Genomic DNA, 72,089 nt, shown 5'->3' with positions numbered 1-72,089 from the left:
TTGATATTAACTCTTATATAAGAAAAACCGAATCAAATCTAAATCAGTACCCTAACTTCCAAATTCTCAATTTTGAAATAAAAATAGCCTTAAATTGAAATTAAATAATAATACTCATACCTTCTAAGAGATGGCTTCATTCCGTGTTCGAATTGAAACTCTAAATCCTTGATCTTTGTTCGAATATGCGATTTTGATGACTATCAACTATCGATGTTTACCCATTTGCCTCTTTCTGTGTTCTTCACGATTAAGATGCTGTTGTTTATTTTTTTAGTTTTTAAATAAATTACATATATGGCGCGAATGACTAAAGATAATTGGTGTTTATATATAAATATCATAGTCAACGTAAAAGAAAAGTCAATAAAAAGAATATTCGTGACACTGTTGTCTATTTCAGGGTATAATTTCGTCATTTTAGTTAAACAGAATGTATAATTTCGTCATTTTAGTAAAACAGAGGGTATGAACTCGACATTTTTGAAAACCGAGGGTTAAACTCGACATTTCACTAAAACACAGGGTATAAATGTGTTATTTTCCCTTCATTTATTGATATTAGAACGTCCAAAATATTTCCAGAATTTTTTTTCAGTTTATTTACACGAATATACTGTAAATATGCTTTGTATTTACAATGCATTTACGATGAAACAATTGGTATTAACTGTAAATAAACGTCGTATATTACAATACTGGATGGAATTGAGCGACCGTCTGTTGGCCTCGCTCTCGGCGGCGATGGATCTGAGTCGACTGAACCGTTCACCATTTTTATTTTTTATTTTTTGAACGCTGAATGAGAGAGGAGAGAGACACTTTGTTTTATGTGTATTTATTGAGTTTTAAATCCTCCCTCAATTTGTGCGAGTAGTTATGACCGAATATTTGTTTTCCATTTAAATTAATAGGCTGAAAATAATGGGCGGGAATTTGTCTAGGATTATTCAAGGTCATTCACGTCTTTTAACATGCTGTAAATAGATTGTTGTGGCCATTAACAGAAATTTAACAAAAGGTTGGTTAAAACCAAAATCTCTATAGCGGCGTGGCTATATACCTATATAGGACTGTGACCCGAAACCGACGACCTGAGTAAACCGGCCCTCCAACCCACTCCGCTGATCCGACGAAGTCGACCCACGAAGACCCGATCAGTTTTGGATTGCACCGAACCGAGCCGAAGGCCTTCGTCGGACGGATTCGGCTCTCGTCGCCAAAATCGCGGGTCACACCGACCCAACCCGAGGTAAGCCCTAATTCAGTACCTATCTTCACTATATATTTGATCGATAGTTCGAAACCATATAATTTTTTTTGCCCTCCCTCTCATCTGACCTAGGGGTATTTGATCGACCGTCGCTACCTCTGTTCGTATCGTACCAGGGTTCACAGTCGCTACAATTTGAGCCTGTGTGGTTAGTGAGTTGCTGAATTGATTATGAATATTGTTTTGAATCTGTTTATGAATATTGTTTTGAATCTGAGATTTCTTACGAATCTGTTATGAATATTGCTGAATTGATTATGAATATTGTTTTGAATTTTGATATCAAATCGAAGTCTTGTTTTTTTTTAGTTTTTTCAAACACCAAAAGCAGGAGAGAAGAAGAAGAAGAAGAAGAAGAAGAAGAAGAAGAAGAAGAAGAAGAAGAAGAAGAAGAAGAAGAAGAAGAAGAAGAAGAAAACTTGCATTTTGCCAAGATTCCTCTACAAAAGAGCTCGTCTCTTCGCACAATGTAAGTAAATTAATTTTTCATCCTAATTTAGTAGCAGTAAGTGTAAAAGATTAATAAAGTAATCATGTTGAACAATCTCTTGTGGTTTCAGAGATCTGTCATACAACAATCTAGTTGGCGATATTCCTTCCTGGGCTTTTGCAACCAATCTTCAGCTGTATGTCTTACTTACCTTCAAAGAGATGAAAAAAAATTGTTTGGCGTTTTATTTAGTCAATGCTTGTATGGTATCTGAAGCTTGGATTCGCTACAATGGTTGATTTCTTTGTACATTAGAATAGAGTAAAGCAGTTTCTTTATTCTTTTCTTCCGTGCAGTAACTTAGTCAGCAACAACTTTTCATTTTATGCTATTCTTCAGAGTAATTTCCTTTATGAATGAAAGTCTTCTTAGTATAATATTGATCCCTTCGGATATTTACATTTTCATATATGATTTCTTTTATTTGTGTTTGCTCTGTATGGGGTTTGATATATTGTTTTCAATTCAATTGTGCGCAATAAGTTAAGTTGTTTCAACTAACATAAACATTTTCAATGCTCGCTAACTTCTACAATTATTAAGGGCAAAAACTACAATCTGTCTGTTAATAGGCTTGTGTAGTTTTAGCCACTTGTTTTCAATTCAATTGTGCGCAATAAGTTTCTTTTCTTCTCCTTCACAAGAAAATAAAACTACAATCTGTCTGTTAATTTTTATATGTATTTTTGTCCTGGAATATTAAAAAAAGAAATGTCAAGCTTACTGCCTTTAGCGATACTTTAAATTATGATTACCTAAGCTTTAAATTCTTTTATACAGCAGAGGAACAACAATGCTGGTGGGAACACGGCGGTGATCGAGTTTTACGCAGTCGATATTCCTGATCATTTGGATTTTCCAGTCTGAACTCTGAATTCAGTAAAACATTCACACATCGAGTATGTCAAGCTTAATATTTGAGTTCACTTTTTGTATGATTTGTGGCATTTATATAATTTTGTAAAATTATATAGGTATTCCTCGGTACTGTAAAAATAACAGAGTATGTCATCTGTATATATATATATATATATATATATATATATATAAATAATGTGTATGTAAGGCTATGCCAAAGCTCGTGTATAGATTATTATTGACTTTTTTGTAATTATTATTGATTTACACTTAGTCTTGAACCCAGTAATCATTGTTTTTTGTTATTTTTAATTTCTTAATACAGACCTTTGACTACAATGGATACTTTTTTGGAGCCAATTCCAATAAGCGATCACGAGGAAGATGATGAGAATACAAACAACACTCAAAGTAGTCAAACAACTTTGGGGAAGAGAAAGCCTAAAAGAAGATCTGAGGTATGGAACCATTTTGTCAAAACTCCAAATGGTTTGAAGGCTATTTGTAATTATTGTCAAGAAGACTTTGCATGTCATGGAAAGAAGCATGGTACGAGCATTTTGAATTCTCATATGGGAAGGTGCAAAAAATTCCCGGGATGGCAGGAGAAAGATGATCCAAAGCAAACAATTTTGATACACAAAAACGAGAGTGGTGACATGGTTAGTAATTTGACGATCGCTAACTTTACTAAGGAAAAAGGTAGGAGGGCTTGCGTTGAGTACATAGTTGGTGCCGAGTTACCTTTCAAGCACATTGAGAATTGTTTTTTCAAACAATTTTGCTCCACCATTCAGCCTAGACTTGCTCTTGTTTCTCGAGTTACAGTGGCTAGAGATGTGTATCAAACATATTTGGAAGAAAAAAAAATATGAAGACAATCTTGCAAAAGTATAGAGTGTCTCTAACTACAGATACATGGAGGTCTATTCAGAATCTAAACTATATGTGTTTCACCGCTCACTTTATAGATGACAACTGGAAGTTGCATAAGAGGATCATCAATTTTTTCCTTGTTCCGAATCACAAAGGAGATACTATTGGAAGAGAGCTCGAGACATGTATCCGCGAATGGGGAATTACAAAAGTAGTTTCAGTCACAGTCGATAATGCTTCCTCAAATGATACAGCGTTGACTTACCTGCAAAGAAGACTACAAGACATCCCCGGTTGTGTTCTTCTGGATGGTAAGTCTTTGCATATTCGTTGCTGCGCTCATATAGTGAATTTGATCGTAACTGAAGGTTTGAAGGAAATCGATGATTCTATTGAGATGTTTAGAAATGCAGTGAAGTTTGTTCGGTCTTCTACAACTAGAGCAAAGAAGTTTGATGAATGCGTCGTTGAAGAAAAAATCGACTCTAAGGCTGGTTTGTGCTTAAATGTTCCCACCCGATGGAACTCGACATATCTTATGCTAGAGAAAGCACTAAAATACCAAAAGGCATTTGATATGATGGTGGTTGATGGAAATTACGAGAACTATTTTAGAGAGAATGAAGATGGGAAACAATGGAAAGGGCCTCCAACTGATATCGATTGGGAGAAAGCAAAAGAGTATGTTACTTTCCTGAAGACATTCTACGAGGTAACACTGAAGTTCAGCGGGACACACTACACTACGGCGAATTTGTTCTTCCGTGAAATCTATGAAGTTCGACAGTTGTTAACAACACTAAAGTCAGCACAAACAAGTATTTTAAGAAACATGGCTTTCAACATGAAGGCTAAGTTTGATAAGTATTGGGGTGATGCGGAAAAAATCAATGACATGCTGATTATTGCCGCTGTTCTTGACCCTCGATACAAGATGGGACTTGTGAAGGTTTGTATCGAAATAGCAACCGGTGAAACGATGGAGGCTGATATGGTGTGCTTTCGAATTAAAGAGAAGTTGCAAGACTTGTTGAAGTTTTATAATGAGAACCATACGTCTACCAAAGAAAAACAATTGTCTCAATCGCAGCCAATTCCTCAAAACAAGAGTTGTACTTCGGCCATCTTGAGTAGACTTATGGAAACTTGTGATTACAGTCATGGTGCTAGGAACGAAGTTGATGTATACTTGATGGAATCACGCGAGCCGCTTGTTGAGTCTGCTAAGTTTGACATACTTTCATGGTGGAAGTTGAATAGCTCAAAGTATCCAACTTTATCATCCATTGCTCGAGACATCTTAGTAGCTCAAGTTTCAACCGTTGCTTCTGAATCAGCATTCTCCACAAGTGGTCGAGTTCTTGATAAATTCCGAAGTTCTTTGCACCCAAGAATGGTAGAAGCTTTGATTTGTTTGAGGGATTGGTTGATTGGCGATGATGTGTCACTAATTGTGGAAGAACTGAAAGAAGAAGTAGAAAATCTACAATCTTCCGAATCGATCGTGAAAACAGGTAATTTATAACCTCATTCCAATATTAGGAGCCCCAAAAAACTGTTCATAAAAATTATCAACAACATTTTATTCCAATATTCTTTTGTACTTTTGTAATTGCAAAGATATTAGCAGGGACTCTTAATTTCGAATCAGGAGGGTCATGCTCTTTTTCTGGCTCTGGCTCTGGGTCTTATTTTTAAACAAAATATATTGTCATTATCAAGGTAAAAATAAAACATATATGATATATGATTCATGATCTTACAATGAGAATTCGAATTAATTTATTATTAATTATTTATTTTGTAGGTCTTTGTCGTCGTGAACTTTAGCAAAGAGCAACGCACTTGAGTTCCTTTTTATTTTATTTTCTTCATAAGACTTGAGTTTTTCATGATCAAGAGAAAAAAAAAATTATTTATTTTTGGCGATTTTCTAATTCCTATGATTTTTTTTCTTTTTGATTTTTTTATAGACTTGCTTTAAATATTTCTATTGATTTTTGCGTAATGTTTTACACTTATTTACATTACTAAATTACGGTGAACCCGAACAAACCGACTCGAACCGTCCCAAACAAACCAATCCAAACCAACCCGATCTTTTTTGGTTCGGGTTGGTTTGGTTCACATACCATAAACGGTTTGGTTTGGATTTGCAAATTGACAAACCGAATGCATCGGGTTGGGTCCGTCAAAAATATAAAACCGAATAACCCAACCCGATGTACAGTCCTATACCTATATAACCCTAATATATATTATTTATAACTCCCGTATATATAATATATATATATATATATATATAAATATATGGTACATAGTCGTTTTCAAAAGTTAAAAACGACACCTAAGAGCAAAATGACAAAGCACATCCCAAAGTTCGAGCCTACAAACAAAGTACTCGGATCAAACTTTGAGTCAAGCAATCTAATCAAATTTTATCTAATGCAGTCAAACTTGCATATATACTCTTTCGAAGAAAAAAAAAATAGTACGGTGTATATATATATATATATATATATATATATATATATATATATATATATATATATATAACTTCTTCCAATTAATCAGTATATACATATATTTCTTTTTCAGCTCATTGACATATTCGATATTGCCTTTTATGGGTTCCTATAGAAAACAATAATGATACGTAAAAGAAGAGGAATAGATGACTGAGGGTTTAGGAGTTTTGACAACAACCAACATTCAAGCATTCAAGTTCCTAAAGCACGTCGATGTGCACACTTTGGCTTCGGTGTCGTGCATAAATCGGCTGATAAGTGCGATTCATTCACACTTATCTACGTCTTTCAGAAGGTGATAAATGTTCTCATTCACACTTATTTACGCCTTTCAGAAGGCGATTCATTTTAGTAAATTTTCAGGCTGTAGAATCTTAGAGAACATTTGAAGATAAATGGAGTAGCTTTTGAGTGATTCGAAGACTTTCGGACAAACTGGATCAAAGTAAGAATCTTAACGTCTTCTTCTGCACAATTTAGAGATTTAAAATAAAATATTTTGGATGAATTCTTTAGAGAATTGAATAGATCTTTCTCTTAGATTTACAACGCATGTTCGTTCGCCAAAATCGAAGTCTTGAGCAAAGAATTATGACAAATTCAAAACTGTTGTGTGTTCATCTCCGAGCCACGCGCGACGGACGCACACAATGCCACCATGCGCACCAACCCAAGCGCGACGCACAGGGCACCGTCTCAGCCTCGTTTTTTTATCTTCCTCTTTTTCATGTATTTTTGACCCTTGGATCTACTCCAAAGACCTAGAATAATGATCCAAAAACACCTTTATATTTTGGGTATGTGTTCATTTGTAAAAATATCAGATTTTAGATTAGTTTTTAGGTTTAGTTTTGGAGAGGGAGAGAGAGCAAAGAAGAGGGTTGGGAGAAGAATGAGCCATTGAAGCTTGGAGAAAAGAAGAAGAGGAAGAAGAAGGAGGAAGTGACAGTCCATCTTCATCATCATCTTCATCAACCTCACTATATAGCTTTATCCTGCTATCCCTGCCTCTATCTCTTGCTTGAACTCCCATTTTTCTATATTTTTCATTTGAGCTTGAATCTTGTCTAGTTTATTCGAGAATACTTTTGTTGATCTTTATTTAAATTTTAGTTTCTTTTGTTATTTTGGATTTGATTTTATTTGTTGAATGAAGATGTCTCTCTTTAAATTTTAGTTTCTTTTGTTCAACTCGTCTTGAGCGGATTTATATTTGTATTCATCACCGCCTTACCTCCAAGAGTACGTTAGTGTATCTTCATGGACCACCACTGTGGTGCTAGCCCAGTTTACCAATGTCGTACATGTAGGGGCCCCCGTTCTTCCCCCTTGTTGGGCTGTCACTTCACCATAACTCCACATTAGTATGATATTGTCCCCTTTGGGCCCAAGCCCGCATGGTTTTTTTTGTTTTTTTTTTTGCTCTTTCCCGAAATACTGATGGAGTTGGTGGAACACTTATATCCAAGACAATTTTATTCTTCCGGCGCGGGACATAGGTTGTTACCCCAACAATCCTTCCCTCAAACCCAACCCACATACACGTAGCCTCCCCTCCAGCGAAATCATCTTGTACCACCGTCAACCACCAACGAGAAACGCCGCCTGACCATGTCAGGAAGACTTTCGACACAAGGCACTCTCATCGCGAGGTCATCACATTGAGGGCTTCTCATTTCACATCGCAAACACAACCCAATAACCCAGTGCTCATTAACCTTTGACTCTAATATCATTTGTAGGGGCCCTTGTTCTTCCCCCTTGTTGGGGTGCCATCTCAACATAAGTCCACATTAGTATGATATTGTCCGCTTTGTTCCCAAACCCGCACATTTTTTTTACTCCTTCCCAAAAAGGTCTGATACTAATGAAGTTGGTGGAACACTTATATCCAATGCAATTATTGTCTATTCTTTTGATGTGGGACTTAGGTTGTTACCCCAACAGTACTGCCAGAGGCCGCACATCCTATGCCATTGTGCATCTTATGTGTTCTGTTGTCGTCGTACATAATATCTGTTTTGTCGCCACTCCTCTGCGATCTCCCCATGCCGAGCCATGTGGTCCAACAACTTTCCCACCATGTTTTCAGTCATCTTCCCCATCGCGCAATTTCAATATCAAAACATTTATAAAACCGAATTTTTAATGTCGCGATGAGAACCGCTTTGCTTTAATGTTTGGTAATCAAGAACGCCAAGCTTCACCTAAGCTTAATCTCTTCACTTTTTTTTAGATAAAATAAGTTAGTAATTAGTTGAGAGTTGCTCTTCTCATCAACTTAAAGTCTTAAATACACAGATGTAGAATTATATACAGATAGAAGTAAATAAGTTAGTTATTCTACATTACTATTTTATTTTCAAAGTAGATAGATTTAGAAGTGTTTAATTACAAACAAGTAACTAATAATGTGAATTTTGTCACTATTAGTTACATATTTGTAGCTAGACACTCTTAAATTTATCTAATTTGAAAGAAAAAAAAAGTATATGGAATCCTCCACTTATTTACTCCTACTTATAAAAACCCCCCGAACCCCTACACAGATGTTTACAACTTAATACATTGGGCCCAAAAACGATAAACTAATAAAATTCTCATTATTTATTATTTACTCTAGATTAGTAATAATAAAAATATATAAATAAAGATACTAATTAGATCATTTAAAATCCTAATGATATAATTTAAAAACTCCTAATTCCGGAATTAAAAATCCTGACTAACTTACACAACTTTTGTCACGCCCCGACGAGTCGTTTATTTAAATGAAAACACGTGGAAATTTTTTTTTTTTAAAACATAAACGACACGACGTCATGACAAACCTTTCGTATCTACACACAACACCATCGTATTGACTTAAAGTCTACATGCATAAACGACATAGTGAAAGAAACAATCTACTTGACCTCTAGGTCTTAGACAGACTTCACAAAACATAACCATTTTCACAAAACATTATTCAAAACGATTTCTTATTAGGCCCATCAGGTCAAAATAGCCCATATACGAAGTCTCGTCTACGTGGAAGCGCTCGCCAGTCAACCCGCTACCGTATAAACATCTTTTAATCACATCCATCACCTGTATCACAAAAACGAATGAGCTAACGCCCAGTAAGCAGAAAAAATGCATATGATATGATTTTCACTTTAAAAACTCAAGCAAGTTTTTTTTCTCATCTTTTCTTCTTCTTAAATCTCTTCTTAATTGCGCGCAAGGTGTGTGTTGTAAACAGTTCACTCAGGTCTCTCTCACATACATGTATGACTAACGCCGCAGCTGTAAGGTGCCCAGCACTATACAAACAGCCCGGAGTCGCAACCATAAGGTGCCCAACACTATTCAAATGGTCCGACGCGACCATAAGGTACCCAGTACTACATATGATTCGCTCCTCGAAGTCATAAGGTTCCCAGAACTATTCAAATGACCCGAGCCTTCGTGAGACCGATCCTATCCCGCGAAGTTGTTGCTAACTCCCCGATCCTAGGAGTTAGCCGACCTTTCATGGACGATCCACAACACACATCCTTCTTTCGAAAAACCTCGTTTCTCGTAAAACTCTTTTCCATTTTTAGATGAGATGCACATGAATGCAAATGCAATAAATGCAACAATCACATATCCTATCATGTAAATGCAAGCACATAAGCAACACACACAACACATTGTTTTTGTGATACAGTTGAAATGTTTCTACTTACCTGGATACGATTCTTTCGAATCCCGAATCCTTCTCTTCCAACAGAAAGAGTCCTTTCTTTACTTCTCGTAGCTTCGTCCACGTAATATCCTTACACTCGCAGCTATCCTTGTAGCAATCTGGACTTATCTATAGAAGAGAAAGATCGAACATGGAGCGTACTCAGTATCTCATCCCTCGACATACTAACGTACATACTTCTACTGGAAAGAAAGCTCATAAGGAACGTATTCAAACGTCCTCCTAGTCACGCTACTCAGAGCGTCTCAAACACGAGCAATCAAGAACACATGAGAACATAACAGAGATACAGAAAAGAATCGATGCCTAAAGATAATAAGATCTTGACATAACTTCTCTGACTTAAGCTAAGAAACGTCTCATACTATTCGACCACCTATTCCTTTGACTGGGCAAGACTCACTGCTTAGAATAGGTTCCCGAGGTCGAAACTAAAAGAAAAGAACGCAATAAGAAGTTATTACTAACAATCTATAGCATACCGAAGTTATATGAAAATAACTTAAAACGATACTTTTCAAATATGTTCTAGAAAATATTTTTGACTTGTCTCTTTTTATTGACAAGTTATAACCATTTGAGAAATGAAGTGCATAACGTAAAAACCTTTCATTTAAAATAAACCAAGTCGTTTATTTTAAATATCTAACCATATATAAATAATCTTGGATTCGATTTAATAAAATGTTTATGAAATAACCGAACCCTTGGTTCGTATTCGAACAATTCTTTCATTTCTTGCGTAAATAAAACATTTCTCGTTGATATTCTTTTTCCAAATTAAAAGAGTCGAGCTTATAGTCGAACTCGATTTTTAATACATAATTAAGATAAGGATACTATATAATTAATTGAATAATCAACGAGTTTAGTAACGATAACATATGAATTTATTTTCCTTAACGACTTATATCAAACGAGCTTGACTATAAAACATAATAATAATAACGTACTAATTTTAATGTCATAACGAAATTACTCGGAAAATAAACTACTTAGCAATCTTCGAGAACACAAAACACTACAACCAAACATGTCTCAAAATTGACTCACAAAACTAATTAACATTCTAACTCGAAGAACTCGCACAAATAATTCCAGGTTCATACTAGCACGAGTCGAGACTCGGGACAAACCCCGACTCGCCCTAACCACTCGGAGACGTCTCAAATCACCGAGTCGACAACCTCGCTGTCCGGCTCCGTCTCGTCGTCGCTCGCGCAGCACCTCCGCTAAACTTTGGACAGCCTCCTCGCCGTCCCGAGCCGCTGCCCCGAGCCCTGTTCAGCCTACCTAAATCGAGCCTAACTCTCGACGAGAAACTCGCAACAAAAACGACTTAATAACTCTATAACAAATCTGAAAAAAACATATATCACACTATAACCATAAAAATTACTACTTGATTCTCAGATTACTTTTCCAACAGAAATCTTATTCAGCCATTTCAGCATTCTCAACAACTCACAATCACACGGCCAAAGAATACACACACGGCCAAACTAAAATTCCACACGACCAAATCCAAAACCCAAACCAAACTCATCACAAGATCTCCAGCCAACCACACGGCCAACTTACACACCCGAAACATCAAATCCGACCAACCACTAACCAACCAGAATTTAATCCAAAATCAAGATTCTTAGGATCATCAAACACCAATTCGAGCACAAAATCAAATCAAGGAGTATCAAACACGTTCATAATTGAAAAGCCCCAAATAAATTCCTAGAAACCCTAATCTCGGATTCAACTTTGGGGGAAACAAATTCTCACCTTGTTTATGGAGGAATTGAACCCTCAGGTGTCCTCTCTAGCTCGCGGCGGCTCAACCCTCAAGGCGGTCGCGCGCGCGGCGAGGCTTGGTGGTCGGCTGGATGGCGCGCGCACGGGGCTGGGGTCTCGGGCTGGTGCCGGTGGTCGCGCGTCCTCTCCCTCTCTCTCTTCCTCAGTCTCGCTGTCTCACTCTCTTCTCCTCTCTCTTTCTCTCATCTCTCTCTCTCTCTCTCCCGTGCTCTCTTCTTCTTCTTCTTCTTCTTCTTCTTCTTCTTTTTTTTCTTTTCTCCTGGTTGCGTTTTACCCATGTCGGCCAAGTGATTTAAATCATATTCCACTCCCTTGATGACGTGGCAAGATAATACTTATCCTCTTATTTACCATCTAACCTCTTTTCATTGTTTTCTTTCAAATGGGTCCCTTAAACATTACAATTAAGTCCTTGTCATATCATTTAATCCTTGTAGCACATAACTCCCTTTTAATTTTATTCTTTTCTTGAGAGATGGAAAATATAAAAGAAAATTAGTCCAATAATTTTCTATCGAATTCCTTTAACGTAGAATTTATTTTCACGTTCACCATCCTTCTTAAATTCGTGAAAATATTCTAAAACCTTATCGACCTTAATATTCTTAACTTTCCATTCTCGATTGTTTTCTCGTTCCTTCGAGAAATTTCTTAATATTATTCCCGTAACTCTCAAGGACTAAAGATTTTCAACGCTCAAGTATTTTCAAAATCCTTTTGTCGACTTTTTATTTATTATTTACATAAATAAAAGTCGGTATCTTACATCCTTCCCTCCTTATAAAAATTTCGTTCTTCAAATAGACTGGGATACTTGAGCTTCATCTCATCTTCTCGTTCCCTTGTAGCTTCCTCCTTCGAATGATTTCTCCAAAGCACTCTCATGAGTCAAATCGTCTTATTCCTTGGTGCCTTCTCCTTCTTGTCGAGGATTTTAACTGGGAGTTCCTCGTAACTCAAATCCACTTGTAGATCAACTGGTTCCTCTTCCAGCACGTGAAAAGTGTCTGACAGATACTTCTTTAGCATGGAAACGTGAAACACATTATGAACAGTTGACAGATTTGGAGGGAGTGCTAACATGTATGCAACCTTTCCAACCCTTTCTAGAATCTCAAAAGGACCTATGAATCTTGGGCTCAACTTTCCCTTTTTCACAAATCTCATGATACCTTTCGTGGGTGAGACTATGAGAAATACCTTATCTCCCACACTGAACTCGAGTTTTCGTCGCCGTTTATCTGCATAGCTCTTTGACGACTTTGAGTTGTTAACATTCTACTTCGAATCCTTTCAACAGCCTCCCTAGTCTTCTGTACAAGCTCAGGTCCAAGAAACTTTTGTTCTCCAACTTCATCCCAATGGACTGGAGATCTGCACTTCCTTCCGTACAGAGCCTCATACGGTGCCATGCTGATCGCTGAATGGTAACTGTTATTGTACGCAAACTCTATCAGAGGTAGGTACGTATTCCACGACTTCTAGAAGTCCATCACGAACGCTCTCAGCATATCTTCTAGGGTCTAGATAGTTCTTTCTGATTGCCCGTCCGTCTGTGGGTGAAAAGTTGTACTAAAAGACAACTTTGTTTCCAAAGCTCTATGAAGACTCTTCCAAAACATCTAGGTAATTCGGGAATCTCGGTCCGATATAATGGATCATGGCACACCATGAAACCTTACTATCTCCTTGATGTACAACTCAGCGTACTTATCCATCGTGTACGTTGTCTGAACAGAAAGAAAATGTGCTGATTTCGTGAGTCGATCAACAATAACCCATATAACATTGTGTCCTTCCCTGGTTTTCGGAAGTCCAACTACGAAATCCATAGTGATTTCCTCCCACTTCCACTGAGGAATCTTTAATGGTTGCAAGGTTCCAGCAGGTCGTTGATGTTCTGCCTTTATTCCCTGACAAGTTATGCATTGCTCGACAAATTTCACCACATCATTCTTCAAATCGTCGTCCTCTGGAACACAAAGCTTTGTGTGAAACCTTATTGAGTTCCCTATAGTCAATGCATAGCCGCATCATTCCATCTTTCATCTTAACGAACAAGACTGGAGCTCCCCACGGAGGAAGACTAGGACGAATAAAGTCTTTGTAAATCAGCTCTTATAACTGAACCTTGAGTTCCGTTAACTCTACTGGAGCCACCCGGTACGGAGTTTTGGATATAGAAGCAATTCTGGGAATCAAGTCGATAACGAACTCAATTTCTCGGTCCGGAGGTGATCCAGGCAACTCCTCAGGAAAAACACCCAAGAAATCTCTAACAACAGGAACATCCGCTGGATCAACCTGTGGTTTAGCTTCGGAGTCTACCACACTAGCTAGGAACCCAACACATTCCCCATCCAACAGCCTACGCGCCTTCACTGCTAAGATGAACGGCATCCTCAATTTATTAGTGTCCCGGATAAACGAGAACTCCTCCTGATTGGGTCCACTAAACGTCACTATCTTCGTTCTACAATCTATTGAGGCATAGTGTTCAGACAACCAATCCATTCCTAGGATCATATCATAGTCATGCATGTTCAGCACGACCAAATTCCCATATAACTCTGCTAATGTGACTGAGACGCTATCATAAGCATGTATTAATGCTTATAAAATCTTTGATCCATGATTCCTTCCTTATCTCCTTGACACCCTTCATACTTATTCGTGTGCGTGGTACGACCGTAAGTCCCATCTAGCTCACTTGTCAAGAGGTCGGTCCCCAAGTCATAACATTTAACCCCCTCATACTGAGAGTTAAATGGATTGGCTACCCGTACTGGTAACCAATCAGACTTCTTCAATCTGACTCTCCGTACTGAGAATCAGACGGACTGGCTACCCGTACTAGCACCAGTCGGACTGAGTCTCTCCTCGTAACTAGGAACTAGCCGAAGACCGGACTCTCCTAAACAAGTGTTTGACCCTCCGTACTAAGTGTCAAACAATCTAGTTACCCGTACTGGTAACCAGCTAAACTAAATCCACGTACTTGAATCTAGCCGCCATTCATGGGAACTTAAAGTAGTAACCAATCTTGAAAATCATACCACGTGAAAGAAAATCGCCTGCATGGCCGAACATGCCTTCCAAACTTTGAAGTCGATTTTCTGTCACTAGCAGGTCGACATATCTCTTTCAAATATTGGAGGATTCAACTTCTGCAACCTTTCTCTAAGCCATCAGGTGTCAAAGAGGTTCTCGAGCACCAACCTCGCGTCTCAAGTCCCACTCCAGATAACTTTCCACAATTTCAGTGAGTCGCTTAACACGATCTCAATTAGCTGGGAAGGTCTCTACTCCTTTACCAGGACTATGTTCCCCCATCTTTCATCATAGTTCTTCAGTCGAGACCTACTTTGCCTAATAATCTTAACTCAAAGTCTTAAACAAAAAGGCAAAAAGATTCTTCCAAAGTTTCACGCAAGCAAAACACTTACTCAAGCTATCAGCCTAATATAAGAGTAAGAAATTATAAACAAGATTCGTAGACTTACTGGTTGACGCTGCGGCTCCATTCGACGGTACTCGTATATGGACAGTCAGCAATGAGAGCTTTGAGGATGCTAGTCAAGGTAGATCTCATGACGACCTGTGGCATAGGAAATGTCTTTTTGGGAAATGGGTATCAGGTTTTTGAAAACCGAGCTTATATGCTCGTGAAAGTTTTATATAGCTTATGGATAGCAAGCTAGGGTAGTCCGCATTTTTGTAACCCTTTTAAAAGCGAAAAATTTTACCAGTTTTTAGCGGACTAGCTCTAGAAACCTTTGTTATTCCTTATATGTAAATTAAATTTATTTCCGCTGTTGTTCAATAAACGTTTTGTAAATGACGTTTGGAAATGTTTTATATTCATTTCGTTTGAAAATATAAATGGTTATGAAAATGTTACGAGAAAGGTCGCGATCCGAGGGCGACGGGTCGTGACAGAGTTTTTAACATAAGTAAAAAATCAAAGTTTGCAACTCCTAACATCAACCGTTGATATACAAGCCCAAATGATTTTTTTCCCTTTTTTTTATAAATAGAAATATAGGAAAATCCGCTGCTGGTGAGAATAATACAAAACAATAATAAATAAATAAATTGAAGTTTTGCATGTTAACAAAAAATTTATCTCTTCAAAGCGACATTTGTCATGTTTTTTTTTCTCAGCAGGCTGCAGGACACCTGTTAATTGAAATTGAAATAATATTGTTGTATTAATGTAACTTAAAAGCTGTCTGCTTATGATTAAATTAAAAAAAAAAAAAAAAAAAAAAAAGCTGGCTACTTCTCCTCCGCCACTTATCATTTCTCAGATTGAGAAGAATAAAATGGACTTCTGATCTCCGGTACCATTTCTCCCTCTAAAACTGATTGCGAATTATTATTTTTTTTAATGTTATTTGTTTTATATCTGTGACGGTTTGTGACACTGATGTAATTACGGGAACGTTGAAGTCTTTGTTTGTTCATCAGAAAAAGCATTATAGGATATGATCTCTGCGTTCCATTTTTTTTTTTTTTTTTTTTGCTCGCTCTGCGTTCCATTTATGTTTAGATCTGATATGGATGGAATTATCTCCGGATTTTCAAACTTTTTTTTTTTGTTGGAATAAAAGCCATGACTTCATTAGCAAACATCTGCCAAAATTGCAACCAGAGGAAAAACAAGATGCTTGTGCTAGCTCATGAGCTAATGTTGTTGGCTAATTAGAAAAATAGTCAATTTAAACGTTTGATTTTACTAAATAACCAACGTTTCGTAAATCTTAAGTAAATAGTCACTACTTTTTATTTACAAGCACAGTTTTACAAGAATACTCATACATATCATTCCCGCATGAATTTGATAAATTGTCCATCTTAACATAACACAATTCAAATTCAAATGAATGACTCAAATAAATATTCAAATAAAAATGTAGAATAAATGTGTTAATATATGTTAATATGTGTCAAGAATTGTAAATATTCTGTAAATATATATATCTATAAATACGTATAAATGTGAGCTACAATTTTAAAGAAGATAAAATCAGAAAAATAACTGTTGCGTATATTTTGGGCATTGATATGCTATCAAGAATCCACGAAATAATGTGGAAAAAACTGCTTTCTATATTTTTAGAAATATAGGAGAGAATTAAAAATTCAAATTTTTTTAAAAAAATTCGGAAATAAAAAAGAGGAACAAACCTGGAAAGCATAAAATTTTCTGATAGGACCACGTTATCTTTGTGGCTATTTACCTAAAATTTACGAAACGTTAACTATTTAGCAATGTCAAACGTTTAAATTGGCTATTTTCCTTATAAACCCTCACAAAATCACCTCAATACCAGATAAAGACTTTAATAAAGTTTTACAATTATTAATTAAAAGCCCAAAGTTGGAGACTGTTAATCGCGTTTTTGGATTAGCACTAAGAACCGTCCGTGGTTCGATCTAGGACCGGACCCTATGACCGCCGTCTTTGAGTCTTCAACCCTTTGATTCTTTCACGTTCTCTGTGTTTTTCACATGTTCGTGTTCTTCGCGTTCATCATGTTATTCGGATCTTCGAGTGTCCGGGTCTTCGGATCTTCGAGTATTCGGGTCTTTGGATCTTCCACGTTCTTCGTGTTCTTCGCCGGGTTTTCGAATCCTTGCACCTTCACCTAATTACAAGAAAATGTGAATCTAGAGGGACGCGGAGGGTTTTCCCTCGGAGCGCGCTCCGACGCTCAACATTAGTCGTGTTGTATTATGTTCTTGGTGAATGATTTGTACTCGTCTCTATGTTTTCTAGAGAGAGAAAGAGGTGGTGTGATTTTTGTAGAGTTTTCACAAGTTGAGAGAAACTTACTTTGTGTTGTGAATGAGTGAGGTATTTATAGGAGCCAAGAGATTTGGTGAGAAGTACTTGGTTTGGGTGGTGGAGATGGCCGGGTAGTCTTGACCGAGCGAAGACGACCGGGTGATCTTGGCCGAGTGAAGACGACCGAGTGGTCTTGGCCGAGTGAAGATGACTGGGTGATTCCGGCCGAGTGAAGATGACCGAGTGGTCTTGGCCGAGTGAAGATGACCGGGTGATCTTGACCGAGTGAAGATGACCAGGTGGTCTCGGCCGAGTGAAGATGACCGGATAACCGAGTGGTCTTGGCCGAGTGAAGATGACCGGGTGGTCTTGGCCGGGTGAAGATGACCGGGTGATCTTGGCCGAGTGAAGACGACCGGGTGATCTTGACCGAGTGAAGACAACCGGGTGATTTTGACCGAGTAAAGATGACCGGGTGGTCTTGGCCGAGTGAAGATGACCGGGTGGTCTTGGCCGGGTGAAGATGACCGGGTGGTCTTCTTTTTTGGCCGGTCGGGTGGTCATTTTATTTGGCCGATCGGGTGGTCATTTTTGTGGTTTTGTCTTGAAGATTGTCAAGAAGTCTAGCTTGAAAACATTCTTTGAGAGTCTTTTGAAAGACATTTCATGAATGTTGACTAGGAGCTTGGTGCATGAGTTTTCTTGTGGGCTTGTGTCTTGTGTATGGACTTGATGTATCATCTTTTGCTCTTGGGGTGTTATTTATACCATGTGAAAATAACGGCATAAGATTAACCCCCCGGTTTCTTGAGCGAATTGTCGAGCGAGAAATTTAATTTGAATTCCACGAGAGCTTCGTCGTTGATGTCTTTGGACTGTTTGGTTTTCCATTTGTGATTTAGATACGTATCTTGTAGCGGTACGCCTCGTGGGACGCGACTTTGCAAGGTCCTATGAGACGTGGTCTCGTAAGGCTAACCTCGTGGTGTTGATCCGATAAGATTGCGTCCCGTGGGACGTGGCCTCGTAAAGCTAACCCCGTGGGGTTGATCCCGTAGGATTGCTTCCCGTGAGACGTGGCCTCGTAAGGCTATCCCCATGAGGTTGATCCCGTAGGATTGCGTCCTGTGGGACGTGGCCTCGTAAGTCTAACCCCGTGGGGTTGATCCCGTAGGATTGCGTCCCGTGGGACGTGGCCTCGTAAGGCTAACCACGTGGGGTCTATCCCGTAGGATTGCGTCCCGTGGGACGTGGCCTCGTAAGGCTAACCCCGTGGGGTCTATCCCGTAGGATTGCGTCCCGTGGGACGTGGCCTCGTAAGGCTAACCCCGTGGGGTTGATCCCGTAGGATTGCGTCCCGTGGGACGTGGCCTCGTAAGGCTAACCCCGTGGGGTTGATCTCGTAGGATTGCATCCTATGGGACGTGGCCTCGTAAGGCTAACCCCGTGGGGTTGATCCCGTAGGATTGAGTCCCGTGGGACGTGGCCTCGTAAGGCTAAATCTCGTAGGATTGGGTCCCGTGGGACATGGCATCGTAAGGCTTGATCCCGTAGGATTGAGTTCCGTGGGACGTTGCTAGATCCCGTAGGATTGGGTTCCGTGGGACATGACCTCGTAAGGCTTGATCCCGTAGGATTGAGTCCCGTGGGACGTTGCTAGATCGCGTAGGATTGGGTCCCGTGGGACATGACCTCGTAAGGCTTGATCCCGTAGGATTGAGTCCCGTGGGACTTGACCTCGTAAGGCTAGCCCCGTAGAGTTGCGTCTCATAAGACATGGCCTCGTAAGGCCGAGAGACCCAAGAAAAACCTATGTTGAGTGGTGCAACGACCCAAACTTCTTATGGGACTCCCGAATTTGGAGTATCCTACTTTCATGCAATTCACATTTACAGAGTTCAACAAGGAATCGATATTTCACGATCAATGGTGTACTACTATTTGTAGTAGCGGTCCTTATATATCGTATTAACAATCGAAAGATGTTCGAAAGAAAAAATCTCTATTTGACAGGACTTCTTCCTATACCTATGAATTTCATTGGACCCAGAAATGATACGTTGGAAGAATCTTTTGGGTCTTCCAATAAAAATGTTAATCGCGTTTTTGGATTAGCACTAAGAACCGTCCGTGGTTCGATCTAGGGCCGGACCCTATGACCGCACGTAGGTTGAGTTTGGTGAAGTTCTTCTCTTCTCGTCGTGTTTGTGTTATTCGGATATTTGGGTCTCCGGGTTCTTGAGTTTCCGGGTCTTTGGATCTTCCGCGTTCATCGTGTTCTTCGCGTTCTTCGTTGAATTCTTGAGTCTTTACTTATTTGAGTCTTCAACCCTTTGATTCTTTCACGTTCTCTGTGTTTTTCACATGTTCGTGTTCTTCGCGTTCATCATGTTCTTCGGATCTTCGAGTGTCCGGGTCTTCGGATCTTCGAGTATTCGGGTCTTTGGATCTTCCACGTTCTTCGTGTTCTTCGCCGGGTCTTCGAATCCTTGCACCTTCACCTAATTACAAGAAAATGTGAATCTAGAGGGACGCTCCGACGCTCAACATTAGTCGTGTTGTATTATGTTCTTGGTGAACGATTTGTACTCGTCTCTATGTTTTCTAGAGAGAGAAAGAGGTGGTGTGATTTTTGTAGAGTTTTCACAAGTTGAGAGAAACTTACTTTTGTGTTGTGAATGAGTGGGGTATTTATAGGAGCCTAGAGATTTGGTGAGAAGTACTTGGTTTGGGTGGTGGAGATGGCCGGGTAGTCTTGACCGAGCGAAGACGACCGGGTGATCTTGGCCGAGTGAAGACGACCGGGTGATCTTGACCGAGTGAAGATGACCGGGTGATTTCGGCCGAGTGAAGATGACCGAGTGGTCTTGGCCGAGTGAAGATGACCGGGTGATCTTGACCGAGTGAAGATGACCAGGTGGTCTCGGCCGAGTGAAGATGACCGGATAACCGAGTGGTCTTGGCCGAGTGAAGATGACCGGGTGGTCTTGGCCGGGTGAAGATGACCGGGTGATCTTGGCCGAGTGAAGACGACCGGGTGATCTTGACCGAGTGAAGACAACCGGGTGATTTTGACCGAGTAAAGATGACCGGGTGGTCTTGGCCGAGTGAAGATGACCGGGTGGTCTTGGTCGGGTGAAGATGACCGGGTGGTCTTCTTTTTTGGCCGGTCGGGTGGTCATTTTATTTGGCCGACCGGGTGGTAATTTTTGTGGTTTTGTATTGAAGATTGTCAAGAAGTCTAGCTTGAAAACATTCTTTGAGAGTCTTTTGAAAGACATTTCATGAGTGTTGACTCGGAGCTTGGTGCGTGAGTTTTCTTGTGGGCTTGTGCCTTGTGTATGGACTTGATGTATCATCTTTTGCTCTTGGGGTGTTATTTATACCATGTGAAAATAACGGCATAACATTAACCCCCCAGTTTCTTGAGCGAATTGTCGAGCGAGAAATTTAATTTGAATTCCCCGAGAGCTTCGTCGTTGATGTCTTTGGACTGTTTGGTTTCCATTTGTGATTTAGATACGTATCTTGTAGCGGTACGCCTCGTGGGACGCGACTTTGCAAGGTCCTGTGAGACGTGGTCTCGTAAGGCTAACCTCGTGGTGTTGATCCCATAGGATTGCGTCCCGTGGGACGTGGCCTCGTAAAGCTAACCCCGTGGGGTTGATCCCGTAGGATTGCGTCCCGTGAGACGTGGCCTCGTAAGGTTATCCCCATGAGGTTGATCCCGTAGGATTGCGTCCCGTGGGACGTGGCCTCGTAAGGCTAACCCCGTGGGGTTGATCCCGTAGGATTGCGTCCCCTGAGACGTGGCCTCGTAAGGCTATCCCCATGAGGTTGATCCCGTAGGATTGCGCCCTGGGGACGTGGCCTCGTAAGGCTAACCCCGTGGGGTTGATCCCGTAGGATTGCGTCCCGTGGGACGTGGCGTCATAAGGCTAACCCCGTGGGGTCTATCCCGTAGGATTGCGTCCCGTGGGACGTGGCCTCGTAAGGCTAAGCCCGTGGGGTTGATCCCGTAGGATTACGTCTTGTGGGACGTGGCCTGGTAAGGCTAACCCCGTGGGGTTGATCCCGTAGGATTGCGTCCTGTGGGACGTGGCCTCGTAAGGCTAACCCCGTGGGGTTGATCCCGTAGGATTACGTCCCGTGGGACGTGGCCTCGTAAGGCTAACCCCGTGGGGTTGATCCCGTAGGATTGAGTCCCGTGGGACATGGCCTCGTAAGGCTAAATCTCGTAGGATTGGGTCCCGTGGGACATGGCATCGTAAGGCTTGATCCCGTAGGATTGAGTCCCGTGGGACGTTGCTAGATCCCGTAGGATTGGGTCCCGTGGAACATGACCTCGTAAGGCTTGATCCTGTAGGATTGAGTCCCGTGGGATTTGACCTCGTAAGGCTAGCCCCGTAGAGTTGCGTCTCATAAGACATGGCCTCGTAAGGCCGAGAGACCCAAGAGAAACCTATGTTTAGTGGTGCAACGACCCAAACTTCTTATGGCTGAGTAAGTCTCTTTCGTGGCTGTGCTCGATCTCGGAAGATCATGGTCTCGGGAAACCATGCCTCGTAAGGCGGGCTTTGCTCGAGTCCGACTCGAGCCACTAGTGGTATGGGGCATTGCACTCCTCAAAGTAGATTTTGTGAGGTCTTTCTTAGGATCAGATCTTTTCCAAACCGCATGGAGTTTAAGCGAAACAAACTCCGAGTAGCATGATGACTCAACCACTTACGGCCAGGGTCAGTGCCTTTTTGGGCTAGGCTCGCTCGTACCCCTTGAGGTCGGGGCTTCGCCTTTCTTAGGATTAGTCCAAGCCATATCGGGTCGGAGTCATTATGCCACTCGGGGCCGATCTCACCTTAACTATCCGGGGTCATATGTTCGAATTTCCAGGGAGGAGTTGAGCGACTAGGGTCGCGAGCCATAGAGACATTTGAGCGACAAAGGTCGGAGCCAAGGTGGCGTTTGAGCGACAAGAGTTGCAAGCCAAGGTGGCGTTGAGCGATAATAATCACGAAGCCATTAAGGCGTTGAGCTACAATGGTCGCTGTCGTAGACCTTGTTTTTAGGGCTTGATTAAGTATTCTAGCCAAGGACTTTGTCAAGGGTTTCTTTGATTGTGCCCGGTCGGATCTTCTCGGTCGTATCCATTATGGGGTCTTGATTTCATATCTCACCGGGACGTCTCGGTCATCGCCGAATTGGGATCATTTTCTTTGTTCCTGCTCGGATCGTCTCGGTCATATCCGTTTTTGGGTTTTGTTTTGTATCCGTCGGGGTGTCTCGGTCGCCGCCGACATGGAGTCTTTTTATCGTCTTCGGGGCGGGGCCATCGGAATTTGTTGCGGGAAAAGTATCATGTCACAAATGCAAAGACCTTTGAGGTAAGGCCGGAGGTCGTGGTGGAAAGCTTCCGTGGAAAAAGCTTTGGAGTCAATCTTCGTCGGATTAAAAGGTCTCCCGCGGAGGGAGTTAGTTTGCTGGTGGAGAGCCCGTGGTTGTTCTCGGGAACCCCTCCTTCTAGCGCCAAAATGTTAATCGCGTTTTTGGATTAGCACTAAGAACCGTCCGTGGTTCGATCTAGGGCCGGACCCTATGACCGCACGTAGGTTGAGTTTGGTGAAGTTCTTCTCTTCTCATCGTGTTTGTGTTATTCGGATATTTGGGTCTCCGGGTTCTTGAATTTCCGGGTCTTTGGATCTTCCGCGTTCATCATGTTCTTCGCGTTCTTCATTGAGTTCTTGAGACTTTACTTATTTGAGTCTTCAACCTTTTAATTCTTTCACGTTCTCTGTGTTTTTCACATGTTCGTGTTCTTCGCGTTCATCATGTTCTTCGGATCTTCGAGTGTCCGGGTCTTCGGATCTTCGAGTATTCGGGTCTTTGGATCTTCCACGTTCTTCGTGTTCTTCGCCGGGTCTTCGAATCCTTGCACCTTCACCAAATTACAAGAAAATGTGAATCTAGAGGGACGCGGAGGGTTTTCCCTCGGCGCGCGCTCCGACGCTCAACATTAATCGTGTTGTATTATGTTCTTGGTAAACGATTTGTACTCGTCTCTATGTTTTCTAGAGAGAGAAAGAGGTGGTGTGATTTTTGTAGAGTTTTGACAAGTTGAGAGAAACTTACTTTGTGTTGTGAATGAGTGAGGTATTTATAGGAGCCAAGAGATTTGGTGAGAAGTACTTGGTTTGGGTGGTGGAGATGGCCGGGTAGTCTTGACCGAGCGAAGACGACCGGGTGATCTTGGCCAAGTGAAGACGACCGGGTGATCTTGACCGAGTGAAGATGACCGGGTGATTTCAGCCGAGTGAAGATGACCGAGTGGTCTTGGCCGAGTGAAGATGACCGGGTGATCTTGACCGAGTGAAGATGACCGGGTGGTCTCGGCCGAGTGAAGATGACCGGATAACCGGGTGGTCTTGGCCGAGTGAAGATGACCGGGTGGTCTTGGCCGGGTGAAGATGACCGGGTGATCTTGGCCTAGTGAAGACGACCGGGTGATCTTGACCGAGTGAAGACAACCGGGTGATTTTGACCGAGTAAAGATGACCGGGTGGTCTTGGCCGAGTGAAGATGACCAGGTGGTCTTGGCCGGGTGAAGATGACCGGGTGGTCTTCTTTTTTGGCCGGTCGGGTGGTCATTTTATTTGGCCGACCGGGTGGTCATTTTTGTGGTTTTGTCTTGAAGATTTGTCAAGAAGTCTAGCTTGAAAACATTCTTTGAGAGTCTTTTGAAAGACATTTCATGAGTGTTGACTCGGAGCTTGGTGCGTGAGTTTTCTTGTGGGCTTGTGCCTTGTGTATGGAGTTGATGTATCATCTTTTGCTCTTGGGGTGTTATTTATACCATGTGAAAATAACGGCATAACAGAGACGATACTAGGAATCGCTTGAACAACAATCAAGCTAAGTAGTTCCTTCAATCCCACTGCTTCTGCCACTTCTGGGTCAACGACACCCATTTTACTCCTCGATTGAACAGTCACGAGACACCATTCTGAAAGAGATGCGCTGGTCATCCTTGAAAATCGTTGCATCGACATTAATTTTCAGGAATTCCGGAATATGGAGGATTGATTCTTTAATTCTATTCCTTCTCAGATTCTTTTTTGTTGGTAGACACCTTGCTGCTGCTAGCCATACCACCTCTTTCACCTTTTAACTTCCATAAATGTTTCCATAGTGGAACTGCGGGGTTCGAAGTCCAGCGGCCCAAATCCTCCTGAATCATTATGTACGCGCCATGCATCATGTAGACTCCCTAGACTTCCTTCCAATACCACTTATCATCAGTCGACGTCTCGCTAATGGGAATTCTTAGTATCTTATTCCTATCGCGTGTATAAGCACATCCTCAATCACTTCCCAATCCCATTCGCGTTCTCCCACCTTCATTAGACATTGAACCGAGGCATTAACTAGACTCGGGTACTGACTTTCAATATACGGATTTTCGTTGTCCTGTAGCCACGTGATATGGCCCGGGATTCGATCTCGAAACGGGAGCTTTGCCAATCTTTCACCGAGCTTAGTCTCCGCTCTTTTGAGAGAGACTAAACTTTTGGTGATTATTTATTGGGTTCCTTTTTTCATTAACTTAAGGTCTCTTAAATCGACCTAGATTTACAACCTAATGGGCCGGGCCCAAAATCATAACCCTAGTTACATAAGTAAACCTAATTAATTACTCTAAATTCAAAATAGTAAATAAGCAAAATTTAAAACACTAATTTCAGAATTGATAACCTCGAATTTCCCTAATTGACAACCCTAGATACTAGATACGTATCACCATGGGTCATTCAACACACTTATTTGTGCCCCTGCCCCGACACTCCTTCAGACCCCTCTTCGGACTAGATCGTGTGCCTCCCAGATGCTTCGCCACACATAACTAGGATTATCCCTTAGTTCAACTTGCAAGAACGAGCACCGAGGGTAGTACATTGCTTTGAAAATCCTTCCAGCCAGCGAATCTTCTTGGGTGAGCAAGTGCCAACCTTGTTTACCCAGAGATGCCAAATTGAATTCATATAAATGTCTAAATCTCATCTCCCCCGCGGTGCTTATACATTGTCATCTTCTCCCATCTCATCCAATTTAGTCTCCGTCTAACCGTATTTGTCGAATTCCGCCATAACTTGTTCATCATTCCTTCCAACTCCCGGCACAAAGTAATTGGAAGATGATAGACACTCGTGGTGTAGTTTGGAAGAGATTGCAGCACCGTCTTCACCAAGATTTTCTTTCTAGCCCTCGATAACATCTTGCCTTCTCTTTATGTCCCCGAGTGCAACCGTTTCATGCCTCCCAAACAGATTCGGTAGTCCCAGATATTTGTTGTTGTCATCTGCCTGAGTAACTCCCAATTCCTCTCGAACTCTAGCCCGACGTACCGCATCAGTGTTCTTGCTAAAAAAAATGCCATTGATTTATTCAAATTAACCCGCTGTCCAGATGCCATCTCGATACTTCGCAGCAAGTCTCTCACTCTATTCGTTTCACCCTCCGTTGCCTTGCAGAAGATGTACAAATCGTCTGATTCAATGAAGTTTCCAATGTAGTTTCCCACATCTCTCACAACCTTCTCCGACCGGAAACCAGGCTGAACATCATGCAATTGGACCCAAATGTCTATTGCTTATTGTTATGCCGTTATTTTCACATGGTGTAAATAACGCCCCGAGAGCAAAAAAAAAGAAACATCAAGCCCATACACAAGGCCCAAGCCCACAAGCAAATTCACGCGCCAAGCTCCGAGTCAACACTCATAAAATATCTTTCAAAAGAGACTCTCAAAGAATGTTTTCAAGCGAGACTTCTTGACAAATCTTCAAGACAAAGCCACAAAAATGACCACCCGATTGGCCAAAAAAGAAGACCATCCGGCCATCTTCACTCGGCCAAAGATCACCCGGTCATCTTCACTCGGCCAAAGACCACCCGGTCGTCTTCACTCGGCCGAGACCACCCGGTCGTTTTCACCCGGTCATCTTCACTCGGCCAAAGACCACCCGGTCGTCTTCACTCGGCCAAGACCACCCGGTCATTTTCACTCGGCCAAGACCACCCGGTCATCTTCACTCGGCCAAGACCACCCGGTCATTTTCACTCGGCCAATATCACCCGATCATCTTCACTCGGCCAAGACCACCCGATCATCTTCACTCGGCCAAGATCACCCGGTCATCTTCACTCAGCCAAGACCACTCGGTCATCTTCACTCGGCCGAAATCACCCGGTCAACTTCACTCGGTCAAGATCACCCGGTAGTCTTCACTCGGCCAAGATCACCCGGTCGTCTTCGCTCGGTAAAGACCACCCGGCCATCTCCACCACCCAAACCAAGTACTTCTCACCAAATCACTTGGCTCCTATAAATACCTCACTCATTCACAACACAAAGTAAGTTTTCTCTCAACTTGTCAAAACTCTACAAAAATCACACCACCACTTTCTCTCTCTAGAAAACATAGAGACAAGTATAAATTGTTTACCAAAAACACAATACAACACGACTAATGTTGAGCGTCGGAGAACGCCTTCCGCGTCCCTCTAGATTCACGTTTTCTTGTGGTTAGGTGAAAGTGCAAGGATTCGAAGACCCGACGAAGAACGTGGAAGATTCGAAGATCCGAAGACCCGGACACTAGAAGACTCGAATAACACGATGAACACGAAGAACACGTGAGAACATGAAGAACATGGAAGATTTAAAGTGTTGAAGACTCAAATAAGCAAAGACTCAAGAACTCAACGAAGAACGCGAAGAACACGATGAACGCGGAAGATCCAAAGACCCGAAAACTCAAGAACTCAACGAAGAACGCGAAGAACACGATGAACGCGGAATATCCAAAAACCCGAAAACTCAAGAACCCGGATACCCAAATATCCGAATAACACAAACACGACGAGAAGAGAAGAACTTCACCAAACTCAACCTACGTGCGGTCATAGGGTCCGGCCCTAGATCGAACCACGGACGGTTCTTAGTGCTAATCCAAAAACGCGATTAACACTTATTTAGCACGACAGATATAGGATCATCCTCTACATTCAGTCAGGAAAATATCAGTTGTCCCCGATTAAAAGTCCCCTTCCACCACTCTTCTAATATCAATCTCATGATTAAAAGTCCCCGGCCTACGCAACTTGATGTTCCATTGCTTGAAAATCTATATCTTTCTCCGGTATGAAACCTCCGACCAGCCTTTTGTTGTATTGCTTGAGGTTGCTTTCTATATATAGTCCTCCCAAATGCTACACCCACAAACAACGTACCCTCACACTCTCACACCATGTCACATAAGGACAAGACTCTCTGTTAAAATGTGTTTTTTTTTTTTTCAAACTTAATTTCCTAAATTTCTCGTATATTCTTTCATTCTATAGTATATATTTATTCCTTATTTATTTTTTGCAATTTTGTTTGATTGTTTTTGTTTGTCATTTATAGTTTTATTTAATATTTTTTTCTTTACAATATATTAAAAATATGGATAAAATCATCTGAAAAGTATAAATATGAGATATTAATGAAAAATTAAAGGTATTCAAGGAATTACCATCTTCAAACGAGCTATTTATTTCCCTTATATATGCTATATTAAAAAAAAATTGAATTATGATTTTAATTGTGAGTAACAATTACACTAACTGTTTCTTCATGTACTATAAATTCTATAATATCCGTGTGAAAGACTTATTTTGTTGTGATGTATAACGAAAAACTACTTTTAATCTCCTTATGAGTGGTTATTCGCCTTTTACAGGTCTCTCAGTTGAAACATGAATATTTCGTTGGATAGCTGATACGATACGATCATGGAATCGCTTAAGATGACCCAAACCGCTTTCGAACATTTGTCTCTAATCCTTTTCGTAACAATATTTTTCCATAGTTCCGAGTACCTATTAGCCATTGCGTTCCACGGACGACGAAACGTCACACGCGAATCTCTTCTCATAACCAAAGGCTATCTTTTGGACATAACGATTTCACTCGTAGAGTATCTCATCGAGGCTCGATTCTTTCCTCGGGTGAAGGACCACCGTTGGATCAGCTACGCGGGCCTCGCCATGGTCGTGGCCGGCGAGATCGTGAGGAAGATCGCGATCGTGACAGCTGGCGCGGCATTCACGCACGCGATCAGGACCGATCGCGACGAGCGTCACAAGCTGGTCACACACGGGGTTTATAGTTTTATGCGACACCCGGGGTATTTGGGGTTTCTCGTGTGGTCGATCGGAACGCAGATAATGCTTTGCAACCCCGTTTCGACGGTTTGGTTCGGGGCCGTTGTTTGGTGGTTTTTCTACGACCGTATAGCGCGCGAAGAGCGTTACTTGAGGGAGTTTTTCGGCTCGCGATATGTCGAGTATGCCAAACTAGTTCCTTCTGGCTTGCCCTTTATCAAGTGATGATTAAAATGCCTTGTCCTTTGGTGATAAAAACTCCATGTTTTGTTCCAAAAAACTTGTATATTTTGTGATGTTTGAGAGTTCAAAACTGGTTTAAATAATCAATAGTTTTAAGAGTAGACTAGAAATAAGTATTCTCATTTTTTCATTTTTTTTTTCTGCAAAATAGTATCATCACTTTTTAACTCTTCAAAATAATGTTGACATTTTAATTGTTTGCATAATAACGCCCTCATTTATTGGTTATGCAAATCTATACATTATTCTAATTTACTATTATGATTAAGGGTTCCTTCAGTTTATCCAAATTCTGGTGTGATCACAAAATCCGTTCAAGATCTAATCCTTTGCGAGAGATTTTGCTTAATTAAAAAATGGTTAGTAGCAAGTTAAATCACTAAACCAAGCATGCATGTTCCGTTTCCACGGAGAGAGAGAGTCTCCCCGTGAAAATTCTCCTTGATTAATTTCCACCACCCAAACCGCATTCCAAACATAAACACTTTCGTTACACTTCCACAAATGCATGGAAAAACTCGACTCTTTCCCTTCGGCGCATCTCGGGCAAAAAGGATCAATCGTCTCGTAAGATTTATGGAAGTTGGAATCCAATCTCGACCCACCCGACAAATAAAGGCCCGTATCTTCGGTTGAAGATATGAATATTCCGTAGTTTGATGGGCCCGGCTTCGGAAGAGAGTCGCAAAATTACCCGGTACAATCACCGTGTTTTGTGAAATGCCATATCAACTCATCCCTAACCCCGTTTAAAAAACAAAAAAGAAAAATTTATGTAAGGTCTATTTTTTTTTTAACGACGTAATTATAATTCATGCGTAAAGTCTCGATATGTAGTGCTTCGCTTGGTTCGGCTCGTCTCTGTTTATCTTCTCTCTTATATGTTTGAGTCGGGTGAGGTTCGACATTTCTACTGTAATGATCAAGTCCTTACTCAAATTTTTCGCTGAGTTATCATCTCTTGTCACTTGCCTCGCCAACATCACTGTTGTCCTTCAGTGTGATACGATGATCACACATCGATTGCCGATGGTCCAGGTGAGACCCTTTGAGATGATCTCTTCCATCGGATTCAGCTCTGCATCAAAGAGAAGAAGCTTCTCTGGTGAGGTAATTCACAAGAGATAACTAAAAGGCAGTACAATGGAAGATTAAGTTTTTCTCGTTCACATATTATTGATCATCACTCATTGTATCTTGGAAGTCTACCAAATGCTGCTACTAAGACTTTTAACACGCATTTGAAGCAAACGAAAACAAAAAAACAAAAAACTCCTGAGACGTCATAATCTTAATTTCATATCATATATCACCAGGCAAAAGAATGAAATCATGTATAACAATATATAAATAAATCTACTTATCAATCAAGAGGCGGGTTTAGACAAGTTGAACAAGACCTCGTCAACATCTCTGGGAACCTCGTAATCACCGGACAGAAAAACATGAGCAACCCCTCTCACCACAACCCAACTACACCCCGGGAACTTTCTCACACCTCTCTCTCCCATCTCTCTCCTCAAAAACCCTTCCTCCGTTCGCCGCCCGTTCGCCGCGTACACATTGCACATCGCCACGTAGGCGGGCCCGTTCTCCGGGTCGAGCTCGAGGACCCTCCGGGCAGCCAGCTCAGCGATCCCGAGCCCGACCCCGGGCCCGCCTTTTGCGAGCCCGCAGACGCCCAACAACGCGCCCCAGACCGCGAGCCCCGGCTCGAAGGGAAGCCCCGAGACGAGCCCGTAAGCCTCCTCGAGCCTCCCGGCCCGGCCCAGAAGATCGATGAGACAGACATAGTGCTCTTCTCTGGGTTGGACCGTGAAAACTCGACCCATTCCTTTGAATAAACTCCGGGCCGGGCCCACTATCCCCGCGTGGCTGCAAGCCGACAAGAGGCCTAGGAAAGTCACCGAGTCCGGCTCGGCCTCGTTCGACTGAACCATGGCCCCGAAGATCCCGAGCGCTTCTCGGCCCATTCCGTGGTGAGAGAACCCCATGATCATCGAGTTCCACGATATCGAGTCACGAACCGGCATCTCCGAGAACGCGCGGTAAGCCTCGCGCACCGCTCCGCACTTCGAGTACATCGCGATCAGCGAGTTTCCGAGGATCGGGTCGGACCGGTTGTCGTGGGATTTCGCGGCTAGGCAGTGGATTTGCTTCCCCGTGTCGAGGCACGCCGTTGCGCCGGTAGCCCCGAGGAGCGCCGAGAGCGTGGGCCCCGCCGGGGAGACACCCCGGGCCCGCATCTCCGAGAAGACCGCCGCGGCCTCGGAGAAAAGCTCGTTGCTGATGAGGCCCGAGATCATCGCCGTGAATGCGAAAGCGTCGTTCTCCGGCTCCACAGCCTCGAAGATCTCCCGGGCCTTCGAGACCTCGCCGCGGCTGAGATACCCGGCGATCATCGAGGTGCACGAGGCTGCGTCGCGCGCCAGCGAGCGGTAGAACAAAGCCTCGGCCATCTCGATCTCCCCACTCCGGACGTAACCCGCGATCATCCGGCTCCGAGAATTGTCATAATCGAGGCTCTCCGGTGAGCCTCCAACGAACACGAAGTGCGCGTATCTCATGAACCCGAACGCCGAGTACATATGGATGAGGGCTATCCCGAGCCGGGTTTCGCCCGAAAACCCAGTCGTGATCGCCTGAGCGTGTAACTGCTTCCCGAGAAAAGCGAACCCGACCCCAACCCCGGCTATAGCATAGGCCAACGAGACAAAGGTCTCTCCGTTCGGCCTCACCGCGTTCGAATTCTTTGCGAAGAGAACGATGGCTTCCTCGTGAAACCCGGTCCGCGCGAACCCCCCGATCATGACGGTCCACGACACCACGTTCCTCTCCGGCATCGCCAGAAAGAGATGATAAGCCTCATATAAGTCACCGCACCGGCAGTACCCGGAAATAATGGTGGTCCACGTGACCACATTCCGATCCTCCGCCACGTCGAACAAGGCCCGAGCCTCGAAAACCCGCCGGGCCTCGACGTATCCCGAGATCATCGCGTTCCACGACACCACGTTCCGAGCCGGCATTTTATCGAACACCGCTCGTGCTCCTTCCAAGTCCCCGTTCTTCACCAGCCCGCAGAGCATGGAGTTCCACGTCACCACGTTCGGGTCGGGCATCGAGTTGAAGACTTCCACGGCCTCGCCGACCCGGCCCGAGTCCAAGAGCGCGCAGAGGAGAAGCGTCCACGAGACGGTGTTCCTCGCGGGCATGGCCTCGAAGAAGCGCCGGGCCTCGGCGAGGTTCCCGGACCGGACGTGGACGGAGAGCATGGCGTTGTGCGTGAACACGTTTCTCTCCGGCGAGAGGTCGAAGAGCCGCCGGGCTTCGTCGACCTTGCCGGAATTGGCGAGCGCGGCGAGGAGGGTGGTGCACTGGACGACGCGCGCGAGGCCGTTTCGGCGGGACATTTCGTCGAGCAGTTGGCGGGCGTCTCCGAGCCTGTTCTCGGAGAGGCATCGGAGGAGCGGCGAGTGTTCGGGTGAGAGGTCTGGGTAATGGCGGTTAGGGTTGTGGGAGCGGAGACTGAAGCTACGCAGCCATTGGAGTTTGACTGAGGAGGTTCTTGTGGGGATGGAAATAACACGCATGAACGAGTTCTGATAAGTATGTCGATTATGGTTTTGTTTGGATTGGAGGTCTTGATTGGTTTAACGGAGTCCAAACCCATTCACGACTAGGAAGAGAATGAAGGGTTTTTTTTTTTTTTTTTTTCTTTTTCTTATTCAGGCCATTTGTTTAAGACGCGAGAGAGACGACGAGAAAAATCTCAGTTTTGTTTTCAACCAGAAAATAATCAGAGGTATTTAGTCTTAATGAAGTCAGTTCTTTGAACTAACTTCAGGATAATAGTGGTGTACATGCTATAGAAATGTTTTCTAAAAAAAAAAAGCATTAAATTAAAAGGATAATTTACAAGATTACCCCATGAACTCGTGCTTGATTAACAAAGTGCACCCTGTACTCGGATTTTCAACAAAAAATACTCCGAACTCAGGTTGATGTTGACTTTTGCCCCTTCTGTTAAACCTTTTCAGTTACCGTCCAATTGAGGTGCACGTTTCACTCACGTGAGCTGAGTATGGAGGGTATAAAGGTATATTTGGCTATATAATTGTATTTCATTTATTAAATAACTCGAAATTATTAATTATATTTAGTTTTATAATTATATTCGAAATTATTAAAGATTAAAACTAAAGCCCGCCCAAACAAGTCTGAAAAAGAAAATCACCAATCGCAAATTTTTAGGGTTTCTTCGAAAAAGGATAAGTTCGGCGTGGATTCCTCTAGGTTGTTCGATGCGAAGCACTGGTGGTGGAACGAAGTCCCCGGCCAAGAAAAAGATGTCTCCGGCCAAGAATAAGATGAAAAGAAAGTCCCCGAAAAAGAGAGCTCAGTCTCCGACGAAGAAAAAGGATTCCAAAAGTAGCGCAACAACCCATAAGTTACCAAAATACGGTGAGAAAGTGTTATTAAATAAGAAATGCAGTATGGACCACTGTGTACGGTGGACCTGAGATTGTTGTTGTGAAGCCTTAAATTCGAAACACTTGGGACCACATTTGATGTGTTTGTTTGATGTTAGTGGGTTTGTAGGTTTGAAGCTTCAATTTCGAAATAGTAGGGACCACTAATTTCAGTTTTTGGCTTTGTGTTGTTGGTTGTTCACGCTGGATTCATTGTGAGAATCATTTGTTTATTGATTATTTAACCTCTATCAAATGTGTTTTATTTAGTTTATTGATTAATTAAACTTTGGATATCCTTAAACTTTATCTGATATGTGTCCTTTTATTTAGGATCATGTTATTCACTAGTTTAATGATTAATTAAACTTTATCTAATATGTTTTAGGATCCTATTTTTATTTACTTGTTTATTGATTAAGATGACTTTATGTAACGTGTTTTATTTACTTTTTTGTTTGATTACAGTGAATGGGTCTGGTAAGTTCACATTTCAAATTCACCATGGTGGTAAAATGAAATTGGTGAATGATCGGTTGTCTTACGTCGAAAGCAAAGTAGATTTTGTAGACTACATGGACATGGATCGGTTGTCGATAGTGGAGATCGACGGGATACTCATTAAAGACTTGGGATACTACTGTGGAGCATTGTATTACGTCATACTCGCGTATTCCGATGAGCTTGTATTGCTTGATTCAGACTAGGCCTTGATGTCCATCGTAGGCGAGCTAATTGAGAACACGTTTGAGGTGTTGTTGTACTGTGACCACCTCATTCAAGAAGGAGGAAGTAAGCCTATGCTGCTATTAGATCAGAATCAACATGATGACACTTCACGTCCATTTGAAGAGACTCAGTCAGCAGTTGAAGGGAATCAAGGATCAACGAGTCCAATTCCAGAGAGTCAAGTTCTAGAGAGTCAAGTTCCAGAGAGTTCAATTCCAGATAGTCAAGTTCCAGAGAGTCAAGTTCCAGAGAGTCAACCTCAAGCGTCCCAGAGTCCACCTCAAGCATCCCAGAATCAACCTCAAGCTTCCCAGAGTCAACATCAAGCGTCAGAGAGTCAACCTCAAGCGTCACAGAGTCCAGCTCAAGCTTCACAGGTTCCACCACAAGATACTCAAGTAGAAGTGGAAGCAGACGAAGAACCAGAAGTTGAAGAGCACAAAGAAGCAGAGATCGAGGAAGATAGCGGATTTGAGATGAGTAAGGACGACGTGATCGTTGACGGAGCAGCTATAGATGGAGGCCTAACAGGCAAAGGAAAAATGCATCTCAGTGATGAAGAACCAGTCTCTGATACAGATAGTGACTACAACGACGAAGATGATATAGACTTGAAGAACTCGGACTCGTCTAGCGAAGAAGAAGCGAAGACCGATAAACGTCGTTCAGTTTGGAAGAAGGTGCTTCCCAAATTCCAGGAGTTTAGACAAGACACGGATATGTCACAACCGGGACTCAAACTAGGATTAACTTTTCCTAGTTGAAAAGTATTCAAAGATGCTATTCGAGAGCACTCTATCCGATCCGGGAATGAAATCAAGTTTAAGGTCAACGATTCAAACAGAGTTAGAGCTGTTTGTAAAGATAAGACGTGCAAATGGTTATGCTATGCCTCTTTTATCGGTTTGGATGGATGTCACATAAAAGGACATCACACAGGTCAGTTGTTGACGGCCATTGGCATTGATGCCAATAACAGCATGTTTCCTATAGCGTTTGCAGTGGTTGAGTCCGAGTGCAAATCGTCATGGGCATGGTTTTTAAACTTTCTGCGAGACGATGTGGGCATACACAATGGACATCATTGGACATTTATTACTGATAAACAGAAGGGGTTGAAGGAAGCACTGAGTGGGATGTGGGAAGAGGGTTCTGTACAGGCAGAGCATAGACATTGTGCACGACATCTGCAAAGCAATTTCACGAAAGTAATGTACTAATTTTATGATCTTATTAATTGATGTCTTGATGGATTCACTCACTTAAATACTGAATTCTTGATTCAATGTCAGGTTTTCAAAGGTCAATTTCTTAAAAACAAGGTAATGGCAGCGGCAAAGCAATATTCCGTCCCAAAGTTCTTTCAAGAAATGGAATTGATCAAAGCAGAAGATCAAGACGCGTATGATTGGTTACTGGATAAAAACCCCCGTAATTGGGCCAGAAGCAATTTCAGAACAACACCAAAGTGCGACATCCTGCTTAACAACCTTTGCGAGAGTTTTAATGGAACTCGGGCCGTGTTGCTAGCTAGAGGAAGACCTATTCTCTCTATGTTAGAGAGAATTAGGATGTACCTTTTGCAGAGATTCATCAAACAACGTCTAGCTGCGGAGAAATGGACGGGCGACATTGGTCCTCGGATTTACAAAATCGTTGAACAGAATAAAATCAGCAGTGGTGCGAACATAGCAATCTGGTCCGGGGGTTTTAAGTATCAAGTTCAGAACATGTATGGGAGCATGTACGCAGTTGACTTAGGCACAAGAACCTGTTCATGTTGTCGATGGGATTTATCAGGTACGTCATGAAATGTATCCATTATTTTAAGTAGTTACCTTATTACTTATATGGTTTCAACATGTCCGATCATCCATAGGGATTCCGTGTGCACATGCCATTGCACGTATATGGGAAAGATCGCAGCAAGTAGAAATGTATATCGACGATTGCTACAAAAAAGAGACATACATGAAGGCATACAAACACCAAATCTTTCCGATGAATCCTATCGAGCAGTGGCCTTAGACAGGTCTAACACCTATGGGAATGCCGCCAAATAGAGCAAAGCCGGGAAGACCCAAGAAATTGAGGAGAGTAGAACATGATGAGGTTATTCCACCGGGTGGAACCAAAATGACTCGAAGATACGTCATGGTTACATGTTCTGGATGTGGAAAACCGGGTCACAACCTAACGACATGCTTTAGGAGGACACAAGAAGAACTTGTCATCTATTTTCTTAGCTACAAAAAAACTGTGAAGATTTTCTAATTTCTAATAAACTTGCAGAGGCAACAACAATGACATGCTAGAGATCAACATCAAGCTGCTAGACATGCTCACCGAGGTACTGCTGAAGGTGAAATTAGTCAAACAGGAGGCAGTCAAGGCACTCAACAACCACAGCCTAGGGTAAGTCTATCAGAACTGAAATACATTACCTTATAGATACCTTAAATAGCAATGTATCTAATCAATTGAAATGTATACAATTACAGCGTAGCCCGAGGCTCAACAGGGTTCCAACGAGACGAAATGTATTAGAACCGAGGAATTTATTCTGATTCTCGTGTTTTTGGACCACAATATTATGGTGAACAAGTTATGAAGTTGGATTACCGGTCTTACAATCATATTTTGTCCTTTTGGGTAGTTTTTTTTGTGCATTTTGGTAGACTTGGCTCGTTTAGGTCTCGAAATGATGTAATTACTTTTGATTTATATGTACTTAGTGTGTCAAACTTATGGTTTCTTCAGTTTTTGGACATGGAATGCAAAGTTTGTAATTTCTTACTATCTTGTTTGATCAAATTGAATGATAACTTTTGGTTGAAATGGAATGCAAATTTACCAGCAAAATACCATAAATCTGTTACACATACCATTACACTTACACAGTTACACATACCATTGCACACATAAAATACCATAAACCTGTTACACATACCATTACACAGGATATCCCCATTACACATACCATAAACCTGTTATACTAACTACTGCAAGTATATGATCACAAATAAAACTTTAACATTACACATACACAATACCACATACACAGTTACACATACCATTAAACATATTAAGTTTTGGGCTATTTGAAACAAAACGCATAAATTAATACAACAACAATTATTAACATAATGTTCTTGATTTTTTGGGCTTCTGCAATCAATTTCACACTCACTTCCTTCGCTTCCTTCATCTCACCACAGACTTGATACACAACGGCGTTAATATTAAGTACTTCTGCTAGAATCAACTGGCTCCCTTCCTTAGTCTCGCAACTGGTTTCATATACAATATTCTTCTTCGCGCCTTCATCACTCATTCCCTCCTCCTCCAGTTTATTTATTTTCTTCAATAAACCCGGGATAATTTGGAGAGACCTTTTACACATTTTCGAATCAATCCATTGTAACATGCCACAACCAGCTTCCACATTTTTCTGCGAATAAAACCCATCACCGTCCTCAATTAATCAAGTGATACGCAGACGACAACCAGGAATACAAATATTAATAAACCCTTACCTTGTATCTGGAACAGCCATAAAACCTTCGACCTGGATTGTCACACGTACATGACGTGCGCTCGACACTCAACAGACCGCATTTGCAACGAGGACTCCGACGACTCTCCACTGCTTCGTCGACGCTTGCTGTAAATGAACTATTCGACGACGAATCCATGTGGAACAAGTATACAATCTGAGATTATGGGTTCATTTTGGGTTGAGAAGATTGGTTTGAAGATCAACGACAACGCCCGATTTGGGTTTTAAAATTGAAGAGACCGCGCGATTTGGGTTTGAACACCGACGAGACGCGCGATTTGAGTTTGAAGACCGACGAGCCGCGCGATTTTGGGGTTTAGGGTTACACGGATTTTGGGATTTTGTAATTGTTTCCGATTATGTTCAAATGTTGACATAATTTATTAGTTTTTATTAGTTTCCGAAGGGTATAATGATAATTTCAACTCCATACTCAGCTCATGAGTGAAACGTGCACCTCAATTGGACGGTAACTGAAAAGTCAACATCAACCTGAGTTAAGAGTATTTTTTGTTGAAAATCCGAGTACAGGGTGCACTTTGTTAATCAAGCACGAGTTCAGGGGGTAATCTTGTAAATTATCCTAAATTAAAATGATTATGGTAGTACGTTTGTATCATAATTTGATGGGATACTGATACTAATAATACGAAATGATTGCCACTTATACGATATAGCCCAAAATCCAAAATTTGACACATGTAATACCTAGATCAATAGGTACAGACTATTATACTCTCAAAATTCTTTAAATGAAAAAAACCATCACAAACCAATCTTTTCTCGCACACCTGTTCATCATCTCTGTTTCTCTCTCTCTCGCTCTCACGATTTGGCATGAATTAATTTCGTTATGTTTGTATATTTGGGCTATGTTTGCATGAATTAATTTGGGTATGAAAAATATTTTGGGGATTTATGTATGTGTTTCCAGATTTCAATTTGGGGATTTCTGTTTGTGTGTGTGTTTGCGTGTGTTTGAAGTTGTTGAGATGTATTTATTGTGTGTTCTCGGAAAATGAGGTTTTGATTGATTGGTTTTTTTTTTTTTATAAATCCAGGTTTTGTTGTTATTGCATGAATTATTGATGTATTTTGGTATTGAATTATTGATGTATTTTTATTAATCCAGTTGTTGAGATTATGTATGATTGTTGATCCGAAATGGGTCTCCGGATTGTTGAGTATATGTTTGTTTGTGTGTGATATTAATTTTTGTATGTGTTTGTTTGAAATTTGATCTCGAAGTTGTTAAAATTTGGTGATTTGATTTGTTTTAGGTTTTATCTTCACTTAGTCTATAATGACGATGTCAAAATCGACCAAGGTCGATGAGGCCTCAACAGTTGTCTGATGAAGCCCTAGGACGGCTTCGAAAAGGAAGATTGATGAGCCGTCAAAGAATTCCGACGATGATGCATTCATTGACCCAAGATCAAAAAGGTATGGAATACAAACTAAGATACCCCTTTGGATATTAGATGTTTTTACGCACTACTACAAAACTAGGATTCTACAATGCTTAAAAACAGTTGTAGAATGATTCTACAACGTTTATCAAGTGTTGTAGAATTCTGCGTTGTAGAAGCTTCTACAACGGTATGAATCCATTGTGTAATTTTCAAATATTTTTAAACAACTCGCTGCGGCGAAGTATAATTTTCTCCGCGGCGTGATAGTCTACAACGGATATCTATATCTGTTGTAGAATCATGTCGCCGCGGCAAAAATTATACGTCGCCGCGGCGACGTATGTTCTGCGTCGCGGCGACATGATTCTACAACAGATATAGATCCGTTGTAGGAGGGTTCTGAATATTTTTTAAAAAACTCGCCACAGCGACGTTTTAGTTTCGCCGCGGCGAAACCCAAACGTCGCCGCGGCGAGTTATAGATTTATAAATAATGTGCTCTCGGCATCTTTTTTGCCGCGGTGACTCTTATTTTTTGCCGCGACAAACGTTATACGCCGCGACGAGAAATCTAAGTCGCCGCGGCGAGAGGCATCTTTTTTTTAAACTGAAATCAGTTTTTACACGTACTGAAACCCGTTGTAAAAAATTGGCACCTGAAAATAACCTTCAATCCAAAAAATAATATCTACATCTTCAAAACATTCAAAAGCAAATATTTACATCTAAAACCAATCCAAAATTTAATAAAAAAAAAACTATCTAATCATCACGATTAATAAATGTATGTACATAAGTTACTCATTCTTCCCTAACTCTCTCTAAATCCTCCTTTGTATAGGATTTCTTACTTTCTAATTGTCATACACCTCCTACGACTATATCGTGCATATAAGAAATCACAAAATACCCGCATTCCATGTTTCCGGTTTGTCTCGGAGCGTTCCAAGCCTTGATGTACGTTGATTGTCCGTTATTATGGGCGTTTTGGTGCTCGAGCTTGAAATCTACAAAAACCCTATAACACCGAAATCATAAGAGAAAAAACCTCTAGAATGATTTATAATAAAAATAGTTTAAAAAATCAAAATATTATCTTTTTATCAATCGAGTTAAATCGATTGGTATTTTATTTCTTAACGGGTCGAAGAACATAGCACTATCTCTCCAAGGATCGAGGACAACGAGCATCCAATGCTCACCTTTATTGTACGGCATCAAAGCTAGTTCACCAAATTTGCATTTTCGTACCATGTTTCCAACGTCCTTGACTCGTTTTGACAAATAAGTGTCCTCGTCGTTGTTTGCGATGTACGAACTTAAGCTTCGAGCGTAGATAGCTATGATAAACAAGTATTTGGTTGATCAAAACACTAAATATTGAATATTTATATTAAAAACGCATATAAAGAAAACACTTACTCCATATAAACCGTTATGCTCCCCGCGCCAATTTGCAAGTATTGCAAAAAATCAGAAACATCTTCAAATGACATCGGAATCGGGATAGCGGCGAGACTTGGGCTAACATTGACCATGATCATATCCCCTTCCGGTAACATTACTTTGTTGGCATGTTGAGCGAGCAATCGAAACTTGGGATTAATCACCTTGTACGGAATCTTCTTAGCATCATCGATGTTAGGTTAACTCTCAAAACCAGGCTTTGAGAGTTGTTTGACAACCGGACCGTGACTCTCTATTCCCGTGTCCATTTCTATCAATCTCTTTGTCCACGAGACAAATCATCCTATGGCATCTTCAATGGTTTGAGCTTCTTCGGTGGGAATTGGCAATTTGGCAATCTTCAAACACTACAACAAATCTCACCATTACCGACGATTTTTTTCGTCGCTAATGACCCCATAATCGTCGCTAAATCTCTTTAGCGACGATTTTAGTGACGATTTTTATCGTCGCTAAATGTCCGTGCCTAAATATATTTAGCGACGAATTAATCGTCGCTAAATATTTACCGACGATATTACCGACGATTAAATCGTCCCTAAATGTTTAAACTAGGAGTTTTTTTTTAATTATTTAGCGACGATTTAATCGTCGCTAATTCCCGCGGGTGAATTTCGCGCGCGAATTAGCGACGATTAAGTCGTCGCTAATACGTTAATTTTTTAATAATTAGCGACGACTTTGTCGTCGCTAATTACAAACTTTTTTTTTTCAATTTCTAAAATTATTAATTTTTATCGTCGTTAATTATTTATTTTTTATTTTGTTTTTCGTTTATGAAATTCTAACATTAAAAATCAAATAAAAATCAAATTATATTATCGAAATGAACTTATATATAAAATACGATTACGATTTCGATTATCGACAAATATGTAAATAAAAATCTACTATATACAAAATATGTAATAAAACACTAGTCGCGACCTTTGCTTCGTCGTCCCGCCACTCGTTTTCCCCCGCCTCGACGTGAAACGCTCTTCTGCTGGCGCTGAAACTCTGCATGGTGCGGCACAAAATCCTTGTCAAGACAAGTCACACAACCAAACACGAATCAAACTATAACTTGTCACAAAATCCTTAGACTTGTCATAAAAATTTCTAGACTTGTCATTAAAATTTTCTAACTCGTCATAAAATTTAAATTTCAACTTCAAGATTAACTAGCAAAAAGCCGAGCCCGAACAAAAAAAAAATCAATCTCAAATCATTATTCATTGATTTCAAAACTCAACTGTCAAATCCATTTTCAAATTAATTCCTAATCTAATCACAACTTCAAAAATCGAACGCGAAACGGAATAATCACATTTCATCAATCTCATCAAAATCACAAACAAGCGAATCCTCATCAAAATCACCAAAATAAATAACCCGCGGCTCAGAATCACAAAACGCAATCGGTCAAGACAAGTCCTCGGCCAAAAATAACAACACGGCTAACTGAAATCCTCGGCCAAGATAACACATGGCAAAAACGAGCACTCGGCCAAGACAACAAACAAGTCTCAATAATTCGAAATTCACAACAATCATCACAGCCTCATAATCAACAGAATTTTAAATAGCATTCCAAACAAAACCTCAAAATTCACATGTCCAACACAATTCCAAACCAAAATTCGTCCAAAAAATTCAACAAAAATTAAAACATGCCCTACAATCATCACCCAACCATTAAACACTCTCATAAACGTCTCATGATCACAAACAAGCCTTAAGAAATAAAAAAGCCCCAAAAATTAACAAATATTTATAAAACTAATTTCAATATTTATAAAATTTATAACAAATATATAATTCATTTATAACTAATTACTTCATTTATAATTTATAAAATTTATAACAAATATATAATTCTAAAAATATAAATTATGTAAATATAACTAATCAAAATAAATTTATAACTAATATATAACTAAAGTTATATATATATATATATAAATAACTAATATATATAACTAATTAATATATTAATCCTATATATATATATATATATATATAAAGTTTTTTAAAAAAAAACTTACCGATCACGTACGGCGAGGGAGAGCGCGCGCGGCCAAAGAAGAGGAAGCGGCCAAGGACGGCGTCGGCGGGGAAGTGGCTATGGCGTCGGCGGCGGAGCGGCGGAGCGCGGCGGAGGAGCTGCAATGGGAGAGAGAGAGGCCGGTAAGGAGAGAGATGTGAGGAGAGAGAGAGAAGTGAGGAGAGAGAGAGAGTTACCGGGTACGACGAGGTCGGCGTCGGCGGCACACGGCGGAGGAGGGCACGGCGACGGCGGGAGAGAGAAAAAGAGAGAGAAATCGATTTAGGTTTGAGAAAGAGAAATGGGGAAGCTGGGTCGCGATCTGGTATTTAAAGACATTTAGCGACGATTTTGTCGTCGCTAAATGATTTCATTTCGTCGCTAAAAGAACTTAAATCGATATTTCATTTAGCGACGATAAATTCGTCGCTAAATCATTTCGTTGTAATTAAATGTGAGGGATTTTTCCCTCTTAAAAATTCGTCAAAATTCAAAAACATTTAGCAACAATTAAATCGTCGCTAAATGATTAAAATTCGTCGCTAAATCATTTCGTTGTAATTAAATGTGAGGGATTTTTCCCTCTTTAAAATTCGTCAAAATTCAAAAACATTTAGCGACGATTTTATCGTCGCTAATTGTATAGCGACGACAAAAAAACATTTAGCGACGATATTATCATCGCTAATTATTTTCCCGGGAACTTAGCGACGACAAAAAAGAATTAGCGACGATAAATTCGTCGCTAATTATCTTTGCCGCCAAACTTTAATATTTTTGGCACCAAAAAATTAGCGACGATAAAATCGTCGCTAAAAGGGTGATTAGCGACGATTTATTAGCGACGATTAAGTCGTCGCTAATAGTTTCGTCGCTAAATGTGGTATTTCTTGTAGTGAAAGTTCTCGCCGCGGCATAAATCACGTGGCGCCGCGGCGAGAGTTCTACAACGGATAGTCTAAACGTTGTGGGAAATTTGAAATTTATTTAATTCTACAACGCTTAACCACAAGCGTTGTAGAATCACCAAGTTTCTACAACGCTTAGCTATAAACGTTGTAGAAACACCCAGATTCTACAACGCTTAGCCATAAGCGTTGTAGAAACACCAAGTTTCTACAACGCTTATGTTAAGCGTTGTAGTATCCCTAGTTTCTACAACACTTATTTTAAGCGTTGTAGAAAGTGGGTTGTATAATCCAACATTTGTAGTAGTGACGATTTTTTTGGTGACCTATGTGGCTTATTAATGATGATTGGGCTGCCTTGGTTTATTTTGTGTTTGATACAGAGTAAAAACAAGGCCGAGACTTCAGGCGTTGTGGCGGCCTCGGAGAGTCCGTCAACTCCGATTTCTCGTAAGGTAAGTGTCACAAACCCATTTGGATCCTGGTTCGTGACATATCGGTAACGAATTGATCGATTTCGTGACCGATGTGTCACGAACTCACCCACTTTGACCAAAGTATCAAGGACTCGCCCACTTCGTGACACATCGATCATGAAGTGAATGAGTTCGTGACACATAAGATGTTAAAGACAATTTCCAACAAAGATTCCAGAAGAATATTTACCCTCACAGGAATGGTAAAAGTGGTGAACGCTCCGAAAAATGGAAAGGTATTCAGTGTCATGAATGTGAAGGTTTCGGACATATTCAAAAGGAGTGTCCCAACTTCCTCAAGAAACAGAAAAAAGGGGTACAACGTCACTCTATCGGATGAAGAAGATGAAGATAGCGACTCCGACAAGATAAGTAACTTTATGGCATTTACTGCCTCTATCCATACTCATGAATCTACAAATGAAATTGATGAATGCTCTCAGAAATTTGTTCTAGATGAAGAATTATCTGACGATGCCATGAATGATGCATGCAATACCCTGCACATCAAATGGGTTGAGGAGTCCCAGATTCTCGACAAACAGAGTGCTCTTATTCTCACTCTGACTAAAGACAAGGCAAGGCTCCTAGAAACCATTGTTGATCTGAAAAAGGAAGTCAGTCGGCTAAATGAAGAGCTGGATCAGATGACCAAATCAGTCAGGATGCTGAACTCCGGCACTGACAGCCTTGACAAAATCCTCACCATTGGTAAACCTGCAAAGAACATGAAGGGGCTTGGATATATTCATGGTGCTTCCTCATCCCACACAACCTTTGTTCCCTAAAAGTTTACTAGCCAGATGTCACGAAACATGCCTCAAACATATGGTGATGACAAGCTTCAACGACAACATCAGCAACATTCTTCTTGACCAACCAGGTTTCTTGTCAACAGACCTCGTTGGGTCTGCCATTATTGTGGAAGAAGGGGCCATATTCGACCTTTTGGGCAGTTTGTGGGGCAACCACGAATTGTCCGGTCATCGACGATCATAAGCCACCTCGTGTTCAGGATCGGGAGCTTCGAGTAAGAATCCAAAGATGGGCTCCTAATAGAGATTAGAGGTCAAGTTCGAGAGTTTTCCAATAAAGACTTCCAAGAGATAACATTCCTCAAAGTCGTTGATGACTATGAGGAATTCAAGTTCGGGGGGTTGTTTCTGATGACAGCCTCTTCAAAAAATTCTTCCCGGGGAAGTATCTGAGTAGAAACTTGGTCAACCAATTCTTGGAGCCAAGCAAGGATTGTCCGATAGAAGTTCAGGTAAATTACCTGAAAATCTACTTCGTGTTGAATGTCCTCCTGGGGGACGATGTCAAAAACAAGACACCGTGCTTTGAGCTCATTAAGGCGGTGGATGACACAGACACATTCAGTCATCCTTGGGGCAACGTGATCTGGAACTACCTTCTTGGCGAAATCCGAAAGTTTGTGGAGAAGGGTGGCGAACCATCGGAGCAAGGTAAAAAGAAAAGGAAGCTCTGACTCGCTGGATTTGTGGAACCGCTTCAGGTTTGGGCGTACGAGTGTTTGCCTTATCTGACGAACATGGAGGTTTGTCAAAGAGTCTCCACCACAGCTCGGCCAATAATGCGTCGATGGAAGTGAACTGGACTTGTTCAAGAGGCCGCCATGAGAGCAATCAACTTCAAGGAGGTAAGATATTTGTAGGTTAATTCATACCTAATATTCATGACTAATTTGTTTTCTTGTCCCCCATACAGGTTGAATTTCAGGGGCTCGGCGAGACTTCTTCAAGCATTGCCACCACTTCTAAGACGCTAGCCATGGAGGAGAAACGCCCGTAAAATAAGCCAAAAAAATATGTCCCTCAACCACAAGTACAACCACAACCACAACTAGAAGCACAAACACAAGCACAAGCACAACCGAAATCAGTAGATGTAACACTATTTCTGTTTAAGTTTAAACAACCACGGTTCGTAACAGATGTGTCACGAAGTCACTATACATCGTGACACATGTGTCACGGAGTGTAGTGACTTCGTGACACATGTGTCACGAAGTTTAAACAACCATGACATATCTGTCACAGAATACCTTGGGTCGTTACACATCTGAATTTGTTATTTTACTCATGGACAGTTCGGCTCGACGTGCTCGAAAATTCTGTTGGAAAATTCCATGATCGTTTTATGGTTATGAAAGAGGACTACATGAAGTTCGATAAGGAGATTCTGGATGCGGTGAAGAGCTACAGAGTGGCTCTTGATGAAGATCAGTACAACGATTGGAGACGTAGACTGGCGTTGGAAAAGAAGCGCCAAGAGAAACAATACCAATTATCGGCCGACGAAAAATTGGCCAATCTGAGGAAGCACGAAGAACAGAATAGGAAGGAGAAAGAGGAAAAAGAGAAGAAAAAAAGAGAGGCACAAGAAAAGGAAGAAAAGAAGAAACAAGAGGAAGAAGATGAAGAAGAAGAACGAAGAAGAAGAGAAGAATAAGAAAGAGGAATAAGAGAAGACGAAGAAAGAGGAAGACCTGGTGTGCAACATATTGACGTCGCGATGTATTACCTTTGTAAGAAGAAAAAGACTGGTTTGCTGTGTCACTCTTTCACTGTCATGTCCACAATCTTCTGTAAGTATCTTCGAGATACTTACAGTGAGTTCAACGCTAGCCAAGACCCGGGGTATTCTTAAAGAAGAAACTGAAAAAATGAGTCATCGACCACATCGGAGCAACTAATGGACCCAAGGGATGGCGTTGATGATGTCTTCATCCCTATCATAGACTCTGCGCACTAGAATCTCATAGTTTTCAACGTACGTTTGAGGTGTATAACGGTGTATGACTCTATGAGTTCCACCTCTAGACATCAGACGCTTGTGGACATGGAAGTCAAAAACGTGCCACTATTTTACCTTTTGTTCTACATGTTACCAGTGTTCTACTCTCCAAAGATGAAATATTCAACGTCGTCAACTATGATCAAATTCCACAACAAGACAATGGGTAAATATTTTAATTCTTAATTTTACATTCTTAATGACACATTTTAATTTACGCATGTTTTTTTTCCTTCAGAAATGATTGTGATATGTTTTTTTATCAAGACTGCTGAGTTTTTGACACACGACCTTCCACTGTCAGATTTGATGCTACTTAAAATTATGTTTGTATGACTATACGTATGTGTTTATAACTGTATGTATGTGTGTATGATTGTATGTATGTGTGTAGAATTGTTAACATTCGAATTCATGCTACTTAAAGTACTTGATTTCATTCCTCATGTGTTGTACGTGTGTATTGTCTCGAAATCAAAAGATTTGTCACGAAATCACCACACTTCGTGACACATGTGTCACGATGTGATCTTAGTCCGTGACAAATGTGTAACGAAACGATCTGAGTCCGTGACACATCTGTCACGAAATGAGGTGACACATTTGTTACTAACAATAAACCGAACACCAATAAAGTTTAAAACATTGAAAATGGAATACATACCAATACACAAAGGAAGTTCTAAACATTAAAGGATAAACAAGAAAACGTAATACAAGATACGTGTCAAATTACAAACCAAACCAATGACCCATCCCTGGAGCTCTCATTTCTGGTGAAATTGATTGCGACATGTAGCTCTATGGTTGGCGGTATGAGCCCGTTAGCTTCGTGTTTGACGACGATTGAATGCGTTGCAGGGGTCACATTCAACAGAGCGTACAATGTTTGCATCAAACTTGGGTAATTCAAGTTGCTTAGCATATAAATATATTTCTGCCATCGCTGTATACGCTCGGTCACATTAGATATAAGAATTAAAACAAGATTGTTAACATCGAAATACATCCAATTCGTGACACAAGTGTCACGAAGTGCATCCAGTTTGTGACACACATGTCACGAAGTGCATCCACTTCGTGACACCTGGAAAAGTCGTGAACAAAAAAAAAAAACTCCATTTTCGGCAAACTAATCACTCACAAATGCATTTGGAACCTATTTCAAAATTAATCAAATCAATTAAACTTTTTCTTATTTGTTAAAAACACGACGACCTTGAATGTTGTAGTAGTATTACCAAAATATGTTTGAAGAATTTTTGGATCTTTGATTTGCAGGAAATCTCCTCAGCAACAAGGATTCAAACCTTGGATTTGCAGGAAAAAAAACCGTCCTTTGGATTTGCAGGAAAAAATGGGTTTAGGATTATTGCAAAATTTAGGATTCAAACCTTGGATTTGCAGGAAAAAAACAGTCATTTGGATTTCGACGAGCAAGATTCCGGCGACCCACGTGAAGAAAGACTCTGGCGACCCTCGTGAAGAAACCTACGACAACCCACAAGCGGAGAAGGAGGGAGTTTTTTTTTTTTCACAATGTCAAAGTCCAAAATGAAGGAGAGACTTTTTCAATAATATCAATTTAGTTAAATAGCACACTTGAGTAAGACCCAAAAATTTGAGTTATATACTAAATTTGAACCTGTGATTTCAATTTTATGAGTATTTCATATGATTGAAATTGTTCGATTCGGTTCAATTTTAGCCCATATTAAAAATCAAAATTGAATTTTGGTTTTTAATTTTTCCGACCAATAATCGAACTAAATTAAAAAATTGAAAATTGGTTATCCGAATCTTCGTTTACCTAAATGTGAAATAAATATCTGATTGTAGAATCAGTTTTGAAAACGATTTTTTAGAAAATCATCTAACAGATTTCAGAAACTCCAGCAATAATAAAATAAATATGCTTGATATTAATATATATATATATATATGTATATATTTATATATCATTTATGTGATATCATTATTCACGTCACGAGTGCGTGTATAAGCTTTGGTTTCCATAATATGATTTATAATAGATAGAATTAAGCATATAGCTTATTTAAAACCCTCACATAAATATTATAGCCGAAATTTTTAAAAATTAAAAAAATAACTCAAACTCAAACAAGACGCATGCGTCATATTATGAATACGTAGGTATGAATTGGGCTATTTTATTAATATTTAAATAGTTGGACTATAGTTTTAATTGAAGGTAGCCGTTTAGCTATTTTGATATAGTTTTTTTTTCTTTATAATAAGATCTTATTTAAGTAAGTATATATCTAAGTAACACCAATTATATTCAATTTACACTAAGAGTTATTGGTTGGGACACTTTGTTTAAGTTAGAGAGATAAAATGTTCAATTTGCATTAATTAATCCATAAGTTTTTGTTTCCATAATATCATAAATTCACCACAATTTAAAATATAACATAATAAGTTAGAGAGATAAACCAAAGCGAGGTAAATCCCGCGGTTAAATATTTGGAAAAATTCAGATTCAACCGCGACTGTTTTCGCGTCTAAACGTACGTAACTTGTATCATATATATGTTTCTTGTCGTACCTGAAGGTGCAGTTTATAATAGTGTAAAATTGAAGTTACTTTCAATTCAATTTCATCAAGAAGTTTTAACCGAAGTCATCAAATGCTCGTATTTTGCTCGGAGGCCATAAAAAACACTTCTATGTGACTTATAACAATTCCATACATTTAATTAATAACAAATTTTATTTTCTTTTTTTGCATAAATATTCATTCATGGAAGAATAACTTTTTTTTGGTCAAGCAGTTCTGTTATGTATTTTTTTACTCTTTAATTTTGAGATGCTCCAAAATCGTACCGAAAATACTACATGATCATATGATGAGGCCCAAAACCACAAACACAACCTAATATGTAGAAGAATGGGCCACAGCTTTCCTAGAGCATTTCCATAAAGACTCTAGTTATTCAAAACCAGACTTAAGATACATTAAAATTCATGACATGGGCCAAGAACCACGAAGCAAATCATGTTGCTCCTAGTGAACAAGTCTTAATTGATATTGTTATTCTTATGATTTCGAAGAAGAATCTTATTAGCATGGTGAAAATAATACTCCATGGTCATTGAATTCTTTGTTATGGTGTTTATATTTGTGTACTTTTTGTTTTGTTATCTCGTGTTGGATGATTTAGTTTGAATTGGAGATGAATTAGTCATATATACTATTCTCTGTTGGGTTTTCTGTTGGTTTTTTCTTATACAGGTAGAAAATTCATCTTTTTCATGATCATCGGGCTGCTGTTGAATAAATCTTTCCATCAATCATTATGAGTATTTTAAAAAGAGCCTTACATGTGCTTACTTTTTTTTTGTGCCTTTAGGTCTTTTCGTTGTCAGAAGCAAGCACAAGATAAGCTATTATCGATAATTATTTTAGAACGAAAATTGTATTATTGATAATATTGATGAAAAGTGAATACAAAGTTCACATCAGAGATAAACTCCTATCGAAATGTTGAAACTGTTCAGAGAAAGTGCATGAAGTAATCCCTAAAGACAACTAAAACTCCTGAGGGGTAAACAGTAACAGAGATGCCGAGAGGCATTTGACGGAATTTCTCCCTTGCCCTCCATCGAGGAGAATTAGTTCTTTTGGCAGACGCTCAAAAGATTCATTTCTTTTGGAGGCATCTAAACCCGGTGAATCGAAGATCATGACTTCAACGAGACCATGTCGCCGCCAGTGCTTGCTAATCTTGACAGATTCTTCTCAGTTTGTGCTTGGAGCGGGACGCAATAGATTCGAGGCCATTGGCGAAAGAGAAGAAACAGTCTCTCCAAAAGTCTGAGTCGGGCCAGGGCTCGAGAAGAAGAACACCACAATTAAAGCCCCAAGGACCTTTTTCAATGATTATTGCGTAAGTAAAGGGGTCACTGAATTCGAACCCGATGTAAAACACTCCATAGGATCTATCAAGGAGCTTTGAATGCCCGTTTATTTCACTACTTAGTGTTAAATTGATTCCATTTTAAATTGGGAGAATGAGCATACTAGCCCAATCAGCCCACCAATATTAGTAGAATAGCCAAAGTTTGAATAAATTAAGGGAATAACCCAATTAATAATTGACTACCCAAATTACCCTCGCACTAAATTTACCCAATCCTAAACCTAAACTCGTCTGGTCCTTGTCCTCATCCATTTCACAGCCACCACTGCGAACACCACCGTTGACAGCACCGCGTGGATCACCAGCGTCCCCGTCGGAAGCACCTTCGCCAGGTTCGCCGTCGTCGACAGCGCCGCCGACATCGCCGACGCCGGTGGTGCCGCCGGTAACGGTTTCTCTTCAGCCAGCTCTGCCTCGTCCTTTGCTGGTGTTGCTGCTCTTGTTCTCACGCTCATCGCTTGTTGAGCCATCTTTCTTTTGTTTTGCTCTTTGGGTACGGATCTCGACGGCGACGACGGCTCAGATTGACTCGAAAATCGGCGGGGGGGGGGGGGGGGGGGGGGGGAATCGGCGGCGGAGAGGAAATCGACGGCCATGGAGGGGATTGAGGAGATGCACTTTGTAAATTCGCGAATCGGTTAATTTAATTAACCTACTGGAGTGAGTTAGGTTAATTAATTAACTGATTCGTGAATGATTTGAAATTCACAAAAAATTTACAAAAATAATAACTTAAGTCAATTGATATTCAAAGCATTCAATTAATTAACATAATTCCGAATTCAGAGGAATAGGCGGCGGGGAGGAAATCGGCGGCGATTGAGGGGATTGAGGAGAGACACTTTGTAAATTCGTGAATCGGTTAATTTAATTAACCTACTGTAGTGAGTTAGGTTAATTCGTGAATGATTTGAAATTCACAAAAAATTTACAAAAATCATAACTTAAGTCAATTGATATTCAAAGCATTCAATTAATTAACCTAATTCCGAATTCAATCATTTAGTAAATTAACTTTACTCACAAAAAAATCAGAACCTAAACTAATATTTCAACCAATAAGTTAATTAATTAACCTAACTCACTTCAGTAGGTTAATTAAATTAACCAATTCGCGAATTTGCCAAGGGCATTATGGTCTGAGCCGAAAATATGGGCTATTTGCTTAATAAAATGAAACTTGGACTATTCCCCCAATAAGAATGACAAACTTGGTTAGTTACAACAAATTTCACTTTTAAATTTATGGAATATTTGTATTAAGATATTATTTTTCATGTATCAATGCATATTTTATTCGATTATTAATGTAAACTCCATTTTAATTATTAAAAAAAATAATAACTATAGTATAGAATAAAAAAAAGAATAAAAAAAGAGAGAGAGTGAGAGAGGCTTAACAAATAATTAAAAAAGAAAAAAAAAAAAAGAAGAAGAAAGAAAGACCAATTACGTAAGAGAAGCGTTTCCATCCCAAACTCACATTTGTTTAGACTTTAGAGAGAGCAATGGATTTCCTAGACGAGGACGCGAAACCCAGATTCGTCCTCCAATCCAAAACCCCAGACCAACCCTCCGCCGGCTCCGGCGCCGGAAGGCTCTCGAAACCGCTCCTCGCCGGGACCATCGTCCTCTCGTCCTCTCTCCTGATCTTCTCCCTCTTCTTCCTCCACTCGGAGCCCTCGAAATCCGTCCTCCTCTGGCTCTCCCTCTCCCTCCTCCTCGGCCCCCTCGCCCCTCCCTCCCTCACCGCCGGCGACATCCGCGTCGGCCAAGGCCCCGAAATCCACTTCCCCTCCCCCGCCGCCGCCGCCGCCGAAAACTCCGCTCCGAAGCCTCGCAGCTCCAGATCCCACCGCCGCCCGGAGGATCCCGCTCCGGTGACGGTGAATCAAAATCCGAATCCCAAGCCCCCGAGATCGGCACCGAAGAAAGAAGACGAGGAGGTCTGGGAGGAGAAGGAGTGGATCGAGGAGGAGATCGAGGTGCTGAAGAAGCAACTGGCGAAGAATCCGGCGGGGAAGCCCGGGCGGTGGGAGTCCATCGCGGAGAGCTTCCGTGGCCGGCACGGCGTCGAGAGCGTGATCAGGAAGGCCAAGGAGCTCGGGGAGAGGAAATCCGACGCCGATTCTTACTCGGAGTTTCTGAGGCGGAGAAAGCCCTCGGAGAAGAAGGTCTCTGCGGAGAATGATATCACGGAGCCCGATCCGGAGATGGCGTGGAGCTCCGGGGAAGACATTGCGTTGTTGAACGCCCTCAAGGCCTTCCCGAAGGAGGCCGCGATGCGGTGGGAGAAAGTTGCGGCTGCGCTTCCGGGGAGGTCGAAAGCGGAGTGTGTCAAGAGGGTCGCTGATCTCAAGAAGGGATTTCGGGACTCGAAGAAGAATAGTTCCGACTAGACTCGACATTTTGATCGAGGTAATTGAGTCCATGTTGTCATTACCCACAGTCATAAGTTTTGGTCTTTTATTTTATACGAATAGATGAATGTTTATGTTCTGAACTCCAATTCATTACAAGAGGAAAGAGAATCAAGTTTATGTATTCACTTAGATTTTTAGTAAAACATTTTGATACTTACCGGAATATATCTGATTGTATTGATGGAAATATGAACGAATGTAATACAAAGGATATTAATCTAAAATTACTCCAATACCCTAATAATCCTTGTCCTAACAGATTTTACTATTCGCTTATGATCGCTAACGTACGCTAGCTTTATCACTTGGGTCATTGGTAGTGGCAAAGTATTAGACGCTGGAAACTTATATATATATATATATATATATATATATATATATATATATATATAATATAGTTGTATCTATCCAAATAGAGGCTAAGTTAGCATACACTCAAAACAAACAGATGAATATTTGTGTTTGGAGTTCTATCTTTATTTTTACTCCAATAATATAACAAGAGCGAAAAGAATCAAATTTTTTTTTTTTAGCTATGTGGTACTTTCTGCTTTGAAGTCAATGGAAACAATGAACTGTTGTGCTGGAACATTTGTTGTTTAACTAGTGTCTTTGGAGGAGTAAAACTTAATTCCTCATCGAGTCGTCGACACAGAGTTTGATTTCCCGGGGGCTAAGTATTCACTTAAGATCGCTGAGTTTTTCACTGAAACGTCATCCGTAGCTTCGTCACTGTATTAAAGAATCTACAAAAGAAAATTATGTTTTCACTTAGGTCATAGAAAAGTCAGGATGGAAAATAATGGAAGAGTCACGTGATCATGTGGTAATTATAATTATTCGACTTTCGCTCCCACATCAAGGATCGAAATACCGTTACCGTTCCGAGCTTTCGAATTTACTGGTAACCCCTGGTACCGTAAATGAATACCGGGGAAAGCAGAAAAAAAGGAAACCGATACCGTTGAACTTACCATTACCGTAGAGGAATACCGTCAAATACCGTATTTACCGAGGGGAATTCAGAAAAGAAATATACAAAAAAACATACAAAGTACGTAAGATAAAATTCATAAAATTAAAAATAGTGTAGAATGTTTCAACATAATACCAAATTACAAACACAACAAAAAGTAAGTTCAATAGTACAAACCAAAATGATAAAATTCAACACAATCCACCAAATACTATAGTTCAACAAATTCAACATAGGAGGAATACAAATGACTACTCAAAGCGACCGTATGCACCGGTCATACAGTAATCATATCAAGTCATATAATGAGCACATGCACGAAAGTACCTATCCAAGTGATAGTCGTACTCATACTGAGATGAAGCAACAAACATGGAGTGGATGGGATAACCTGGAAATGGTCGCACCGTTTCGAGAGCGTGACTTGATGGATAGTAGTCCTGGTTGTAATTGGAAGATCCGTCATCATAAGAGGACTCCGTGCCTTGATGACCAATTGATACTGATCCGAAGTTGTAGAACAAGTCATCAACGTCATTGCTAGACGTAAATGACATGGCATCATTCGTACCTCCGCCTTGATCTCCGCGCCCGTATCCTGAATCAAAAAAGGCATGATGATGAAGACGATCAAAATCTTCTTGCGATGGTGCGTATCCAACTTGAGCACCGCCGACATCACCAAATGAAGTGCCTCCAGCAGTAAAGGAACCCCCAGACCGATAGGAACCTCCATCACCTCCCCCCTGATCCACCGTCACCTGCACCTCCACCTTTTCCGCTTGATCTACGGCTTGAACCTCCGCCATCTGAATCCGAACTGTCTCCGGATCCGCGTTGAGGTTGGACGTCCTCGTTCAGCACTCGCTCCGGATCAACTCCATGCTCTCGAGCCGCTTCAGCTACTGCCGGATCCGGGTTCTGGTTGACGTCGTCCATGTGAACTTCGTCAATCTAGCGGATCATTTCGTCGTCTCCCTCATTGTCATTCCCTGAGCGTTCGAAAGCTCGTTCGATGATATCCAAAGAATCCATCGGGTTGAGGTTGTTGTCGTGAATCCGAGTTGCTTCACAGAGCTGCAACTTCATGTTGTATGAGCAGAAAACAAGCTTCTCGAGTATGCTGTACGCTAGACGGTTCTTTTGTTTTGTGTGGACGAGGGCAAATGTACTCCAATTCCTTTCACAAGCGGAGGCGGATGAAGTTTGTTACAAAATTCGAATGACCAACGTCTGTAAAGTCGGGGTCCAATTTCCGTAAAGCTCCCACCACTCACCTGCAATCATGTGACATAAATCATATCATGTCATTTCTTACCATTCCATGACATAGTTAATGCATACAATTCATCTCACAAACTTACTTGCATAAATGGTGCCTCGTGCCGAAACAACACTTCTTTGTGAGAAGTCCCCTCGAGCGTCTCGAAATGCGATTAACTGTAATTAAAAAATCAAGTAAGACTCATATATTCATAATGTGATATAGCTTGTAACAATTTATAGTTTTATACCTCTCTCCCAAGAGTTGACCCATCAAGATCCGGATGCAAGAATTCGAACACCTTTGTGACAGCGGCCATGTGAGTATTGTTCATGGTTATATCCGGGTTAAACAGCAACTTTGAATTCAGGAAGAAAGCTGCAATGTGTAGTGAATGTTCCATTTGAGTACTCCATCTGTGGTTCACGATGTCGACAACCCATTTCTTTCCACTCATCGCTTCCAACTTCTTTTTCATCTCGTGGAAGACGTAGTATAGTAATCCCATCGTGGGATGCGTTTCAGTGTCCACTAATCGAAGAGTGGTGTACATCGGCTCGAATATGGCACACACTTCGTCCACCGAATACCAAAATCTAGGATTTAAACAAGTCTCGGATATGGATTTACCTGTAGGAGTTGCACTCAATTTGGAATCATCTCACCATTGACTACTGAACATCGTCCTCAACGCAGCTCTCTTCTTTCGGAGACTTCTGAGAGCTAGATAGTTCGTGGCAAATCTTGTTGCGCCGGGACAGATGATTTCACCTGGGGATGTCTCCCGTAACTTGGACAACACAGTGCTGTGGTTGTAGATGAACTTAGTCGCATCACTCGCAGCTTTGATAGTATGTTTAACACTATCTCTCTTCCCAATATCTTCAAACATCAGATCTAGACAATGTGCGGCGCAATGTGTCCAGTACACATGGTACTTGCGTTGTAATTTCAACCCGGCACTCCTGTAGTTCGAACCGTTGTCGGTCACAACTTGGACGACATTGTGTTTTCCGATTTCTTAGAGCACTGACCTCAATATTCCGTAGATGTACTCCCCTGTTTTCGTATGCTTTGATGCATCAACGGACTTGAAGAACACCGTTGCACCAGCACAATAAACCATAATGTTTATGATGCTCAGTCTGGTCGGCCCCGTCCAACCATCAGTGAGTATGGTGCAGCCGTATTTTACCCACCGCTTCTTTTGTTCTTCAAGGTAGTTCTCCGCGTCTGCAACCTTCATATCGAGGTACTTGTTATGAATTTCATACAGAGTTGGTATAGGAACGCCTGGACCTGCAATATGTCAATATACATCATGTTAACGTTTCAAGAGCACATGCTATTCGACAATATGAAAATACAATTACTTATCACGAATTGAGGATTACCTAGATCTTGAGCGGACGCTATCATGTTTTTGAACTCATGCGAGGCGGCCTTTCTCGCCGGCACATGTTGGTAAACAAAGAATTTTGTTATGTGTCTCCCGAGTCACGTTCTCTTCTTCGGATCCACCATCTCATCAATTTTTGTTTGCTTCGCACTCGCTGACTTATATAATGACGGAGCAGCTGGTGGAGATTTTGTCGTAAAACCACTGCCGGGCTCCGACATCATCCGAGCCTCTCATTCCGTCTTAACCGCCTCTTGTCTTGACCTCTTCATCACTGCTCGTAATTGCGCTTCGTAGTCTTCTTCGTATGATTCTTCCACGCCAACATTTTTAGTCAATGTCTTACGAAGCGTAGAATCCAACGACTGTTTCTTCTTATTTTTTACGACATTGCCTTGAAGTAAAGCTTGCATCTCTGTTTTCACTTCAGGATGGACTTTTTCATAGAATTTGACACTCTTCGTTGGGCCTACATGGGCTAGGTGGTTTTTCACTCTCGTGATGCCGCCACCTCCCATAATGTGCTCGCAAAATATACACTGGTGTGCGCTACTTTTTCCGAGAACGGGTGTATAATACCTCCTAGCTAGGTCGGGGGCCGACATTCTTGCAAGTTGTAATCTACAAATTAACAAATCACCTTTAGTAAATTAAATTACACTAACAATCATGAATCGTATTCACAAACTCTAAAAGGGTTCCCGGATCTAAATGAAAATTTAAAATAATTCATAACAAAGTTTAACATAACCATAATCATTACAAAAAAAATCATAAAAATGAAAACAAGCTCTAAAATTAAAAACAATTCATAATAAATTCTTCATAAATCAATAAACAAGTTCAACATAACCTTAATCATCACTAACTAATCACAAAATTACAAAATAATTCGGATTAATTACAAAAAAATTAGAATCATGAACACAAACTCTAAAATTAAAATCAAGTCATAACAATTTCTTAATAAATCAATAAACAAGTTCAACATAACCTTGATTATCACTAACTAATCACAAAATTACCAAATAATTCGGATTAATTACAAAAAAATTATAAACATGAACACAAACTCTAAAATTAAAAACAATTCATAACAATATACCATAAATCAATAAACAAGTTCAAAATAACCTTAATCATCACTAACTAATCAACAAATTACCAAATAATTCGGATTAATTACAAAAAATTTATAAACATGAACACAAACCTTAAATAAACACTACATTTAAGTTCACAACTATCAATTTATACTTAATCTTCAAGAATAATAAAAAATTTTCAAAAATTAAACTCAAAATCATCCAAAAAATATTTAGGTCGGGAAGCTCACCGAGAAATGACGATACCGCCGGGATCTGGGCAGAAATTGCCTCCGTCGCGTCGGGAACCTTGTGGGTTGGCGGGATCCGGTCGGGAAGTGAGAAGATTTGGCCTGGGACGAGTCGGGATCTTGGCGAGCTCAAACCGACACAAATGAAGAACATTTGGGGGAATCCGGGTTTAAATAGGCGGTTTTTTCTTTTTTTTAAGTGAACCGGACCGGGAAGTGAGAACCGGGTTCCTTGCCGGATCCCGGTCTGGTTCCCCCGGAATCACCGGAAACTTCCGGTTTTGGTGGTTCCGGTGCCGGGGACTTCAAAAAAGGGGGAACCGGACCGGTTCCCCTGGAATTTAAAACCTTGTCCCCCATAGAATATTTACCGACAGTATAATGCAGTCGAAACTAATATAGTTGTAATGATGCAAATAGAGACAAGTTGGCATACACTCAAAACTTGTATAGTAATTTTAAAAAGGATTTTTTTTGTGTGAATTAGTTATTTCAAACTTAGTGCTTAGCAAAATAGCCAAAGTTTTATAAGTTGATGCATTTTAGCCGCTTATAATGTAAAATTACTAATATACCCTTAATTATTTTCAAAACAATTAATCTAAGTTTCCAAAATTTTAATCCAGTGCACTTTCAATTTTTACCCACTATTCGATAAACCATAAGAAGAATATGTCAACAAATTTAATCTTGTTATATAAAAAAATTAATCAATTTTTCGATAAATCAGAAGTAGAAAAAGAAGAAAAAGAAGAAGACGAAGAAAATGTAAAAAAAAATTAATCCTGCTTTCAAAAAATTTAATCCACTCTTCGATCAGAAGAAAAAAAAAAGATGTCAAAAAAATTAATCCTGCTTTCAAAAGATTGAATCCACTGTTCGATAAACCCTAATAACGTAACCAAATTCAAAACCCAACCATCCAAACAGGGGTGAACACGATCAAGCGCAACGAGACTCACCTCTGGACGATTCCCCTCATCAACCTGCACGGCGGTGCGAGAAATACCTCCTCCGTGTTCTTTCTGCGAGACTGCATCGTTGGAGAGGATCCAGGGCTTCCAGGTGGAGTAGAACTCGTCGGACCAGAATCGGCCGAGTGACGAAAAGAGCTCCGGTCGGTGACAAGACTCCGTCGGAGATGGACGGCAATCGGTGGAGAGGGAGAGAAGGTCGAGGTTCTTGGGGAGAGAGGAAGGGCTTTGGGGAGGAAATTTGACGAGGATAGTACAGACTGAATATTTTGGGGGGTTTTTGTCAATTTTTGGCTATTTTGCCTCAATTTTGAAAAGTTTGATTATTTTGCTAATTCCAAACTTTGAAATGGCTAGATACCCACATCATCCTTTTAAAAATGATAGTATGTGTTTCCTATGTTTCTAATCACAAAAATAGGAATGGATTGGGCATGAGAGTTAAAATGTAATAGAATGAAAAAAGCATTATGCTATTTGGTTTATAATGCCTAAGATGTAAACCAGTTGATGAACAAGAAGATAACATATTTGTGATGTTTTTATGGGATTGATGAACCACTAACTAACCTTCCTTGAACAGAATCAAAATCAAGTTGTAGATCTACCATGAAAAACCAAATTATGGTCTCCTAATTTCACTTTTATGGAACCCTGTTTTGAACCCACCATCTTCATTGTCCACGCATCTTGTAACCAATGATCAATATAAATAATGAATACTTATGCAAACATGAATTTCATTCATACTTGCAATATCAACGTCGATAACCTAAAGCAACAACTTGTGTACTTTAAATAATAATAATAATAATAATAATAATAATAAAAACTTGACCTAGAATACCTGTCATATAAATACACTTTGCAAGACCTCGTGATCTAGTATTCAAAATAAGGTCCGCCTTACAGTTATCGTACCGGGACTTCAATTTTATGGGTAAACCGTTTACCGGATGAGAAACCGAGGGGTATTCGGACAAAAAAAGAAAATCAGTACCGACAGGATACCTCTTACCGTAGAAGAAACCGGCAAAAACTGCAGAAAACATAGGGGTATTCAGACAATTATTTTACGAAAATAAACATATTTTTCATATTTTGCAAAACTAAACATATTTTTCATAGTTCATCATACTTTAAAGTCAACCCAATATTAAGTTCAAAGTTCAAACCAAAAAAAAATTCAACATAAAATACTATAATGTTCAAAGTTTCCGGTCGGTTTCCGCAGAAAGTTAAACCTTGATTACAACACGTACGACAAAATATAAAACACATTAGTAAGTAATTATAGGGGGAATGTCTTGAGTGTCTCGTCACTCGTGAATGAAGAATTGATCGACGGCTTTGACCAACCTTGATCCCGGCGTGCGATCTTCTTGGATCAGAGGACCCCGAAGATCCACCAGGACCTTCGTCTATTTCTTCGTCAGAGTCCCCTAGACTTTTCCGGAGGTCGACTAGCATCGACTCACCCAAACTCTCACGTTGCTTCTTCTTTTGAGAGCGTACATAGAGTAACTCTCGCATTTCCTCATATACTTCATGAGGAACATTGTCGCACATCTTCACATTATTTTTCTTGTCCATGTTCGCCTGGTGGTTTTTCACACGAGTGATTCAACCACTGCTTATGATGTACCTGCAAAATTTGCATTTGCTTGCACTTGATCGTCCTTCGACGAGATCGCAATACTTCCGTGCCGGATCGGACGCCATACTTCGTCATCATAATCATCAATCCATCATCATATTCATTTTAAATCAACATATTCATCATCATAATCATTAATTCATCAACATTTTTATCATCGTAATCATCTTCATCTTCATCTTCATCTTAAATCAACATATTCATCATCGTAATCATCATCATAATCATCAATCCATCATCATCTTCATCTCAAATCAACATATTCATAATCATAATCATCAATTCATCATCATCTTCATCTCAAATCAACATATTCATAATCATAATCATCAATTCATCATCATATTCATCACTCAAATCAACATATTCATCATCATACTCATCTCAAATAAACATATTCATCATCATAATCATCAATTAATCATCATATTCATGGATTAAAACACGAAATTAAGAAGAAAAAAATGAAAAAAAAAATCTCAAATTCGAGAAATCCGAGTGACTTACCTCGGGGGTACCTCAGAAAGCTGACAACTTGTGCTTAGGACGGTCGGAATCCGACGGGAAGCACGATGACTGTGACGGAAATCGATAAATTTGTCTGGGAACTGAAATCTGAGTGACTTACCTCGGGGGTACCTCAGAAAGCTGACAACTTGTGCTTAGGATGACTGGAATCCGACGGGAAGCATGATGACTATGAAGGAAATCGGGAAATTTTCCGGGAACTGAGCCGATCTCTTCTCGGAGAAACGAAATTCGTCAGCCAAGGGTTTCATCAAAATGAGGATGTAGAAGCAAGGTTTTTTCGAAAATGAGACCAAATTATTCTTTTATAGAACGGAATCTGGTTCAAATGAATCCGGTCCGGTTCGATCGGGTTCCCCTCGATTTCTAAGAACGAAAACGGTTCTTCTCTCTACCCTCCCGGTACTCTCCAGTTTGCCGGTTCCCTCGAAAAGTCAATCCTTGATTCAAAATGGTTTCGTATTCCAAGCATCGAGGGATTCCTTTAATTCGTTGGGCACTTGGAAGAATTAGTAAAGTCTTTTGTAACTTTCCAATATATCTTTACTAAAATGGCTACAACGAAGAGATCTTGAATTAGAAAATTTAGAATTTTAGATTCTTGAGCAACCACGGCGAATTAAGAACAAGTTCACTTTCGATTGAGCTATAAATTAATATGACTGATTAATTTTTAATAATTTATATTAAAAAATATCAATGAAGGTAAATTGGCTCCAGCCAAAGCGTTGTGGCCTATTTATATCGTTTCATAGATACTGGGGAATCATACACGGATATGAGTAAATAAGTTGGTTATTCCACATTACTACTTTTTTCAAATTAGACAGATTTATGAGTGTTTAGTTACAAACAAGTAACTAAAAGTGTCAATTTTGTCACTATTAGTTACATATTCGTAACTAAACACTTTGAGAAGAAAAAAAAATTAGTAATTGAAATCAGTCATTTACTCCTACTGGTGTCCAAACTAGTAATGAGAAAGTATGCATTGCCCATTTGGCTATTTTGATTCTAATACACTTGTAACTACAAACTCAAAAAAGCTTCACAACTAGGAAACACTTGGTCTTGGAAAAACCACAACTCATAATTAATAATCATGCTAAACCCATATTCTCGAAGTAGGCATAGAACGGTCAAGTTGCGAAATCGGTCAGTTTATTTATTTTTTGTTGGTGTCATTAGTGATAAAGAAGTTTGGGAGAGTGTTCTAAGGGCCGCCAAACCCTAAGAAGTTATCTACGAGCTTTGCCACAGAGCTTGCGAGGCTGTCTGCCGCGTCTTGTGTGGACGCCTCTGCATAAACACGAACAACATCTTCCGTCCCCGATGGCCGTACGAAACACCGACCTTTAGCATATTTAGCTGCACAATAAACATGAAGCTAGCACGTAAATTTGAAGGTCGAAAAAAATTAAAAAAAAAATTCTCGAGAAAACGTGTCTCAATACACGTTACATACCAATTTCGGCGTTGATGGCTGCTTGGATGCCAGGGGGTTTCACAGCCTCTGTTTCTGCATTTGCAGTGACAATGGCTGTTCTGTCCACGACTTTGACCTGACAATGAATGTCGTGTGTCGATGTGAGTTAGCAGAAGGTGAAACAATTATAGGACATGCCTCGGAAAAAATATTAAAGATGTCTTGATTATGGAAAAATTACTAATTAACAGTGTTATTAATGCTGTTTGGTTTAATAGAGTTGTTCTTTTAGTCGATTAACATCGCTATACATTCTACCAATGTAAATAAAGAAAAGAAGCAATGAGAATTAGTAAGTATAACGTTGTATATTATAAGTAAAATCTACTAATGTAATTGAGTGCTTTACCTTGAGCTGTTTACTGGGTAGATCACGATAAAGCTCATTCCATCTTTGTATCGACCATCCCATTTGTCGCAAAATGACCTCTACTAAGAGAACCCCACTTAAAGCATCTCCCACAGCTTGGTTGATCAACTTAGTCACCGACAATAATCTCAACGCAGCCTTTTGCTGTTCTGAACCTAGATAAACAATAATTAAACAGTAAAAAAAAAAAAAAAAAAAAGTCGATCAGTGAGTTTTATGAAAATAATGTATGTATAGATGAAAAAAGGCTTCAGTTGTAACCTTCAGCGCGGGAAGAAAGATCGTCGCTCTTGGCCTCTAACCAGAGTACAAAGGGTTCTGAGAAAACTATGGTGCCATGACCGTTCGATTCGAAATAGATCCCAATATCAAACTGCTTTGCTTTCTCGTGAAGGTACTTAACCCCAGTTGGAGTAAGAACCACTTCTAGACCTAGCTCTTTCAAATAATCCGTGGAAGCTCCGTTCGCATAAGCTGTTTGTACAACACCAAGACTGCATGGATAACCGAGATCCGATTCCTTGGCGAGAATTCCTAGTTGCTCCTTGATAAATATAGCAAACAGAGATAGTATCTTGTCCCCATCAACGAGTTCAATATTATTACTATTTTCCGACGGAACGAAAAAATAAACAAGCCGATCAGCATCTCCGTCCAAACTAGCACACCTGCAATGCTAGAACTCTTAACACAGTTAACTTCAGGACTCGTTTAACATTTTGTATGAACAGCTTATTTGTATGCCCAACAGTTTCTAAGCCCGTCAATTCATGCAACACAACTTTCGAAAGTATTGACCCGAAAATTGAAAATATTCCATAAAATACAAATCTAGTGCCTTTTATTTAATTTTTGTTTCAGTTTAATTTTTCTCATTGCTTTTTTTTTTTTTCTTTTTTTCTTTTATTCTACGCATACTGATCTTCTAATATAAAATTACAAAATTTCAAACTCTGAACTAATAAACAATGATATCTCACCTTATTCCTACATCCTGTGAGCCAAACCCAGAAGGAACGATCTTCTCTTTCTGCACAAAATCAGCACCGACACCTTCATTGAGTACACCTCCTTCTTTCCCAGAGTTACGAACCTCAATTTCCAAGCCCTTCAAGTTCAGCATTTCCTTAAGCACTAAGAGCTTCTCTCCACCAACACCATTAGCCCCATCGACGAGTAGCTTGTCGTTTCCTTTATTGATATCAACTTCGTTCGGAATCAAATCCACTAAGCACCTAAACCAAACCACCCAAATTATTTGAAACTCAACCGGACATTATAGGTATCAACGGACCTGTATTCTTACAGTGCAGAGAGATCATTAAGTTGCGAACCTGTAAGACCTCGCAAGTTGTTCCATGTAATCAAACTCCGCTGCTTGGGTGCTGCGGTTACTAGCACGAACCATCCAATGCAGTTGTGGAGTCGTTAAAATCCCCACATCAATCGCAACGACCCCGATAATTGACTCGATTCCCTTCCAAAACCATCATTATGGAAATTTAAGAATTGAAATACAGTACCAAACTTTTAGTTTTAGAAAACACAATCCTGTTAACCAATTAATTACCAAAAACAATCAGAGATTTTTGTTTCTTAGTTCCAACTTCTTTCACCAACTGTCATTTAGCATAAATTAAATAGGGAAAAAATTGTAAAGCAAAAACCTTCGCAACGACTTTACTTAGAAACAGAGATTCACCTAAACACACACTTTGCCTGCTAATTCAATTATAACTTTCAGATTTCTCAAACTCTCATTTCACACGAACGTATAATTATCCCATTCATTCTACAATTTTCCAGTTCTAAATCAAACCCTATGAATGCTTAAATTAAAATGAAGAAGAAAAAAAGCATACGCGTTTAGCAGCTTCGAGTAGAGCCAATCCACTGGGCCTCGTATCTCTCGCAACCAAAACCTCAAGTTTCGCTCCACCGAATTCGATCCCCTCCGACTCCGCGAACTCGGAGATGACCTCGACGACTCGATCGGAGCTCGGAGCTCCGGCGAGGGAGTCGGCGAAGGGCTCCCAGGCCTGGGCAAGCATCTCGCCGGAGGGATCGGCGATCTTGACGCCATTGTCGGAGACCTGGTTGTGCGACGCCGTGATGACGATCCCGATCACGGATCGCGTCTTCAGAGCCCTCAGCGCGGCGAGGATTCCGGAGCGGAAGACCGTCGATCGGAGCAGCGACGCATCGGCGCGGAATCCCGACGTTCCGTACGACGGCGTGAAGTTGGTCGGGAGAGGGAAGAGTTTCGAGGACTCGAGGAGGAGCGATCTCTGGGCGGCTTCCATGGCTGCTCTAGTGAAGAGAGAGAGAGAGAGAGAGAGAGAGAGAGAGAGAGAGAGAGAGAGAATATGTTCGTTATTGGTGGTGGGACGTGGGAGTGACAAATTTGTGAATTTTAGGATTGTTTTTGTGTTCCCGTATTTTGACTTTGTAATGGATTGTAGACCACTCTGCCACTAAAGTACTAAACTTCAAAAACTCTGGTGAGTCGTGAGATATTTTGTTCATTTGTTGTTGGCTTTTGTTTGTAGGACCTTAACAAGTTACTGCGATCAATTTTTATTTTTTATTGTATTAGTAATACGATCATTTTTTTTTTGATAAATGATATGTCTCCCATCAACTATTTCCATGTTTCTCAAAGTGTCCCTTCGTCTGTTTTGTAACCATAAGCTCGTAAATAAAAGAGAAATTGTATAACTACTACCATTTGATAAAAAAAAAAAATCAATTTCTCACCAAAAGCTTAATTTGACAAAAAATACTACTAAGTCAATTGTACAAATACAATTTTACCATCAACAATTGATGTTAGACATTTATGTCAATTGTTGACATATATGTCAACAATAGATGTCGATTGTTGACATCTATGCCAACAAACAGAGAACTAAAAACTCATAGATGTCAATAATAGATGTCAACTATTGACATCTATATAAACAATAGATGTCAATTGTTGACATCATGTTGAGGGTAAAATTGTATTTGTACAAATGACTTAGTAGTATTTTTGACAAAATTAAACTTTTGGTGAAAAATTGGAAAAAAACATATTAAATAGTGATAATTGAGCCAATTTCTCTAAATAAAATGCATATCATACCATCTTAAGTTGTCAATTGGGCCGGGCCGCCCGCGGACCACCCGGCCCGGCCCTTATTTTAATTGGTTTTGGGTCGGCCCATCCCGAATTAAAGAAGGACCGGCCCGCCCGGTTTTAAATTGGTCATCGTTTTGGCCTTTGTTTTAGGCCCAAAATCCAAGCCCGGCTCGAAACCCTTGAAAAACACAGAACTGGCATGGCACAAGCATTGAACCGGCACGGCCCAAGCACAGAACCAAAACGGACCGGACGCATCCCAGGCACAAGCCCGTTTGAGGCCCAATTTTTTTTTATTTATTCTCCAAATATATGTATTATGTATATAATATTATCTATAACACTTATATTTGCTTAAAATAAAGTCAAAAAATTTATTATATTCTAGCTCCTGGTGTTTAATCCTCTAAATCGTTCGTTTTGTATGTAATATTCTCTTTATAAAATCAAGAGATTTATTTGATATTGTTGTACATCTTTATTTCTCAAATTGAGAACTATGAGTGGGATCTGGCTTATTTTCCAACCAACGACAACTACAACAACAAAGTTCTCGTTCTTCATCAAATCCAACCAACGCGTCATGAAACTTGATTCATAATTCGAGACATCATTCGTCGTCGTCATCTTCTCAAATATCATCTTCCGAGCTTGTAAAATATTTGGAGACTGAATTTTACACAGAGAATTCAGACGAATTGGATATTTTAGAATGGTGGAAAAACAAACAAGGGCATTTTCCGACACTGTCCTTAATTGTCCGAGACATTCTTGCCACTTCAGTATCAAGTGTTACGTCAGAGCAAGCATTTAGTGCAACCAACCGCGTTCTCGACGAGAGAAGATCCACAATGAGTCCGGATATTCTAGAAGGCCTAGTGTGCTTTTAAAGAATTGGGAAGATGCAAGAAAACGAAAATAAAACAGTGATGAAGACTCGATTGCGACGTACTTTATAATATTATAGAGTGAAGATTTTGCTTCTTTACAATATTACATGCAATTTTTTATTTATTCTAACCGTACTCTTTTTATTCACTAAGTTTTTATCCTGATCCCCCGAGTTTTACTTAGAAAAGTTTTTAATGAAGGTGGTTAAGTATTGTAATTCTTTTTTATATTTATCAAATAAACTTTTTTGGCAAATTTTGTTTTTTTTTTTGTTACAATTTATTAATATTTTATATACAAAAGAAATACAAATCAATCTCAATATCAAAATAGGCCCGTAAGCAGCCAAAATAATTAAAAAAAACAAATAGCCCAAAACAAGACTCTTAAAAAAACCCAAAACAGGCACAAAATAAACCTCAAACAAGGCCCAAGACCAAGCTCGAACCAAGGCCAGACCCGGCCCAGGACCAGGCCCGGGCCGTGACCCAGAGGGCCTTGTGCCTGGGCCCGGGCTGGTCTTAATGGTTCTCTACTTTGGGTTGGGCCGACTCGGGCCCCTTCATTATTGGATCGGGTCAGGCCTAGGCCTGGGCCTGCTAAGGGCCTCATTTTTTTGGGCTGGGCCGACCGACCCAAACAGCTTCTATTTTTTAAAAAAAAAATTTGACAATTCATTTAAAATAACCTTAAAAATATATTATTAATAAATCATATAGAAATTATAGACTTTTTACAAAGATTTTTTCGGATTACCACAAAAATCTAGAAAAAACAAATATATAAGAATGTTTTGTGACAAACACTCATTAATATTGACAAAGTAATCAATATTAGTGAACTAACACTCTTATATCTATTTTTAAATTTTTTCTGTGAGAACCGAAAGAATTATTCAAAACATTCTAGTGGTGTCCAAATCCATAAATAATAATAATTGAATTTATAGAGACTTGTTTTTTCTCTTTCTCAACAAACATAAAATAAGGTTGGTACCTTTGAGTTTAAAATTTTAAATTATAAATTTTCTTTTTCCCCCTTTTTTGCGGTAGTAATGTGATTAACCCTCGAAAATAATTTACAGTAGTAGATGTCGTCGTATCTGATGAGATTGCAGTGAGTAAGTGTACAACAGCGTCACCAGAAGAAGAATATGCGATCCTTATCGTATAGATCTGATTTCTTTATCATGTTCAACTTCTTCAGAGACTTATTCGGCGATGTCAAACTATTCGAGCGCTAGTTTTTAGTTGTTTTAATTTACATGTCGTTCTTCTTTTATTGTCTTTTAACCGCTCACTTATGCGATAAATCGTTTCTTTTTACTTGGTCGTTATAAGTAGTTGATTGATTAGACATTTAATGTAATTCAAACTTTCACTCTTTTAATAATGAAAAGAATTCTCTCTGAGTTTTCCCCAAATTCTTTCTTCTTCTCTGATCAACGTCTCAGTTACAATATGGTATCAGAGCTTATCCGCGTCACCTGAGAGTCTTGATCTTTCCTTCTTCCTCTCCTTGATCTTCAGCTCTGTGATTCTCCGCCACAATGCCGGACCATGAAGCTTTACCTGGAGAGTCTCTCATCATCAAAGACGTTGGAAATCCAAGATTCAGATCGACGATTGAAGACCCTTTCTCTCCCTATTATCGTCATCACTCGGATGCATCGGGAGGTAGTCTTGTGTCCAATGTTCTTACCAGAGCTAACTACATGCTGTGGAGTAGATCTATGCTCATTGTTCTTGAAGCAAAGAACAAGCTAGGTTTCATTGACGGTACGATCGCAAAACCTTCATCAGAAGAGCCGGATCTTCTTCGCCTTTGAAGTCGCAACAACAGCACGATAATCTCATGGATTATGAACTCTGTCAGTAAAGAGATCGCATCAAGCATTCTTTTTGGAGGAACAGTGAAAGATATCTAGAACGATCTGAGAGATCGGTTTCAGCAGAGCAATGGTCAAAGGATTTTTCAACTGAGGCGAGAATTTGTCAATCTCAGCCAAGAACAGAAGACCATTAGCATCTACTACACAAGATTGAAATCAGTGCATGAAGAACTCTGCAATTTCAAGCTGGAATGCACTTGCGCTTGTACCCGTGGAGGAAAGGCAAAATTGAATGAATTCGTTGAGTCCGAGTATGTGATGCAATTTTTTATGGGACTCAATGAGACTTATACTCATGCCAGAGGTCAAGTCTTGTTGATGGACCAGATTCCACCAATCAGTAAGGTATATGCCATGCTGACTCAAGAAGAGACTCAACGATCTGTTGGATTAGAGTCACTTCCTTCAGGCGATCAGTCAAACTCTCTCCCTACTGGCAATGATGACAAGTGAAGATCAGAAGAAATTCAAGGGAAAAGATCGACCAATGTGCACACATTGCAAGATGCTTGGGCACATCGTCGACAAATGTTACAAGCTTCATGGATATCGATCTGGATATGAACCAAGATTCAAGTCTAAGGCCAAGCATCAGACAAATGCAGCAGAAGGAACGAGCTCAGTCAATCTATCATCAGACCAAATCCATCAGCTCATCAACCATTTGTCTAATCAATTGGTCTCGACCTCAACCAATCCTGGCACGTCAAGTGAAGTTAACATGACATCCTTCCAAACAGGTTTTTATGGTTTGGTCAACTCTACTCTTTCCTCAAATTCTGTCCTTGGTTCTTGGATTCTTGATTCAGGTGCTACAAAACATATTTGTGCTGAAAAATCTTTTTTTTTCAAACCTGAAATCTTTGAAAAAATCCACTGTTACCTTACCTAATAGGACTATTATTCCAGTTCATTTTATTGATGATATTCATTTGTGTTTTGATTTAGTTTTACATAATGTCCTTTATGTTCCCTGTTTCAAATTTAACTTGATATTAGTTCATGCACTCACCAAAGAGTCAGGTGTGACTGTCTCTTTCACGGATGATTCCTTTATTGTGTAGGATATCAATTTGAAGAAGATTGGCAGGGGTAAAAGTTGCAATGAGCTATACATTCTGAATTAAGAAACATCAACAATGCTGTCTATGTAAATAAAGTCTCCGCTGAGACCTGGCATCAAAGACTAGGTCATTTGTCATACAAAAGACTTGAAGGTTTGAAGCCTCTTCTAGCTTTTCATAACCATCAGCATGACAATAGATCTCCATGCCATGTATGTCCCTTAGCCAAACAACATAGACTGCCTTTTGTTTCTTCAAACAATTTTTCTCATTCTAGTTTTGATCTCGTTCATTGTGATGTTTGGGGTCCCTATAATGTACTATCTTATCGTGGACATAGATTCTTTTTTACCATTGTGGATAATTGTACTCGTTTTTGTTGGATCTATCTCATGAAACACAAGTCTGAGGATCATAATATCATACCTAAACTCGGTGCTTATGTTTCCAATCAGTTTTCTAAAACTATCAAATATTTTTGGAGTGACAATGCAAAAGAGCTTGTGTTTACTGATTATTTCTTTAAGCATGACATTTTACATCAGTTTTCTTGTGTTGAAACCCCTGAGCAAAATTATGTGGCTGAAAGAAAACATCAGCATTTGTTGAATGTTGCTCGGGCTTTATTGTTTCAGTCAAATTTTCCTATTGAATTTTAGACTGAATGTGTGCTCACTGCTACCTTTTTTTTATTAACTGCACTATTTCTCCTATCTTGTCTCATCGTACTCCTTTTGAACTTTTATATGTTAAACTTGTTGATTATCAGTTCTTAAGGGTTTTTGGATGCCTATGTTTTGCATCAACCCTTAGAGCTCATAGAACAAAGTTTGCCCTTAGGGCAATAAAGTATGCCCTTCTTGGTTATCCACCAGGAGTTAAGAATTACAAGTTATTAGACTTGAACTCTATGAATATTTTTATCTCAAGGGATGTGGTTTTCCATGAAAACATCTTTCCTTTTCATGAGAAAAATTACATCACCCCTTCACAAGACCTTTTCAAAGATATACCTCTACCAGTGGTCACAAACATCAATATTCCTCACCCAAGTGTTGCTGAATGTAATATTCCACACCCAAGACAAATTGAGTCAAGAGACACACAACCTGATATTTCTGAAGACATGGTTCCTACTTCACCATCAAACGAGATACCTAACCAGCATATTACTCAACAAGAAGATGGACTCAGAAAGTCTTCTAGACCACATGTACCTCCGGGGTATTTACGAGAATACCATTGCAACATGATCAAATCAGGTTTATGCTACCAATCTCAGCACACTCTCGATAAAGTCTTGAATTATGATGGTTTATCTTTGCACTTGAGAAATTTTTTATTCTCTTTAACAGCCAATTCAGCACCTCTATTCTATCATCAAGCCGTCAAAAGTCCTGAATGGAGACAAGCCATGAAGGAGGAGCTAGATGCAATGGACCAAAACAATACCTGGTCTATTGTGCCTCTTCTTCAAGATAAGAAATCTATAGGATGTTACTGGATTTTCACAAATAAACTTCATTCTGATGGGACTTTAGCCAGAAGAAAGGCTCGCTTAGTAGCTAAAGTCTATACACAAAAAGAGGGAGTAGATTTCTCGCATATTTTTTTTCCTGTTGCAAAATTAACTATTGTTAAGTATCTTTTAAGCATAGCTACTACACAGGGTTGGTTATTGAAACAGCTTGACATAAGTAATGCCTTTCTTAATGATGACTTATATGAGGAAGTTTATATGGACTTACCAATGAGATATAATATACAGGGGGAGTTTAAAACTATGAATAATAAGCTTGTGTGTAAGTTACACAAGTCTATTTATGGGCTCAAGCAGGCATCAAGACAATGGAATCTCAAATTCACTGAGGCAGTTCAAAGTGAAGGTTTTAGTCACTCAAAGGTTGACTATTCAATGTATACTAGATGGAGTGGTTCTACTTTCGTTGTTCTTCTTCTTTATGTAGATGATATTATTCTTGCTAGCCCTAATCACACTGTTATAGATGATGTCAAGATCTATCTTAGTTCTATTTTCAGGCTCAAAGACTTAGGTGATTTGAATAATTTCCTTGGTTTGGAAATAGCTCGTTCAAAAT

At 40.2% G+C, this 72,089-nt stretch overlaps 3 protein-coding genes, 1 long non-coding RNA gene and 2 pseudogenes across 6 annotated transcripts; 2 read left to right on the top strand and 4 right to left on the bottom strand.

Moving 5' to 3' along the window:
- Window positions 1-8,572: 8,572 nt before the first annotated feature.
- LOC149404949 (uncharacterized) lies at window positions 8,573-11,829 on the bottom strand. Its single transcript, XR_016302063.1, has 3 exons — window positions 11,538-11,829; window positions 9,739-9,866; window positions 8,573-9,115 (listed from the first exon to the last, which is right to left on the bottom strand). It is a non-coding gene; the product is annotated as an uncharacterized LOC149404949 (long non-coding RNA).
- A 4,010-nt stretch (window positions 11,830-15,839) lies between these two features.
- On the top strand, window positions 15,840-28,930 carry LOC149404947 (protein-S-isoprenylcysteine O-methyltransferase B pseudogene; annotated as a pseudogene). The gene is made up of 2 exons (XR_016295440.1): window positions 15,840-15,910; window positions 28,134-28,930. The product of XR_016295440.1 is annotated as a protein-S-isoprenylcysteine O-methyltransferase B pseudogene (transcript).
- LOC149404948 (uncharacterized) lies at window positions 24,620-25,410 on the bottom strand (annotated as a pseudogene).
- Window positions 28,931-29,193: 263 nt separating the features above from the next.
- Window positions 29,194-32,618, bottom strand: LOC149404946 (pentatricopeptide (PPR) repeat-containing protein). The gene is made up of 2 exons (XM_089608000.1): window positions 30,201-32,618; window positions 29,194-29,878 (listed from the first exon to the last, which is right to left on the bottom strand). The coding sequence occupies exons 1-2, from the start codon at window positions 32,391-32,393 to the stop codon at window positions 29,873-29,875; spliced, it is 2,199 nt and encodes a 732-aa protein (XP_089464126.1). The 5' UTR covers window positions 32,394-32,618; the 3' UTR covers window positions 29,194-29,872.
- A 19,409-nt stretch (window positions 32,619-52,027) lies between these two features.
- On the top strand, window positions 52,028-53,257 carry MAMYB (Duplicated homeodomain-like superfamily protein). The gene has a single exon (XM_089630287.1). The coding sequence runs from the start codon at window positions 52,119-52,121 to the stop codon at window positions 53,007-53,009; it is 891 nt and encodes a 296-aa protein (XP_089486413.1). The 5' UTR covers window positions 52,028-52,118; the 3' UTR covers window positions 53,010-53,257.
- An 8,610-nt stretch (window positions 53,258-61,867) lies between these two features.
- On the bottom strand, window positions 61,868-65,422 carry DRT101 (phosphoglucosamine mutase-like protein). 2 transcript variants are annotated; one of them, XM_089606681.1, is made up of 7 exons: window positions 64,886-65,422; window positions 64,358-64,500; window positions 64,004-64,258; window positions 63,285-63,691; window positions 63,003-63,178; window positions 62,633-62,729; window positions 61,868-62,535 (listed from the first exon to the last, which is right to left on the bottom strand). In XM_089606681.1, the coding sequence occupies exons 1-7, from the start codon at window positions 65,324-65,326 to the stop codon at window positions 62,381-62,383; spliced, it is 1,674 nt and encodes a 557-aa protein (XP_089462807.1). In that variant the 5' UTR covers window positions 65,327-65,422; the 3' UTR covers window positions 61,868-62,380. The 2 variants fall into 2 exon arrangements, with proteins under 2 accessions (XP_089462807.1, XP_089462806.1); XM_089606680.1 differs by having other exon boundaries at window positions 63,003-63,172; window positions 64,886-65,404.
- Window positions 65,423-72,089: the final 6,667 nt, after the last annotated feature.

The sequence above is a fragment of the Urtica dioica genome, chromosome 2 (assembly GCF_054948205.1).
Source record: "Urtica dioica subsp. dioica isolate 48M chromosome 2, U.dioica_male_clone48M_v1_H2, whole genome shotgun sequence".
In the NCBI taxonomy this organism is placed as follows: Eukaryota; Viridiplantae; Streptophyta; class Magnoliopsida; order Rosales; family Urticaceae; genus Urtica; species Urtica dioica.
Note: the sequence above shows the minus strand (reverse complement) of the source record. Positions and strands in the feature narration are given on the sequence as shown.

What these genes read in the sequence shown, in the direction of transcription:
- LOC149404946 (XM_089608000.1), bottom strand. Translation starts at nt 32,393, where the DNA reads ATGCGTGTTATTTCCATCCCCACAAGAACCTCCTCAGTCAAACTCCAA.
- MAMYB (XM_089630287.1), top strand. Translation starts at nt 52,119, where the DNA reads ATGGATTTCCTAGACGAGGACGCGAAACCCAGATTCGTCCTCCAATCC.
- DRT101 (XM_089606681.1), bottom strand. Translation starts at nt 65,326, where the DNA reads ATGGAAGCCGCCCAGAGATCGCTCCTCCTCGAGTCCTCGAAACTCTTC. An exon ending in CAACTTGCGAGGTCTTACAG is followed by an intron (nt 64,259 to 64,357) that starts GTTCGCAACTTA and finishes GGTTTGGTTTAG; the next exon opens with GTGCTTAGTGGATTTGATTC. An exon ending in AGCCATCAACGCCGAAATTG is followed by an intron (nt 62,536 to 62,632) that starts GTATGTAACGTG and finishes TTTATTGTGCAG; the next exon opens with CTAAATATGCTAAAGGTCGG.